The sequence below is a fragment of the Antechinus flavipes genome, chromosome X (genome assembly GCF_016432865.1).
Source record: "Antechinus flavipes isolate AdamAnt ecotype Samford, QLD, Australia chromosome X, AdamAnt_v2, whole genome shotgun sequence".
NCBI lineage: Eukaryota > Metazoa > Chordata > Mammalia > Dasyuromorphia > Dasyuridae > Antechinus > Antechinus flavipes.
Window position 1 is genome coordinate 84,488,516 of NC_067404.1, and position 71,604 is coordinate 84,560,119.

General features: G+C 47.6%; 3 protein-coding genes across 14 annotated transcripts in view; all 3 read right to left on the bottom strand.

Moving 5' to 3' along the window:
* Positions 1-9,593: 9,593 nt before the first annotated feature.
* Positions 9,594-53,524, bottom strand: LOC127542382 (BTB/POZ domain-containing protein KCTD12-like). Of its 5 annotated transcripts, none has more exons than XM_051967926.1 (5): positions 52,696-53,524; positions 50,464-51,318; positions 11,865-11,945; positions 11,611-11,748; positions 9,594-10,423 (listed from the first exon to the last, which is right to left on the bottom strand). In XM_051967926.1, exons 2-5 carry the CDS (start codon positions 51,302-51,304, stop codon positions 9,891-9,893), a joined length of 1,593 nt encoding a protein of 530 aa, XP_051823886.1. In that variant the 5' UTR covers positions 51,305-51,318; positions 52,696-53,524; the 3' UTR covers positions 9,594-9,890. The 5 variants fall into 5 exon arrangements, 4 of the variants coding, with proteins under 4 accessions (XP_051823886.1, XP_051823887.1, XP_051823888.1 ...); XM_051967927.1 differs by lacking the exon at positions 52,696-53,524 and adding an exon at positions 51,880-51,983; XM_051967928.1 differs by lacking the exon at positions 11,611-11,748.
* Positions 53,525-53,630: 106 nt separating this feature from the next.
* Positions 53,631-55,687, bottom strand: LOC127542383 (elastin-like). Of its 2 annotated transcripts, none has more exons than XM_051967931.1 (2): positions 54,456-55,687; positions 53,631-54,139 (listed from the first exon to the last, which is right to left on the bottom strand). In XM_051967931.1, the coding sequence occupies exons 1-2, from the start codon at positions 54,823-54,825 to the stop codon at positions 53,649-53,651; spliced, it is 861 nt and encodes a 286-aa protein (XP_051823891.1). In that variant the 5' UTR covers positions 54,826-55,687; the 3' UTR covers positions 53,631-53,648. The 2 variants fall into 2 exon arrangements, with proteins under 2 accessions (XP_051823891.1, XP_051823890.1); XM_051967930.1 differs by having other exon boundaries at positions 54,444-55,687.
* Positions 55,688-64,053: 8,366 nt separating this feature from the next.
* LOC127543076 (Krueppel-like factor 8) overlaps positions 64,054-71,604 on the bottom strand; it is a 61,357-nt gene continuing 53,806 nt past the window's right edge. For 4 of the 7 annotated variants that reach the window (XM_051969075.1, XM_051969082.1, XM_051969081.1 and 1 more), the window contains exons 6-7: positions 67,109-67,286; positions 64,054-66,235 (exon numbers count right to left, since the gene is read on the bottom strand). In XM_051969075.1, the coding sequence (XP_051825035.1) occupies positions 66,103-66,235; positions 67,109-67,286 (311 nt within the window). In that variant the 3' untranslated portion in view covers positions 64,054-66,102. Of the gene's footprint in view, positions 67,287-71,604 lie in introns of all 7 variants that reach the window. The other 3 variants (XM_051969077.1, XM_051969076.1, XM_051969078.1) reach the window with 3 other exon arrangements.

The following is a 71,604-nucleotide window of genomic DNA, read 5'->3' on the forward strand; positions in this document are numbered from 1 at the left end:
TCTTTCTGCCTGCCTTCCAATTTTTTTAAGATGAGAGCTTGGAACTTCAGCTGCAAAAAAAAATTCTTTCCATTTCTGAAAGTATTTTTGCACCAAGTAAATTCTTGCAGCCTCCAAATGATCTGGGCCAGGTTTTCTGATGACTAGTACATACCCATCATCCTCCATGTCCTGAGAATATGGGGAGCTTTCTTGGGTTATCCAAAATAGGTTTCTCTGCCCTTTCATCCCTGGCTTGTCCCCAGCATGAAAGCCCATATGTATATACATACATACATATGTGTGGTAGCTATCCAATATGAAGACAGCTCGGACCTGTGTGTGACATGGTCAATGTTTGCATGGGGATCTGGTCCAAAGGAGATGGCGGTTTCACCTTTTGTGGGGTACAGGAAGATGGCTGAGTGTTCTCATCTTTCCTAGCCTCTCTCCAAGAGAGGAGTGACCCTGAACTCCTGGATTCTGTGGGAAGCTTCTTTTCCCAGAATAGAACGAAATGTGCCACAGGTCTCCTTCTATTCTTTGTTCCCCTTGGGGTTTATGCTATTAATAAGCCCCAGAATTAGAGATGAGGCTGGTGGTATTTCTGTTCCTGGGAACACAGAATCAGCCCAGACCACCATTCCCAGGAATGCTAAAGATATCATCATCTCTCACCATACCTTGGTGATTTTGTGACTGTCTTGTCCTGTATATTCATGGATTCTGTTGATGATAGCTGGGCTGGGACACTTCTCCCATTCAGCTCTTTTTTTATTTTTTTTATTTCTTTTTTTAAAATTTATTTTATTTGAAAAAACAGAATAAGAAAAAAAGAAAACAGAAAATTAATACAAAACAAAATAAAGCATTGTCATGTGCTCAGCAGAATATCACGGAGGTTGCAAAATATATAACAATTTACCAGATCAAGAAAGTATATCTGTATAGTATGTATATAGAAGAAATTATATTCGTGAATGTCCATCTTTTCTTTACTTCCTTGTGAATTGTTTTTGTTCTCTGCTGAATACCTTATTTACTTTATTCCTTTCCCCCCTTTTGTCCCCGATCCCCACTCCCAGGCAAGCTATAGTTAAGAAAAGATATGTTTATGTATACATATGTAGACACACACACATACCTCCCCCACACACATCTCTTTTCTATTCCTGCTGACTCTTTCATTAATTTCTTATCCATAACTTGTCTTGCTATTACTTAGTCTCTCCAACCCAGGGATCCCTCCCTTGTCTTCTTCCATCTCCTTTTGCTTCCTCATTCCCCACCCTTTCTCCCTTATTTCTTTATAGATTTTGGAAGGTGCTATACCCTTCATGATGTATATGTAGTATTACCTATTAAACCCATTCCCAATGTGAGTAGGTTTTCAGAACTACAAGCCCTCCCCGCCTCTTTAATGTCTTCCTCCATACCTCATTTGTATAACATGATTACCATTTTTATCTTAACTCTGCCAATCTTTCTTTTGAGCTACCCTATGGTTGATGTGAATCTTAAACAGGTAGTATAAATTTCCCATAATTTGTCCATTTGTCCCTGTTTATCTTAAAATTGATCTTTGATATTGGCTCTTTTCTGTTAAATATTCTATTAAATTTGGGTTCGGTTGATAGAAAGTCCTGAAAATCTGCAAGTTTGCTGAATGTCCATTTTTTTTCTCATTTAAAGTTATAGATAATTTTGCTGGATGTGATATATTTGTCCATAGGCCTAGTTCCTTAGATTGTCAGGAGATATGATTCCAAGACTTATGGTCTTTTATTATAGCTGCTGCTAAGTCTTATACAATTCTAATATAGCTCCAATATATTTGAGTTGGGTTTTTTTCTTGTTTCTTGTAAAATATTCTCTTTGACCTGGGGGTTTTGAAATTTGGCAGTAATATTCCTATGTGTTTTCCACAAAGGATTTCTTTGAGGTAGTGATTGGTGAATCTTCTCTATTTCTACTATTCTTTCATGTTCTATCACTCCAGGACAATTTTCTTGGATTATTTCCTACATTGCTGTGTCAAGGTTCTCTTTTTGGTCACAGCTTTAAGGCAGTCCAATCATTCTTATATCTTTTTTTCTTGATCTCTTCTCCAGATCTGTCATTTTTATTATAAGATGTTTCACATTCTGTTCTATTTCCTCATTCTTTATAATCTGTTTTGTTATTTCTTGGTCTCTTATAGGTTCACTGGCTTCCCCTTGCCCAATTTTAATTTTCAAAGAGTTATTTTCTTCTTTAAGACTTTGTATCTCAATGTGGAATGTTGGAGGGGATGCGGGAAAACAGGGACACTGATACATTGTTGGTGGAATTGTGAACACATCTAGCTATTCTGGAGAGTGATTTGGAACTATGCTCAAAAAGTTATCAAAGTGTGCATACCCTTTGATCCAGCAGTGTTACTACTGATTTTAAAGAAGGGAAAGGCACCTGTATGTGCAAAAATGTTTGTGGCAGCCCTTTTTGTAGTGGCCAGAAACTGGAAACTGAGTGGATGCCCATCGATTGGAGAATGGCTGAATAAGTTATGGTGTATGACGGTTATAGAATATTATTGTTCTGTAAGAAATGACCAGCGGGAGGATTTCAGAAAGGCCTGGAGAGACTTACAGGAACTGATGCTGAGTGAAATGAGCAGGACCAGAAGGCAACAACAATACTATATGATGATCAATTCTGATGGACGTGGCCCTCTTCAACAATGAGATGAACCAAATCTGTTCCAATAGAACAGTAATGAATTGAACCAGCTACACCCAGGGAAAGAACTCTGGGAGATGACTATGAACCACTACATAGAATTCCCAATCATCCTATTTTTGTCCACCTGCACTTTTGATTTTCTTCACAAGCTAATTATATACTATTTCAGAGTCCGATTATTTTTGTACAGCAAAATAACTTAAGACTTGTATACATATATTGTTTTTAACTTGTACTTCAACATATTTAACATGTATTGGTCAACCTGCCATCTGGGGGAGGAGGTGGAGGGAAGGAGGGGAAAAGTTGGAACAAAAGGTCTTACAATTGTCAGTGCTGAAAAATTGCCCATGCGTATATCTTGTAAGTAAAAGGGTATAAAAAAAAAAGACTTTGTATCTCCTTTTCTAGTTGAATAACTTTTTTTCATTATCTTATTTTTCTTGGATGGTTTTATTTATTTATTCATTTTAGTTTTGCTTCAATATCTCTCATTCGATTTTTAAATTCTTTTTTGAGTTCTATAAATTCTCTCTGGTCAGGGAGCCATTTCATGTTAATGTTTGGAGTAGAGATTTTTTCTTAAAGTTTTTTATTTTCAAAACATATGCATGGATAATTTTTCACTACTGACCCTTGTAAAACCTTGTGTTCCAATTTTCCCCCATTCCCCCATGCTCTCCCCTAGATGACAAGTAATCCAATATATGTTAAACATGGTCAAAAATATATGCATATATATATTTATACAATTATGTTTCTGCCCAAGAAAAATCAGATCAACAAGGGAAAAAAATGAAAAAGAAAATAAAATGCAAGCAAACAATAAGAAAAAGAGTGAAAATACTATGTTGTGGTCCTAAGATCTCTTTGGAGATCTTAAAAAAAGGAAAGGGACCCACATGTGCGAAAATGTTTGTGGCAGCCCTTTTTGTAGTTGCAAGAAACTGGCAACTGAGGGGACGCCCATCAGTTGGGGAACGGCTGAATAAATTATAGTATATGAATGTTATAGAATATTATTATTCTGTAAGAAATGACCGGCAGGATGATTCCAGAAATGCCTGGAGAGACTTACAGGAACTGATGCTGAGTGAAATGAGAACAAGGAGATCACTGGACATGGCAACAAGACTATACAATGATCGATTGTGATGGACGTGACTCTCTTCAACAGTGAGATGACTGAGGCCAGTTCCAATGATCTTGTGATAAAAAGAGCCGTCAACATCCAGAGAGAGAACTGTGGGAACTGAGTGGGGATCATAACGTAGTTTTTTCACTTTTTGTTGTTGTTGACTTGCATTTTGTTTTCTTTCTCATTTACTTTCTCTTTTTTTGATCTGATTTCTCTTGTACAGCAAGAGAATTGTATAAATATATTTGTACATATTGGATTTAATATATATTTTAACTTGTTTAACATATATTAATTACTTGCTGTCTACAGGAGGGGGTGGGGGAGAAGGAGGGAAAAGTCTGAAACACAAGGCTTTCCAAGGATCAATGTTGAAAAATGATCTATGCATATGTTTTAAAAATAAAAAGCTTTATTTTAAAAAAAAAAAGATCTCTTTGGGATACAGATGCAGTAGAGATACTGCTGGATCAAAAGGTATGCACAGTTTGATAGCCCAATTGCTCTCCAGAATGGTTGGATCAGTTCACAACTCCACCAACACAGCATCAGTGTCCCAGTTTTCCCACATCCCCTCCAACATTCAACATTATTTTTCCCTGTCATTCTGACGGTGTGAGGTGGCACCTCAGAGTTGTTTTAATTTGCAATTCTCTGATGAATAGTGATTTAGAACCCAAGTTGTTTTTTTTTTTTTTTTACTTTAATATTCTCCTCAAGCTTCCCTTCACAGTTCTCTCCACTCTGAGCAGGAACCCCAAACCAAGAGCTGCCCTCCTGCAAGCGCCGGCCCCCTGCCATCTACACTCACCTGATGCTGGGTCCTTCTGGCCTAGGGCAGAGTCTCTGCAGCACACTTGGGCCCGAGTTCCTAATCATGTGAGGTTCCCTCAGGGCTCCGGGACTCTAACCCCGACTCCACAAACTGCACAGGAGGTGAAAGTCTCTTTGTTCCTGCTGAGACTCCAACCAAGCTCGACTAGCCCCAGGGGTCCCCACGTGGTGTTTGTGTGGAGCTAGCCCGGAGGTGTTTGCACTTCACAGGGCTTAATCCCAGCCCCTGCTCCTTCTTCAAATTTGCTGGAGTTGTGCTTGGAGGACCCGGGTTGTGGAGCAGAACAAATCTTTATCTTTCACCCGTCTAGGTTCCCCCTGAGGCACAAGTTTGTTCTACTGGGGGTGGGAGGGGGGAATCAGGAGAGCTTGAAATTTACCAACCTAATCCGCCATCTTCCCATCATTCGTTCATTCATTTATTTATTTATTTATTTTTTCTGAGGCAATTGGGGTTAATTGATTTGCTGGAAAGTGTTAAGTGTCTGAGTCACATTTGAACTCAGGTGCTCCTGATGTCAGGGCTGATGCTCTAGCCAGTGCGCCACCTAGCTGCCCCCCAGCTCTTTTTTTAAAAAGGAATTTAAACCATAACTTCAATATTAAACATTAAGACAACGGGCTAGAAATGGGGATTTTGGAGGCAACTCTTTCCATCAATTGACGTTAGCACATAGAATGGTGAGGCAATTTGGGGGTCACCCCCGGGAGACTTCCATCCAGCTTCATGGCCCATTTCTCGAGTTTCCCTCTTCTCTCACAGGGTCAGACCTAGGTCCAGTGCAGCTTTTTCCACTTTGTGTGACTCCCCAAAACTCTCGCCAGATTGCATTCTTGCCTTCCTTCACATTACTGTACCTCCTAGTTCATTCAAGCCAATCCCGCACTGTTGCTTCCAGAATTGGGGCTGGGTTTATTGTCCTTCATTTCACAGTAGGCTGCGTGTGGCTAGGTCTGCCCATCACGTGAACATGGTCTGTTCCTTGGGCTACATGATGCTGGAGCAAGGAAAGGGTGGGGAACAGGGAGGAAGTACCTCTTATTACAGAAGAAGGAAGAGGAAGAGGGAGGGGAGGACTCTGTGCAGACTCCAGCACTGCACCTCTTCCTCCCCAGTTCCTTCCTCTGATAGAGGGGATTGTTAGCTATGGGGTGCCACAGCACACAGGGCACTGGAGTCAGAAAGACTTGAGCTCGGACACTTACTAGCTATGTGACCCTGAGAAAGTCACCTAACCCCTGTTTCCCTCAGTTTCTTCAGCCGCAACATGGAACTCATAATAGCACTAACTTTCCAGGTTCGGTGTGAGGATCAAATGAGATCGAATTTGTCAAGTACTTAGCACGTTGCCTGGCACAGAATGGGCACTATGTAAGTGATATTATTGTCAATCCCTGTGGGCTCTGCTAATGGTTCTCTGGATTTCTCGTGTGCAACATGTTTGATTGCATTTTAGTACATTCTTACACCTCCATTGAGCTGTTCCCCAGTTGGGGGCGGGGGGAGCCACCACTTCCACGTTAACAATGCGTCTACTCTGCCTTTCAGTTCCTTGACATGAGTGGGCTCATGGGATCAGAGGGTGGACAGTTTAGTCACTTAGGATACCTGCCGAGGAGACCCATCCCCAAGCTCAGTCTTCCCTTAGGCCCTCCAACTTTCCCCAGTCCCGGTCTTCTTCCTCTTAGCCACTTTGGCCTTAGCATGGGCTGGAGCCTGAGTGCTTTTAATTTGCTTTCCCCTCCTAGGAGACATTCAGAGGCTATTCGCAGATGGTCTTTCTTCCAGCCCCAACTCTACATTTACATCTCCTGCCCACTCATCTGTTCAGTGGCACTCTTGGGGTCAGAAATTTGAAATATCACCATTTGGGACCATTTCCCCCCATTCCAGGGTCTCTCTGTTTTTTGTTATTTCCACCATTTTTATTTTTATTTTTTCAGGCGGAAGCTTTTCTTTCAGGGGTCACGAACATCCCTCGTGGTTTCCCATTTTCTCTAGCCTATTATGGTTAAGAATTTTCCCCCTATACAAGAGGGTTGGGAAACCTTATGATCTCATCTCATTCTTCAATATTTTAAAATAGTGTAACCTTTTCATATCTAGGTCATGTTCCCATTTTGAGCTTACTGTGGTATAAACATGGATCTAATCTCAATCTAATTTCATCTCAATAGTTCCGGTCGAGTTCCAGAAAGGCAATGAGACCCCTGGGTTCCAGGACTGTCACTGCCCCTGATTGGCTGAAGGATCTCTGCCACAGTACTCCTCAGGACCTTGGGCAACTTTTGGGGACTGAGCCATAGAGAAGGCTTTGAAGCTGCTTTGAAAGAGGGGGCAGCCTTACCTGGGGGTTCCCTAGACCAGTGACATCATGGGACCAATCCCAAGTGCCTCCAGTCAAGAGCCAGTCTGTGGCAGCTCTGGGAAGAACCAGGGGCAAATTGTCACTGTGAGCTTTTGCACATCAGAAACAGGTGATCCAGGGCTTGATTTACTGTATTACTGACTAGCAAGACTTCAGAAAGGCTTCCTAAGACAGATTCACTTAGGAGGCTGCGATTGTGTATTTTTTTTCCCATTGAGGCCGGTTGTTAAACATTTACTAGAAAACACCTTTATTACTTTTAATAAAGATAGGTCGTTGTCCTTTGTTCTTGTAAAGGACCAAAATGATATCGCCATGTTAGGTTGAGTCAGAGTGTCCAACCGTGGCCGGGCAGACCAACAGGAGCCGGGGATGCTCCACTCCAGGTTGGACACAAAGGGTCCCTCTAAACATTTGGGGGCTTCTCTAACTTTACACATCTCATATTTTTTCAGAGCTAATTCAATTCTGTTTTGCTCACAGAGCCCAGCACCTTCTCTGGTGAGGGGACACCACGCTGGGAGGTCCTGTGCCACTGTCTCCTAAGTTGTAAAATCACTTAAGAGAGACCTTGAGATGGTCCTTGTTCACTTTTTCTGATCACCTTGCGGATGCTTGCCCTGTTGCTGTGGATAATCCACGTGGACCATGAGATTGACACACATGTGGCCAGAGCTGGCTCAGTGTTTGAGGCTCCGAAGGAAAGTGTGGGAGAAGAGAGGGATTAGACAAATAGAAAGATAGATACATAGATGGATAGATAGGCAGATATGGTTGACAGACAGAGAGAGAAATGGATAGACAAATATAGTAGATGGACAGATAGGTAAATGGATAGATAGATAGATATGGTAGACCCATAGACACAGACAGACAGACAGGTAGATAGATAGGCCGACAGACAGACAGACAGATGGAAATAAACATAGATGGATGGATGGATAGATAGACAGATATAGTAGACAGAAATGGATAGACAAATATGGTAGATGAACAGATAGATAAATGGATACATATGGTAGACAGACAGACAGACAGATAGATGAATGGATGAATGGATGGATAGACAGATATTGTAGATGAAGAGATAGATAAATGGATTGATAGATATAGTAGACACATAGATAGACAGACAGGTAGATAGATAGACACACTGATATGGCAGACACACAGAGAGATAAATGGATAGACAGATATGGCAGATAGATTAATAGATGGATCGATAGATATGATAGATATGGTAGGCAGGCAGATAGACCGACAGACATGATAGATAGGCAGACAGACAGATATGGTAGACAGAGAGATAGATAAATGGATTGATAGATATGGTAGATACATAGACAGGTAGATAGATAGACAGACTGATATGGCAGACACACAGAGATAAATGGATAGACAGATATGGCAGATAGATCAATAGATGGATTGATAGATATGATAGATATGGTAGGCAGGCAGATAGACAGACAGATGATAGATAGATAGACAGGCAGATATGGTAGACAGAGAGAGAGAGAGAGAGAGAAATGGATAGACAGATATGGTAGACACATAGATAGATGGATAGATAGATAGATAAATGGATGGATAGATCAATAGATGGATCGATAGATTGATAGATAAATAGACAGACAGACAAATATGGTAGATAGAGAGAGATAAATCAATAGACAGATATGGTAGATGGACAGATAGATAAATGGATTGATAAACACGGTAGACAGATAGATACATAGATATAGACAAAGAAATAGATAAACAGATATGGAAGACAGACAGACAGATGTTAGATAGATAGATGTATGGACGGGTACATTGAGGTTGTTAGGAGTGAGATACAGGCAGTATATAGACAAACACACAGACATATGTAAAATAGAGGACATTGACATACAGAGGTCAAATAAGCAGCAAAATAGAAGAGAGATGCGGAAAGAGAAAGGGAAGAGAGACAGTTTCCATTCTGGGCTAAAAGGGTGACTCACTGGAATAGAAGAGGGATGATGGTTGGACCTCAACCACAGGGTGACATTGTGAGTTCATGGGTTTTGGACGTTGTGGGAAAGAGAGATTCTGCAATACTGGGATGTGGCCCGCTGGTGACTGGGAGTTAATTTTCCTGTTGATGGCAAAGGTTTGGGGAAGAGAATTATATTGATTGCTTACAGCTGTGAGTCCTTTCTGAGTTTCTGCCTGGTCTCTAGGCCCCGATAAGTCTTTTGGGGCAAATTCTGCATTGCAATAAGTGAATTATTACTTTGAAATAAGCCTAGAAGACCCTGTTGCCCATATTTGCAGATACCTAGCCATAAGCTTTCCCAGAATAATCTCTTGGTGGGGCTAGTATGAGCCAAAGACCTTTAAAGTCATCACCAGGACTACCCAGAGCCTTGGGTCACATGTAAAATCAGGGGATTGAAGCAGATGATCTTCAAGCTCCCATAATCCTAAGAGACTTTCCTTCTTTGGACCCTTATTCCCTACAAAGAGGGAGTTGAACTAAATGGGCTCTAAATTCCCACCTTCACACTAAGGAGGTAAACAATGACTCCATATTGGCAGAGGGGAATTTATTTCAACACGACCACAATGTTTCAGAGGTCAGAAACTGTCCATGGGGAATGTAGAAATCAGCTTGAACATTCAGAAAAGATCTTCACATACATAGATGCACACTTGCTCACACACTCACTCAAGACACACAGACAAACACACACACACATACACACACACCACCCATGACGATATCGAAAAGAGAAGTGGATGATTCCAAAGCACTTCCACATGGCAGCAGATTGCAGCATGATGGCGTTGGTGGGAGTGGGTGCTGGCTCTTCCCTCTGGCTTTAAACATGGTACTTTTGGAGAAGCTCGCTCTGCCATGGCCTTTTTTTGTTAGGGAAAGTGCACGGGATCTTGATTTTGCGAAACTCCTCAATACATTTGTCCAGTTCCATCGCCATGCGTCTTCTCTCCTCGCTGACCTGGTCTCTATCCGATTCGTCATCCAATACTGTCTCTGGAACACTGGAATCTTCACTATTCCATCTCTGGGTCGACTGTTTGACCTTCCTCACACGCTTGAAGGGCTGGCAATAATTATTGGATTCTGGCCTCGAGGGGCAGGGACCCTGTTCAGGCCAGACAAAAGGGACCGACAATTGTGGCTCAGGTCTCCTAGGATCTTGAGAGGCCTGGTCCTCGACGGAGTCGATGTTAGCCAGACTGGCCACACAAGCCACGTCCCGATGACTCGGCTCATGGATCGAAACCGTGAATCTGTGGGTCCCAGAAACAACTCCCACACTTAGGTCATCTGCTGGGTGCGGCTTTGGCTCCCAAATGGTTTTGAACTTGGGTACCTCCTCTTTGCTGTCTCCTAGGCAACAGGGTAGGGAAAGAGGGGAAGGAAAATAGAGGGGAAGGAAACAAACTGTTAGAAGCTGGGAGGAGACAACTCTGACCTTTTCACTTCTCCACAGTCATCGAAGGAGTTACTTTGCATAAGCCATTCACTTTTCCTAGCCTCAGTTTCTTAATCTGTACAATGAAGGGGTTGGATCAGTCGGGATCTAAGATTCTTTTTCGCCCCAATGATCTCTAAATGATTGTGGCCTAACATTAGAACCAAGAGAGAACTCACTTGGCTCAATCCTAACACGTGACAACTGGACGGGAATCCTCAGCTCTACGACTTGCCCGATGGGCAGTCATACAACCTCTGCTCGTGGACCTCCAGTGAGTGGGAACCGAGCTCCTCCATGGCCCGCTTCACTCGGGAACAGATCAAATTGTTAAGACTTTTTGCCTTTTTATCGGCCTCTCCCGGATATCCACCCTATTTTCTCCCTTGGTTCTCTGAGGCCAAACTCCCCTGCAGCTCACAACAAATCAAATCATCCTCGAAATACTTACATGCTGAGATCATCTCCACCGATATCTATATTATCAGTTCCCTTGATCGACCCTCATACATCATGATCTCAAAGACCCCCAAAGTGCTCCCCCTCTAGCAATGGCCATCCCAAAATGCCTCTGTCTAAGGCCATGACCTTCATTTCATCCTTCTGAAGCTTCTAAAGAGAAGGCTTCATATGCATCCCAAATGCATATAGGTGAATGAGGGGGACTGGAATTCAAGAGGGAAGAAGGAGGCCCTCCAGGGTAGTTTGGGGTCACTGAGTGCTGAGCTCTCTCTAAGTGAATGCAATGAATCACACCCCATTCGATTTAGCCCAGTCCTTTATAACCAGTCAAGCTCTCCAGGAAGGCTGAGCCTGCGCCACAACCCTCCCAGCATGGAATGAACTGCACTTTCACCAAGCCCACTATCTCTGCCTTTACCCATAGCACTAATGAGAGCTAGAGAGCATGGGGTCAAGCACCTCAGGGATGCCCACTAGCGATCTCATTTCAGAGCAAGGCTGGCCATTTCAAAGAGATGTGATATTTGCCCTCCCCCACCCCCCTTCCCTAGGTTAGCAGCTGAGCCCATTTCTCTATGTATCTGGTTTAGCCCCCAGGCTCCCACAAGGCAGATCGAGATCAGGAGTGAATGGCACAAACCAGAAGCCACATGGTACAACTTCCCCATCAATGGGACATATTTAAGTAGGGCAGTGAGGGGCCTCTTGGTGCTTGAGGATGTCTTCAGCTCGGTCCAGGTGGGGAGAAGCCTCGCCCCACGGCCATGTACATGTGCGACTGATGAAAAAATACACAGGCGGGTCAGAAGCTCAGAGTGATCATCCTAAGGAGCCCTGCCCAAGCATTGGTGGGCACTGCCTCCCTACCCACCAGGCCCTAGGGAATGGGCTTACTTGAAACTTTCTGCAGCTTGCTTTCAGGAGGACAGCTTGAGGCGGGGTCAACACCTTGCTCTTCGACTGCCAAAGGGCTCCCTAAGAAAACAAAACACGCAGCTGCCCAAAGGCTTCCCGGCTCCTCCAGGTTTTACCCCAAAAGGGCAAACTCCCCACAGCGAATGACAGGAGACAGACGGCCAAGTTTTTGGGTGAATGAGGGGGACCTAGGACTCAAGAGGGAAGGGGAGGCCCTCCAGGGTGGTTTGAAGTCTCTCTAAGTGAACGCAATTAGAAGCTATGAGCTGTGGGAGTATGAGCCAGGGAGAGCGCACAGTGGCCCCACAAGGGCCAGGGAGGACTGGAGCTCAGCCACCCAGAGGCAGCCCACTGACCGAGTGATCGACTCTCCAGCCAGCCTGACTTAAGCCTGGGGAAATCCCCTCCCACACCCTACTCGGACATAACCTTTGGGAGTTCCTGACCAGATTTCTGCCATGTCCTGCCTGCTTTGGGAGAGAGGCAGAGACAGAAACAAAGATGAGACAGAGGGACAGAGATAGAGACACAGAGACACAGAGAGGGAAAGAGAGACAGCGAGACAGATGAGACAGAAGAACAGAGATGGAAACAGACAGAGAGAGATGGAGAGGGAAAGACACAGAAAAACAGACAGAAAGACCGTGGGAGACAGACATTCAAAGAGACAGAGAGATTGAGAAACAAAGAGACAAACACAGACGCAGACACGCAGAAATAGACAGACGTGGACAGAAACAGAGGGACAGAGATAGAGATGGAGAGAGACAGACAGAGACAGGGAAAAACAGAGACAGACAAGACAGACAGCAACAAAGACAGAGAAGAGAAAGAGACATCGAAAAACAGAGACAGAAAGAGGGAGACACAAAGAGACAGAGATCGAGAAACAGAGATAGAGAAGAGAGACACACAGAGACAGACACAGAGATAGAAACAGACACAGAGATAGCAGAGAGAGACAGTAATAGACAGAGATGGACATAGACAATAGAGAGAAAGAGAGACAAAGAGACCCAGAGATAGAGAGACAGAGACAGAAATAGACAGAGAATAAATTCATCTAGAAGCCAAGGTAAACCAGCCTGTCTAGCTTCCTTTAATCCAGCACTGCATCCACTGAGGTAGATGACAGCCCCTCCGTACCTCTAGAAATGGTTCTTTGGGAAATGGGCCACCTCCACGCCATCACTGAAGATGTTGCAGCTCCCTTCTAATTACCTCTGGCTAGCAAGGCTGACTTGGGGTACTGCAGTTAGTGAGCCCAGTGCTCATTAGAGTTTGCCTTTCTCTGAAACACTTTCCCATGACCGGCTCCATCACGTAGCAATGGTTTAAAAGCCCCCGATGATTGACCAAGTTAAAATGCAGGATAAAATCAGGAAAATTCACTTAACACAAACTCTTGCAAAGTCCCCTTCCCGTGCCGCACTTTTGGGGGTTCAATCCCTGTCCGCGGCAGGGCCCCTTTGCCCTACATCTGCCAAAGGGATTTTCAAAAGCACAAGATTCCTCAATAAGTTCTAATCACTACTTAGGATCAAGTAGAAAGTTCTCCATTTTGCCTCAAAAGTCCTTTCCAACCTGCCCCCCCCCCATTCCAGCCTGGTCTTACTTCCCTCCAGGCACTACAATCCAGTCAAACTGACCTCCTTGATGATCCTTACATACAATACTCTGTCTTCTACCTCTGGACCTTTGAACTGACTTTTCTCTGGGCTAGGAATCCTAGCCCTCCTTCCTCTCCCTTTATGTAAAGCTGTTTCCCGACTAGCGCTTCAAATGTTTAAAAAAAGAACAGAATGAAGGCAGAGTGTAGAAGGGGCTGAGGAAAGACAGCTCCACAATTATCTCTTTTTTCTGGATCTCTTGTGTTTCTCCATCATTTTATTTCCCAGAGAGCCATCTCCAGGAAGGAAGGAAGGAAGAAAGGAAGGAAGGAGGGAAAAAGGGAAGGAAGGAAGGAAGGAAGGAAGGAAGGAAGGAAGGAAGGAAGGAAGGAAGGAAGGAAGGAAGGAAGGAAGGGAGGGAGGGAGGGAAGGAAGGAAGGAAGGAAGGAAGGAAGGAAGGAAGGAAGGAAGGAAGGAAGGAAGGAAGGAAGGAAGGGAGGGAGGGAGGGAAGGAAGGAAGGAAGGAAGGAAGGAAGGAAGGAAGGAAGGAAGGAAGGAAGGAAGGAAGGAAGGGAGGGAGGGAGGGAAGGAAGGAAGGAAGAAGGAAGGAAGGAAGGAAGGAAGGAAGGAAGGAAGGAAGGAAGGAAGGAAGGAAGGAAGGGAGGAAGGAAGGAAGAGAGGGAGGGAGGGAAGGGGGGAGGGAGGAAGGAAGGAAGGAAGGAAGGAAGGAAGGAAGGAAGGAAGGAAGGAAGGAAGGAAGGAAGGAAGGAAGGAAGGAAGGAAAGGAAGGAAGGAGAAGGAAGGAAAGGAAGGAAGGGAGGAAGGAAGGAAGGAAGGGAGGGAGGGAGGGAAGGAGGGAGGGAGGGAGGGAGGGAGGGAGGAAGGAAGGAAGGAAGGAAGGAAGGAAGGAAGGAAGGAAGGAAGGAAGGAAGGAAAGAAGGAAGGAAGAAAGGAAGGAAAGGGAAGGGAAGGAGGGAGGGAGTAGTTCAGCAAAACTGAGGCATCAACAGTGTATCCAGGTCCCTCGACTTTCAGCCCCTAGAGAACAAAGATGCACTTTCTCCTTTCTGAGTGGAGAGGCAGCCAATTATAATCCCACCAGCATGCGGGTTTTCTTTGTTGCTCTTTCCCCGGACACTGTTCTAGTTATGATATTGCTTGTCTTCCTGGCTGCTTCTGCTCCCTCCCTCTGCAGTAATCCATAGCCTATGCCTCCAAGAGCTTTGCTGCATTCTTTCTGTTCATTCTTTATCGTAGCCCCACAACTGTCCGTGAAGTGGAGCCATTTCTCCCCCAGCAGGCTGCTGTGATGTCTCTGCCATGCTACCACAAAGCAGAACTGAACAATTTCCGGACGTGAGGTCTTATGCGCGGATGGGATATCTAAGTCCAAGGGCATGGACACCAAGATGCCATTGGTGCAATGGGAGCATTCTAATGGGAGAGACCTTGGATAAGTCTTCCTTTCTGGGCTGCCTTAATTTTCTTGGCTCTCTTATTAAGCAGCACTCTGCTCTCTTGCTTTCCCTCTGGAAAGTGGCCTTCAAAACCTCCCGAGGAGACATCTGGATTCTCTCAAAAAGAAGTCTGGGCACTATTTGAGACTCTAGCTCTTGCTGGGGCATGTCTGCGTCGGGATCCTCTTCGGGGAACCGGTTTCTAGGGCCCTTCAAGGATGACTATGAAGAATGATCGGTGGAATTTCTGTTTTCAGAGGGGCAAAGCTGAGGGTTTTGTTTCAATCTAATGGCGCTATTTGAAGGACATTGTGCAGCATCAGCAACACAAACACAGGAAGGGACAGCTTCCCTGAAGCCAGCAGCTGGAGGGGCTGTTTTCTAAGCTGGGAAGTCATTAGCCAGGCCAGGAGCAGGAAAGAAAGCTAGAATCAGCCAGCAATCTACTGGACCGTTCTGTCTCTGTGTCTCTCTATCTCTGTGTGTGTGTCTCCGCCTTTGTCTCTGTCTCTCTGAGCCCCCCATCTGTCTCTCTCTATAGCTCTATCTCTGTCTCTTTCTCTGTCTTTCTGTCTCTTTCCGTGTCTGTCTCTTTCTCCAACTGTCTCTGTCTGTGTCTCTCTGACTCGCACCTTCTCTCTCTGTCTCCATGTCTGTCTGTCTCTCTCTTTCTCCCTCTGCCTCGCTCTTTCTCACTTGTACCTCTGTCTCTGCCTCTTTTTGCATCTGGATCTCTCTGTCTCTCTCTTTCTCCCTCTCACTTGTACCTTCTCTCTGCCTCTGTATCTCTCCATCTTTTTCACCCTCTGTCTCTGTCTTTCTTCCTCTGTCGCTCTCTCTCTCTGTGTCTCTCACTTCTCTTTCTGCCTGTCTCTCTGTCTCTGTCTCGGTCTCGGTCTCTGTGTCTCTCCTTCACCCGCTGTCCTTGGGGACAAGTTTCATGCTGCCCGTGGGTTTCTGTGCCCTAGGGACCCCGGGACCTACAAGTCCAGAACAGCTAGGGATGGCAGTGGGAGGGGAGGCAGGGCCAGAGAGCCGCCACTTTTGGGTGGGAGCTCTGGTTGCCCGGCAGCTGGTCCGTGCGTCACTGCTGACTGACGTGGAGCCCGAGAATGTAAACAGGAAACCCCTGTCTGTGCCTGGGCCATGACCCTCCCCTATGGCCCACATGTGTCCCGGGGCAGCCAGATGTCCCTCGATTTTCTGACCTTCAGCCAGATGTTTTCTTACTCAAAACAAGCGAGCGACAAAGGCAATGGCCCCGGCTGGGCGGGCCCTTGAGCGCCTGGATCGGCCTCCTGCTTAATCCCCGTGAGCTTTCTCGGGCCTAGACAGCCACACACAGAGAGACAGAGAGATAGAGACAGAGTGCTATAGAAACACAGAGACAGAGAAAAAGAGTGAGACAGAGAGAGAGAGAGGGACATAGAAACAAAGAGACAGAGACATACAGAGAGAGAAGAGAGACCGAGAGATAGAATGAGAGAAACACAGAGACAGAGATACAGAGAAAGAAAGAGAGATAGAGACAGATACATACAAAGACAGAAGAGAGACCAAGAGATAGAATGAGAGAAACACAGAGACGGAGAGACAGAGACAGAGTGACATAGAAATATAGAGACAGAGAAAGACACACAGAGAGAGACAGAGAGATAGAGACAGAGTGCTATAGAAACACAGAGACAGAGAAAAAGAGTGAGACACAGAGAGAGAGGGACATAGAAACAAAGAGACAGAGACATACAGAGACAGAAGAGAGACCGAGAGATAGAATGAGAGAAACAGAGACAGAGAGACAGAGAAAGAAAGACAGAGAGAGACAGAGTGACATAGAAACAGAGACAGAGACATACAGAGACAGAAGAGAGACCGAGAGATAGAATGAGAGAAACACAGAGACAGAGAGACAGAGACAGAGTGACATAGAAATATAAAGACAGAGAGAGACACACAGAGAGAGACAGAGAGATAGAGACAGAGTGCTATAGAAACACAGAGACAGAGAAAAAGAGTGAGACAGAGAGAGAGAGGGACATAGAAACAAAGAGACAGGGACATACAGAGACAGAAGAGAGACCGAGCGATAGAATGAGAGAAACAGAGACAGAGAGACAGAGAAAGAAAGAGAAATAGAGACAGAGTGACATAGAAACAGAGACAGACACATACAGAGACAGAAGAGAGACCAAGAGATAGAATGCGAGAAACATAGAGACAGAGAGACAGAGACAGAGTGACATAGAAATACAGAGACAGAGAGAGACACACAGAGAGAGACAGAGAGATAGAGACAGAGTGACATAGAAACACAGAGACAGAGAAAAAGAGTGAGACAGAGAGAGAGAGGGACATAGAAACAAAGAGACAGAGACATACAGAGACAGAAGAGAGACCAAGAGATAGAATGAGAGAAACAGAGACAGAGAGACAGAGAAAGAAAGAGAGACAGAGAGAGACAGAGTGACATAGAAACAAGACAGACACATACAGAGACAGAAGAAAGACCAAGAGATAGAATGCGAGAAACATAGAGACAGAGAGACAGAGACAGAGTGACACAGAAATAAAGAGAAAGAGAAAGACACACAGAGAGAGACAGAGAGATAGAGACAGAGTGCTATAGAAACACAGAGACAGAGAAAAAGAGTGAGACAGAGAGAGAGAGGGACATAGAAACAAAGAGACAGGGACATACAGAGACAGAAGAGAGACCGAGAGATAGAATGAGAGAAATACAGAGACAGAGACAGAGTGACATAGAAATACAGAAACAGAGAGACACACAGAGACAGAGAGATAGAGACAAAGTGACATAGAAACACAGAGACAGAGAAAAAGAGTGAGAAAGAGATAGAGAGTGACATAGAAACAGAGAGACAGAGACATACAGAGACAGAAGAGAGACTGAGAGATAGAATGAGAGAAACAGAGACAGAGAGACAGAGAAAGAGAGATACAGAGTGACATAGAAACAGAGACAGATACATACAGAGACAGAAGAGAGACCGAGAGATAGAATGAGAGAAACAGAGACAGAGAGACAGAGAAAGAAAGACAGAGAGAGACAGAGTGACAGAGAAACAGAGACAGAGAAAAAGAGTGAGACAGAGAGAGAGAGAGGAACATAGAAACAAAGAGACAGAGACATACAGAGAGAGAAGAGAGACCGAGAGATAGAATGAGAGAAACACAGAGACAGAGAGACAGAGAAAGAAAGAGAGATAGAGACAGAGTGACATAGAAACAGAGACAGATACATACAGAGACAGAAGAGAGACCAAGAGATAGAATGAGAGAAACACAGAGACAGAGAGACAGAGACAGAGTGACATAGAAATATAGAGACAGAGAAAGACACACAGAGAGAGACAGAGAGATAGAGACAGAGTGCTATAGAAACACAGAGACAGAGAAAAAGAGTGAGACACAGAGAGAGAGGGACATAGAAACAAAGAGACAGAGACATACAGAGACAGAAGAGAGACCGAGAGATAGAATGAGAGAAACAGAGACAGAGAGACAGAGAAGAAAGACAGAGAGAGACAGAGTGACATAGAAACAGAGACAGACACATACAGAGACAGAAGAGAGACCAAGAGATAGAATGCGAGAAACATAGAGACAGAGAGACAGAGACAGAGTGACATAGAAATACAGAGACAGAGAGAGTCACACAGAGAGAGACAGAGAGATAGAGACAGAGTGACATAGAAACACAGAGACAGAGAAAAAGAGTGAGACAGAGAGAGAGAGGGACATAGAAACAAAGAGACAGAGACATACAGAGAGAGAAGAGAGACCAAGAGATAGAATGAGAGAAACAGAGACAGAGAGACAGAGAAAGAAAGACAGAGAGAGACAGAGTGACATAGAAACAGAGACAGACACATACAGAGACAGAAGAGAGACCAAGAGATAGAATGCAAGAAACATAGAGACAGAGAGACAGAGACAGAGTGACATAGAAATATAGAGACAGAGAGAGACACACAGAGAGAGACAGAGAGATAGAGACAGAGTGCTATAGAAACACAGAGACAGAGAAAAAGAGTGAGACAGAGAGAGAGAGGGACATAGAAACAAAGAGACAGGGACATACAGAGACAGAAGAGAGACCGAGAGATAGAATGAGAGAAATACAGAGACAGAGACAGAGTGACAAAGAAATACAGAAACAGAGAGACACACAGAGACAGAGAGATAGAGACAAAGTGACATAGAAACACAGAGACAGAGAAAAAGAGTGAGAAAGAGATAGAGAGTGACATAGAAACAGAGAGACAGAGACATACAGAGACAGAAGAGAGACTGAGAGATAGAATGAGAGAAACAGAGACAGAGAGACAGAGAAAGAGAGATACAGAGTGACATAGAAACAGAGACAGATACATACAGAGACAGAAGAGAGACCGAGAGATAGAATGAGAGAAACAGAGACAGAGAGACAGAGAAAGAAAGACAGAGAGAGACAGAGTGACAGAGAAACAGAGACAGAGAAAAAGAGTGAGACAGAGAGAGAGAGAGGAACATAGAAACAAAGAGACAGAGACATACAGAGAGAGAAGAGAGACCGAGAGATAGAATGAGAGAAACACAGAGACAGAGAGACAGAGAAAGAAAGAGAGATAGAGACAGAGTGACATAGAAACAGAGACAGATACATACAGAGACAGAAGAGAGACCAAGAGATAGAATGAGAGAAACACAGAGACAGAGAGACAGAGACAGAGTGACATAGAAATATAGAGACAGAGAAAGACACACAGAGAGAGACAGAGAGATAGAGACAGAGTGACATAGAAACACAGAGACAGAGAAAAGGAGTGAGACAGAGAGAGAGAGGGACATAGAAACAAAGAGACAGAGACATACAGAGACAGGAGAGAGACCGAGAGATAGAATGAGAGAAACATAGAGACAGAGAGACAGAGACAGAGTGACATAGAAATACAGAGACAGAGAGAGTCACACAGAGAGAGACAGAGAGATAGAGACAGAGTGACATAGAAACACAGAGACAGAGAAAAAGAGTGAGACAGAGAGAGAGAGGGACATAGAAACAAAGAGACAGAGACATACAGAGAGAGAAGAGAGACCGAGAGATAGAATGAGAGAAAGACAGAGACAGAGAGACAGAGAAAGAAAGAGAGATAGAGACAGATACATACAAAGAAAGAAGAGAGACCAAGAGATAGAATGAGAGAAACACAGAGACAGAGAGACAGAGACAGAGTGACATAGAAATATAGAGACAGAGAAAGACACACAGAGAGAGACAGAGAGATAGAGACAGAGTGCTATAGAAACACAGAGACAGAGAAAAAGAGTGAGACACAGAGAGAGAGGGACATAGAAACAAAGAGACAGAGACATACAGAGACAGAAGAGAGACCGAGAGATAGAATGAGAGAAACAGAGACAGAGAGACAGAGAAAGAAAGACAGAGAGAGACAGAGTGACATAGAAACAGAGACAGAGAAAAAGAGTGAGACAGAGAGAGAGAGAGGAACATAGAAACAAAGAGACAGAGACATACAGAGAGAAGAGAGACCGAGAGATAGAATGAGAGAAACACAGAGACAGAGACAGAGTGACATAGAAATATAGAGACAATGAGAGACACACAGAGAGAGACAGAGTGACATAGAAACACAGAGACAGACACATACAGAGACAGAAGAGAGACCGAGAGATAGAATGCGAGAAACAGAGACAGAGAGACAGAGAAAGAAAGAGAGATAGAGACAGAGTGACATAGAAACAGAGACAGATACATACAGAGACAGAAGAGAGACCAAGAGATAGAATGAGAGAAACACAGAGACAGAGAGACAGAGACAGAGTGACATAGAAACACAGAGACAGAGAAAGAGTGAGACAGAGATAGAGAGTGACATAGAAACAAAGAGACAGAGACATACAGAGACAGAAGAAAGACCGAGAGAAAGAATGAGAGAAACAGAGACAGAGAGACAGAGACAGAGTGCCATAGAAACACAGAGACAGAGAAAAAGAGTGAGACAGAGATAGAGAGGGACATAGAAACAAAGAGACAGAGACATACAAAGATAGAAGAGAGACCGAGAGATAGAATGAGAGAAACAGAGACAGAGAGACAGAGAAAGAAAGAGAGATAGAGACAGAGTGACATAGAAACAGAGACAGATACATACAGAGACAGAAGAGAGACCAAGAGATAGAATGAGAGAAACACAGAGACAGAGAGACAGAGACAGAGTGACATAGAAATATAGAGACAGAGAGACACACAGAGAGAGACAGAGAGATAGAGACAGAGTGACATAGAAACACAGAGACAGAGAAAAGGAGTGAGACAGAGAGAGAGAGGGACATAGAAACAAAGAGACAGAGACATACAGAGACAGAAGAGAGACCGAGAGATAGAATGAGAGAAACAGAGACAGAGAGACAGAGAAAGAAAGAGACATAGAGACAGAGTGACATAGAAACAGAGACAGACACATACAGACAGAAGAGAGACCAAGAGATAGAATGCAAGAAACATAGAGACAGAGAGACAGAGACAGAGTGACATAGAAATAAAGAGACAGAGAAAGACACACAGAGAGAGACAGAGAGATAGACACAGAGTGACATAGAAACACAGAGACAGAGAGAAAAAGAGTGAGACAGAGAGAGAGAGGGACATAGAAACAAAGAGACAGAGACATACAGAGAGAGAAGAGAGACCGAGAGATAGAATGAGAGAAACACAGAGACAGAGAGACAGAGAAAGAAAGAGAGATAGAGACAGATACATACAGAGACAGAAGAGAGACCAAGAGATAGAATGAGAGAAACAGAGACAGAGAGACAGAGAAAGAAAGACAGAGAGAGACAGAGTGACATAGAAATATAGAGACAGAGCAAGACACACAGAGAGAGACAGAGAGATAGAGACAGGGTGACATAGAAACACAGAGACAGAGAAAAAGAGTGAGACAGAGAGAGAGGGGGACATAGAAACAAAGAGACAGAGACATACAGGCATAGAAGAGAGACCGAGAGATAGAATGTGAGAAACACAGAGACAGAGAGATAGAGACAAAGTGACATAGAAACACAGAGACAGAGAAAGAGTGAGACAGAGATAGAGAGTGACATAGAAACAAAGAGACAGAGACATACAGAGACAGAAGAAAGACCGAGAGAAAGAATGAGAGAAACAGAGACAGAGAGACAGAGACAGAGTGCCATAGAAACACAGAGACAGAGAAAAAGAGTGAGACAGAGATAGAGAGGGACATAGAAACAAAGAGACAGAGACATACAAAGATAGAAGAGAGACCGAGAGATAGAATGAGAGAAACAGAGACAGAGAGACAGAGAAACAAAGAGAGATAGAGACAGAGTGAAATAGAAACAGAGACAGATACATACAGAGACAGACGAGAGACCAAGAGATAGAATGAAAGAAACACAGAGACAGAGAGACAGAGACAGAGTGACATAGAAATATAGAGACAGAGAGAGACAGAGAGATAGAGACAGAGTGACATAGAAACACAGAGACAGAGAAAAAGAGTGAGACAGAGATAGAGGGACATAGAAACAAAGAGACAGAGACATACAGAGACAGAAGAGAGACCAAGAGATAGAATGAGAAAAACACAGAGCCAGAGAGACAGAGACAGAGTGACAAGAAATACAGAGACAGAGAGAGACACAGAGAGACAGAGAGATAGAGACAGAGTGACATAGAAACACAGAGACAGAGAAAAAGAGTGAGACAGAGATTGAGAGGGACATAGAAACAAAGAGACAGAGACATACAGAGACAGAAGAGAGACCGAGAGATAGAATGAGAGAAACAGAGACAGAGAGACAGAGAAAGAAAGAGAGATAGAGACAGAGTGACATAGAAACAGAGACAGATACATACAGAGACAGAAGAGAGACCGAGAGATAGAATGAGAGAAACAGAGACAGAGAGACAGAGAAAGAAAGACAGAGAGAGACAGAGTGACATAGAAACAGAGACAGACACATACAGAGACAGAAGAGAGACCAAGAGATAGAATGCAAGAAACATAGAGACAGAGAGACAGAGACAGAGTGACATAGAAACACAGAGACAGAGAAAAAGAGTGAGACAGAGATAGAGAGGGACATAGAAACAAAGAGACAGAGACATACAGAGACAGAAGAGAGACCGAGAGATAGAATGAGAGAAACAGAGACAGAAAGACAGAGAAAGAAAGAGAGATAGACACAGAGTGACATAGAAACAGAGACAGAGAAAAAGAGTGAGACAGAGAGAGAGAGTGACATAGAAACAAAGAGACAGAGACATACAGAGACAGAAGAGAGACCGAGAGATAGAATGAGAGAAACAGAGACAGAGAGACAGAGAAAGAAAGACAGAGAGAGACAGAGTGACATAGAAACAGAGACAGAGAAAAAGAGTGAGACAGAGAGAGAGAGAGGAACATAGAAACAAAGAGACAGAGACATACAGAGAGAGAAGAGAGACCGAGAGATAGAATGAGAGAAACACAGAGAAAGAGAGACAGAGAAAGAAAGAGAGATAGAGACAGAGTGACATAGAAACAGAGACAGATACATACAGAAACAGAAGAGAGACCAAGAGATAGAATGAGAGAAACACAGAGACAGAGAGACAGAGACAGAGTGACATAGAAATATAGAGACAGAGAAAGACACACAGAGAGAGACAGAGAGATAGAGACAGAGTGACATAGAAACACAGAGACAGAGAAAAGGAGTGAGACAGAGAGAGAGAGGGACATAGAAACAAAGAGACAGAGACATACAGAGACAGAAGAGAGACCGAGAGATAGAATGAGAGAAACAGAGACAGAGAGACAGAGAAAGAAAGAGACATAGAGACAGAGTGACATAGAAACAGAGACAGACACATACAGACAGAAGAGAGACCAAGAGATAGAATGCAAGAAACATAGAGACAGAGAGACAGAGACAGAGTGACATAGAAATAAAGAGACAGAGAAAGACACACAGAGAGAGACAGAGAGATAGACACAGAGTGACATAGAAACACAGAGACAGAGAAAAAGAGTGAGACAGAGAGAGAGAGGGACATAGAAACAAAGAGACAGAGACATACAGAGAGAGAAGAGAGACCGAGAGATAGAATGAGAGAAACACAGAGACAGAGAGACAGAGAAAGAAAGAGAGATAGAGACAGATACATACAGAGACAGAAGAGAGACCAAGAGATAGAATGAGAGAAACAGAGACAGAGAGACAGAGAAAGAAAGACAGAGAGAGACAGAGTGACATAGAAATATAGAGACAGAGCAAGACACACAGAGAGAGACAGAGAGATAGAGACAGGGTGACATAGAAACACAGAGACAGAGAAAAAGAGTGAGACAGAGAGAGGGGGGGACATAGAAACAAAGAGACAGAGACATACAGGCATAGAAGAGAGACCGAGAGATAGAATGTGAGAAACACAGAGACAGAGAGATAGAGACAAAGTGACATAGAAACACAGAGACAGAGAAAGAGTGAGACAGAGATAGAGAGTGACATAGAAACAAAGAGACAGAGACATACAGAGACAGAAGAAAGACCGAGAGAAAGAATGAGAGAAACAGAGACAGAGAGACAGAGACAGAGTGCCATAGAAACACAGAGACAGAGAAAAAGAGTGAGACAGAGATAGAGAGGGACATAGAAACAAAGAGACAGAGACATACAAAGATAGAAGAGAGACCGAGAGATAGAATGAGAGAAACAGAGACAGAGAGACAGAGAAACAAAGAGAGATAGAGACAGAGTGAAATAGAAACAGAGACAGATACATACAGAGACAGACGAGAGACCAAGAGATAGAATGAAAGAAACACAGAGACAGAGAGACAGAGACAGAGTGACATAGAAATATAGAGACAGAGAGAGACAGAGAGATAGAGACAGAGTGACATAGAAACACAGAGACAGAGAAAAAGAGTGAGACAGAGATAGAGGGACATAGAAACAAAGAGACAGAGACATACAGAGACAGAAGAGAGACCAAGAGATAGAATGAGAAAAACACAGAGCCAGAGAGACAGAGACAGAGTGACAAGAAATACAGAGACAGAGAGAGACACAGAGAGAGAGACAGAGAGATAGAGACAGAGTGACATAGAAACACAGAGACAGAGAAAAAGAGTGAGACAGAGATTGAGAGGGACATAGAAAGAAAGAGACAGAGACATACAGAGACAGAAGAGAGACCCAGAGATAGAATGAGAGAAACAGAGACAGAGAGACAGAGAAAGAAAGAGAGATAGAGACAGAGTGACATAGAAACAGAGACAGATACATACAGAGACAGAAGAGAGACCGAGAGATAGAATGAGAGAAACAGAGACAGAGAGACAGAGAAAGAAAGACAGAGAGAGACAGAGTGACATAGAAACAGAGACAGACACATACAGAGACAGAAGAGAGACCAAGAGATAGAATGCAAGAAACATAGAGACAGAGAGACAGAGACAGAGTGACATAGAAACACAGAGACAGAGAAAAAGAGTGAGACAGAGATAGAGAGGGACATAGAAACAAAGAGACAGAGACATACAGAGACAGAAGAGAGACCGAGAGATAGAATGAGAGAAACAGAGACAGAGAGACAGAGAAAGAAAGAGAGATAGAGACAGAGTGACATAGAAACAGAGACAGAGAAAAAGAGTGAGACAGAGAGAGAGAGTGACATAGAAACAAAGAGACAGAGACATACACAGACAGAAGAGAGACCAAGAGATAGAATGAGAGAAACAGAGACAGAGAGACAGAGAAAGAAAGAGAGATAGAGACAGAGTGACATAGAAACAGAGAAAAAGACATACAGAGACAGAAGAGAGACCGAGAGATAGAATGAGAGAAACACAGAGACAGAGAGACAGAGACAGAGTGACATAGAAATATAGAGACAGAGAGAGACACACAGAGAGAGACAGAGAGATAGAGACAGAGTGCTATAGAAACACAGAGACAGAGAAAAAGAGTGAGACAGAGAGAGAGAGGGACATAGAAACAAAGAGACAGGGACATACAGAGACAGAAGAGAGACCGAGCGATAGAATGAGAGAAACAGAGACAGAGAGACAGAGAAAGAAAGAGAGATAGAGACAGAGTGACATAGAAACAGAGACAGATACATACAGAGACAGAAGAGAGACCAAGAGATAGAATGAGAGAAACACAGAGACAGAGAGACAGAGACAGAGTGATATAGAAATATAGAGACAGAGAGAGACACACAGAGAGAGACAGAGAGATAGAGACAGAGTGACATAGAAACACAGAGACAGAGAAAAAGAGTGAGACAGAGAGAGAGAGGGACATAGAAACAAAGAGACAGGGACATACAGAGACAGAACAGAGACCAAGAGATAGAATGAGAGAAATACAGAGACAGAGACAGAGTGACATAGAAATACAGAAACAGAGAGAGACACACAGAGACAGAGAGATAGAGACAAAGTGACATAGAAACACAGAGACAGAGAAAAAGAGTGAGAAAGAGATAGAGAGTGACATAGAAACAGAGACAGATGCATACAGAGACAGAAGAGAGACCAAGAGATAGAATGAGAGAAACACAGAGACAGAGACAGAGTGACATAGAAATATAGAGACAATGAGAGACACACAGAGAGAGACAGAGTGACATAGAAACAGAGAGACAGACACATACAGAGACAGAAGAGAGACCGAGAGATAGAATGAGAGAAACAGAGACAGAGAGACAGAGAAAAAAAGAGAGATAGAGACAGAGTGACATAGAAACAGAGACAGAGAAAAAGAGTGAGACACAGAGAGAGAGGGACATAGAAACAAAGAGACAGAGACATACAGAGACAGAAGAGAGACCGAGAGATAGAATGAGAGAAACAGAGACAGAGAGACAGAGAAAGAAAGAGAGATAGAGACAGAGTGACATAGAAACAGAGACAGATATATACAGAGACAGAGAGAGACAAAGAGACAGAATGAGAGAAACACAGAGACAGAGAGAAAGAGACAGAGTGACATAGAAATATAGAGACAGAGAGAGACACACAGAGAGAGACAGAGAGATAGAGACAGAGTGACATAGAAACACAGAGACAGAGAAAAAGAGTGAGACAGAGATAGAGGGACATAGAAACAAAGAGACAGAGACAGAGATACAGAGAGAGAAAGAGAGACAAAGAGATAGAATGAGAAAAACAGAGACAGAGAGACAGAGAAAGAAAGAGAGATAGAGACAGAGTGACATAGAAACAGAGACAGATACATACAGAGACAGAAGAGAGACCGAGAGATAGAATGAGAGAAACAGAGACAGAGAGACAGAGAAAGACAGAGAGAGACAAAGTGACATAGAAACAGAGACAGACACATACAGAGACAGAAGAGAGACCAAGAGATAGAATGCAAGAAACATAGAGACAGAGAGACAGAGACAGAGTGACATAGAAATACAGAGACAGAGAGAGACACACAGAGAGAGACAGAGAGATAGACAGAGTGACATAGAAATATAGAGACAGAGAGAGACACACAGAGAGAGAAAGAGTGACATAGAAACACAGAGACAGAGAAAAAGAGTGAGACAGAGATAGAGAGTGACATAGAAACAAAGAGACAGAGACATACAGAGACAAAAGAGAGACCGAGAGATAGAATGAGAGCCCAGAGAAAGAAAGAGAGACAGAGACAGAGTGACATAGAAATATAGAGACAATGAGAGACACAAAGAGAGAGACAGAGTGACGTAGAAACACAGAGACAGACACATACAGAGACAGAAGAGAGACCGAGAGATAGAATGAAAGAAACAGAGAAAGAGAGACAGAGAAAGAAAGAGAGATAGAGACAGAGTGACATAGAAACAGAGACAGATACAGAGACAGAAGAGAGACCGAGAGATAGAATGCGAGAAACACAGAGCCAGAGAGACAGAGAGAGAGTGACATAGAAATACAGAGAAAGAGAGAGACACACAGAGAGAGACAGAGAGATAGAGACAGAGTGACATAGAAACACAGAGACAGAGAAAAAGAGTGAGATAGGAAAGAGAGTGACATAGAAACAAAGAGACAGAGACATACAGAGACAGAAGAGAGACCAAGAGATAGAATGAGAGAAACACAGAGACAGAGAGACAGAGAAGGAAAGAGAGATAGAGACAGAGTGACATAAAAACAGAGACAGAGACATACAGAGACAGAAGAGAGACCGAGAGATAGAATGAGAGAAACACAGAGACAGAGAGACAGAGACAGAGTGACATAGAAATATAGAGACAGAGAGAGACACACAGAGAGAGACAGAGAGATAGTGACAGAGTGACATAGAAACACAGAGACAGAGACAAAGAGTGAGACAGAGAGAGAGAGGGACATAGAAACAAAGAGACAGGGACATACAGACACAGAACAGAGACCAAGAGATAGAATGAGAGAAATACAGAGACAGAGACAGAGTGACATAGAAATACAGAAACAGAGAGAGACACACAGAGACAGAGAGATAGAGACAAAGTGACATAGAAACACAGAGACAGAGAAAAAGAGTGAGAAAGAGATAGAGAGTGACATAGAAACAGAGACAGATACATACAGAGACAGAAGAGAGACCAAGAGATAGAATGAGAGAAACACAGAGATAGAGACAGAGTGACATAGAAATATAGAGACAATGAGAGACACACAGAGAGAGACAGAGTGACATAAAAACACAGAGACAGACACATACAGAGACAGAGAGAGAGAGACAGAGAGATAGACAGAGTGACATAGAAACAGAGACAGAGAGAGAGAGAAAGAGAGATAGAGACAGAGTGACATAGAAACAGAGACAGAGAAAAAGAGTGAGACACAGAGAGAGAGGGACATAGAAACAAAGAGACAGAGACATACAGAGACAGAAGAGAGACCGAGAGATAGAATGAGAGAAACAGAGACAGAGAGACAGAGAAAGAAAGAGAGATAGAGACAGAGTGACATAGAAACAGAGACAGATATATACAGAGACAGAAGAGAGACCAAGAGATAGAATGAGAGAAACACAGAGACAGAGAGACAGAGACAGAGTGACATAGAAATATAGAGACAGAGAGAGACACACAGAGAGAGACAGAGAGATAGAGACAGAGTGACATAGAAACACAGAGACAGAGAAAAAGAGTGAGACAGAGATAGAGGGACATAGAAACAAAGAGAAAGAGACATACAGAGACAGAAGAGAGACCAAGAGATAGAATGAGAAAAACATAGAGCCAGAGAGACAGAGACAGAGTGACAAGAAATACAGAGACAGAGAGAGACACAGAGAGAGAGACAGAGAGATAGAGACAGAGTGACATAGAAACACAGAGACAGAGAAAAAGAGTGAGACAGAGATTGAGAGGGACATAGAAACAAAGAGACAGAGACATACAGAGACAGAAGAGAGACCGAGAGATAGAATGAGAGAAACAGAGACAGAGAGACAGAGAAAGAAAGAGAGATAGAGACAGAGTGACATAGAAACAGAGACAGATACATACAGAGACAGAAGAGAGACCGAGAGATAGAATGAGAGAAACAGAGACAGAGAGACAGAGAAAGAAAGACAGAGAGAGACAAAGTGACATAGAAACAGAGACAGACACATACAGAGACAGAAGAGAGACCAAGAGATAGAATGCAAGAAACATAGAGACAGAGAGACAGAGACAGAGTGACATAGAAATACAGAGACAGAGAGAGACACACAGAGAGAGACAGAGAGATAGACAGAGTGACATAGAAATATAGAGACAGAGAGAGACACACAGAGAGAGAAAGAGTGACATAGAAACACAGAGACAGAGAAAAAGAGTGAGACAGAGATAGAGAGTGACATAGAAACAAAGAGACAGAGACATACAGAGACAAAAGAGAGACCGAGAGATAGAATGAGAGAAACAGAGACAGAGAAAGAAAGAGAGACAGAGACAGAGTGACATAGAAATATAGAGACAATGAGAGACACAAAGAGAGAGACAGAGTGACGTAGAAACACAGAGACAGACACATACAGAGACAGAAGAGAGACTGAGAGATAGAATGAAAGAAACAGAGAAAGAGAGACAGAGAAAGAAAGAGAGATAGAGACAGAGTGACATAGAAACAGAGACAGATACAGAGACAGAAGAGAGACCGAGAGATAGAATGCGAGAAACACAGAGCCAGAGAGACAGAGACAGAGTGACATAGAAATACAGAGACAGAGAGAGACACACAGAGAGAGACAGAGAGATAGAGACAGAGTGACATAGAAACACAGAGACAGAGAAAAAGAGTGAGAAAGAGATAGAGAGTGACATAGAAACAGAGACAGATACATACAGAGACAGAAGAGAGACCAAGAGATAGAATGAGAGAAACACAGAGACAGAGACAGAGTGACATAGAAATATAGAGACAATGAGAGACACACAGAGAGAGACAGAGTGACATAGAAACACAGAGACAGACACATACAGAGACAGAAGAGAGACCGAGAGATAGAATGCGAGAAACAGAGACAGAGAGACAGAGAAAGAGAGATAGAGACAGAGTGACATAGAAACAGAGACAGATACATACAGAGACAGAAGAGAGACCAAGAGATAGAATGAGAGAAACACAGAGACAGAGAGACAGAGACAGAGTGACATAGAAATATAGAGACAGAGAAAGACACACAGAGAGAGACAGAGAGGTAGAGACAGAGTGACATAGAAACACAGAGACAGAGAACAGGAGTGAGACAGAGATAGAGAGTGACATAGAAACAAAGAGACAGAGAAGAGAGATCAAGAGATAGAATGAGAGAAACACAGAGACAGAGTGACATAGAAACACAGAGACGGAAGAGATACCGCGAAATAGAATGAGATAAACACAGAGACAGAGACAGAGTGACATAGAAATATAGAGACAGAGAAAGACACACAGAGAGAGACAGAGAGATAGAGACAGAGTGACATAGAAACACAGAGACAGAGAACAGGAGTGAGACAGAGATAGAGAGTGACATAGAAACAAAGAGACAGAGAAGAGAGATCAAGAGATAGAATGAGAGAAACACAGAGACAGAGTGACATAGAAACACAGAGATGGAAGAGATACCGCGAAATAGAATGAGATAAACACAGAGACAGAGACAGAGTGACATAGAAATATAGAGACAGAGAGAGACACACAGAGAGAGAAAGAGACAGAGTGACATAGAAACACAGAGAAAGAGAAAAAGAGTGAGACAGAGATACAGAGGGACATAGAAACAAAGAAACAGAGACATACAGAGACAGAAGAGAGACCGAGAGATAGAATGAGAAAAACACAGAGACAGAGAGGCAGAGACAGAGTGCCATAGAAACACAGAGACAGAGAGAGACACACAGAGAGAGATAGGGTCAGAGTGACAAAGAAACACAAAGACAGAGACAGAAACAGAGCGAGACAGAGACCTAGAGACAGAGTGACACAGAATCACAGAGACAGAGAGAGACACAGAGGCGAAGAGACAAGAAAAAGAGACAGAGAAACAGCATGAGACAGAAAGACAGACAAAGAGTGACACAGAAACAAAGAGACAGAGACAGAGAGACAGAGACAGAGACAGAGAGAGAGACAGAGACAGAGAGAGACACAGAGAGAGAGAGACAGAGACAGAATGACATAGAAATACAGAGACAGAGAGAGAGACAAAGAAACATGGAGACAGAGACAGAGAAACAGAACGAGACAGAGACATAGAAACAGAGTGATATAGAAACACAGAGACAGAGAGACAGAGGTAGACAGACAGACGGAGACAGAGTGACATAGAAACAGAGAGACAGAGAGAGACAGAGAGAGACAGAGAGATTGAGACAGAGACAGAGACATACAGAGAGATAGAGGAAGAGAGACCGAGAGATAGAATGAGAGAAACAGAGACAGAGACAGAATGACATAGAAATACAGAGACAGAGAGAGACAGAGAGATAGAGACAGAGTGACAGAAACAGAGAGAGACACATACAGAGAGATAGAGGAAGAGAGACCGAGAGATAGAATGCGAGAAACATAGAGACAGAGAGACAAAGACAGAGTGACATAGAAATATAGAGAAAGAGAGAGACACACAGAGAGAGACAGAGAGATAGAGACAGAGTGCCATAGAAACACAGAGACAGAGAAAAAGAGTGAGACAGAAAGAGAGGGACATAGAAACAAAGAGACGGAGACAGAAGAGAGATCAAGAGATAGAATGAGAGAAACACAGAGATAGAGTGACATAGAAACACAGAAACGGAAGAGATACCGAGAGATACAAGGAGAGAAACACAGAGACAGAGACAGAGTGACATAGAAATATAGAGACAGAGAGAGACACAGAGAGAGACAGAGAGATAGAGACAGAGTGACATAGAAACACAGAGACAGAGAAAAAGAGTGAGACAGAGATAGAGAGGGACATAGAAACAAAGAGACAGAGACATACAGAGACAGAAGAGAGACCGAGAGATAGAATGAGAGAAAAACAGAGACAGAGACAGAGTAACATAGAAATATAGAGACAGAAAGAGACACACAGAGAGAGACAGAGAGATACAGAGTGACATAGAAACACAGAGACAGAGAAAAAGAGTGAAACAGAAATAGAGAGGGACATAGAAACAAAGAGACAGAGACATACAGAGACAGAAGAGAGACCGAGAGATAGAATGAGAGAAACAGAGACAGAGTGACATAGAAATACAGAGACAAAGAGAGACACACAGAGAGAGACAGAGAGATAGAGACAGAGTGACAAGAAACACAGAGACAGAGAAAAAGAGTGAGACAGAGATAGAGAGTGACATAGAAACAAAGAGACAGAGATATACAGAAACAGAAGAGAGACTGAGAGATAGAATGAGAGAAGCACAGAGACAGAGAGACAGAGACAGAGAGACAGACAGAGTGACATAGAAACACAGAGACAGAGAAAAAGAGTGAGACAGAGAAAGAGACAGAGTGACATAGAAACAGAGACAGAGACATACAGAGACAGAAGAGAGACCAAGAGATAGAATGAGAGAAACACAGAGACAGAGAGACAGAGACAGAGTGACATAGAAATACAGAGACATAGAGAGAGACAGAGTGACATAGAAACACAGAGACAGAGACATAGAGACAGAGAGAGACACACAGAGACAGAGAGACAGAGGAGAAGTGACAAGAAACACAGACAGAAAAACAGCATGAGACAGAGAGACAGACACAGAGTGACAGAGAAACACAGAGACAGAGACAGAAACACGGAGACATAGAGACATACAGAGAGACAGAGGGACATAGAAACAAAGAGATAGAGACATAAAGAGACAGAAGAGCGACCGAGAGATAGAATGAGAGTAACACAGAGACAGAGAGACAAAGAAAGAAAGAGAGATAGAGACAGAGTGACATAGAAACAGAGACAGAGACATACAGAGACAGAAGAGAGACCAAGAGATAGAATGAAACACAGAGACAGAGAGACAGAGACAGAGTGACATAGAAACACAGAGAAAGAGACATACAGAGACAGAAGAGAGACCAAGAGATAGAATGAGAGAAACACAGAGACAGAGAGACAAAGAAAGAAAGAGAGATAGAGACAGAGTGACATAGAAACACAGAGACAGAGACATACAGAGACAGAAGAGAGACCGAGAGATAGAATGAAACACAGAGACAGAGAGACAGAGACAGAGTGACATAGAAATACAGAGACAGAGAGAGACAGACACACAGAGAGACAGAGAGATAGAGACAGAGTGACATAGAAACAGAGACAGAGAAAAAGAGTGAGACAGAGATAGAGAGGGACATAGAAACAAAGAGACAGAGACATACAGAGATAGAAGAGAGACCGAGAGATACAATGAGAGAAACACAGAGACAGAGTGACATAGAAACACAGAGACAGAGAGAGACACAGAGAGAGACAGAGAGACAGACAGAATGCCATAGAATCACAGAGACAGAGAAAAAGAGTGAGCAGAGATAGAGACAGAGTGACATAGAAACAAAGAGACAGAGACATACAGAGACAGAAGAGAGATCGAGAGATAGAATGAGAGAAACACAGAGACAGAGACAGAGTGACATAGAAATACAGAGACAGAGAGAGACACACAGAGAGAGAAAGAGACAGTGACATAGAAACACAGAGACAGAGAAAAAATGTGAGACAGAGATAGAGCGTCACATAGAAACAAAGAGACAGAGACATACAGAGACAGAAGAGACAGAGAGATAGAATGAGAGAAACACAGAGACAGAGTGACATAGAAACACAGAGACAGAGAAAAAGAGTGAGACAGAGAAAGAGACAGAGTGACATAGAAACAAAGAGACAGAGACATATAGAGACAGAAGAAACTGAGAGATAGAATGAGAGAAACACAGAGACAGAGACAGAGTGACATAGAAATACAGAGAGAGAGAGAGAGAGAGAGAGAGAGAGAGAGAGAGAGAGAGACAGAGAGAGAGACAGAGAGAGAGAGACAGAGAGAGAGAGACAGAGTGACATAGAAACAGAGAGACAGAAATAGACACAGAGACAGAGAGACAGAGAAAAAGAGTGAGACAGAGATAGAGAGGGACATAGAAACAAAGAGACAGAGACATACAGAGATAGAAGAGAGACCGAGAGATAGAATGAGAGAAACACAGAGACAGAGTGACATAGAAACACAGAGACAGAGAGACACAGAGAGAGACAGAGAGACAGACAGAATGCCATAGAATCACAGAGACAGAGAAAAAGAGTGAGCAGAGATAGAGACAGAGTGACATAGAAACAAAGAGACAGAGACATACAGAGACAGAAGAGAGATCGAGAGATAGAATGAGAGAAACACAGAGACAGAGACAGAGTGACATAGAAATACAGAGACAGAGAGAGACACACAGAGAGAGAAAGAGACAGAGTGACATAGAAACACAGAGACAGAGAAAAAATGTGAGACAGAGATAGAGCGTCACATAGAAACAAAGAGACAGAGACATATAGAGACAGAAGAGAGACTGAGAGATAGAATGAGAGAAACAGAGACAGAGAGACAGAGAAAGAGAGATACAGAGTGACATAGAAACAGAGACAGATACATACAGAGACAGAAGAGAGACCGAGAGATAGAATGAGAGAAACACAGAGACAGAGAGACAGAGAAAGAAAGAGAGATAGAAACAGAGTGACACAGAAACAGAGACAGATACATACAGAGACAGAAGAGAGACCAAGAGATAGAATGAGAGAAACACAGAGACAGAGACAGAGTGACATAGAAATATAGAGACAGAGAAAGACACACAGAGAGAGACAGAGAGATAGAGACAGAGTGACATAGAAACACAGAGACAGAGAAAAAGAGTGAGACAGAGAGAGAGAGGGACATAGAAACAAAGAGACAGAGACATACAGAGACAGAAGAGAGACCGAGAGATAGAATGAGAGAAACAGAGACAGAGAGACAGAGAAAGAAAGAGAGATAGAGACAGAGTGACATAGAAACAGAGACAGACACATACAGAGACAGAAGAGAGACCGAGAGATAGAATGCGAGAAACATAGAGACAGAGAGACAGAGACAGAGTGACATAGAAATAAAGAGACAGAGAAAGACACACAGAGAGAGACAGAGAGATAGAGAAAGAGTGACATAGAAACACAGAGACAGAGAAAAAGAGTGAGACAGAGAGAGAGAGGGACATAGAAACAAAGAGACAGAGACATACAGAGAGAGAAGAGAGACCGAGAGATAGAATGAGAGAAACACAGAGACAGAGAGACAGAGAAAGAAAGAGAGATAGAGACAGAGTGACATAGAAACAGAGACAGATACATACAGAGACAGATGAGAGATCGAGAGATAGAATGAGAGAAACACAGAGACAGAGTGACATAGAAACACAGAGACAGAGAAAAAGAGTGAGACAGAGAAAGAGACAGAGTGACATAGAAACAAAGAGACAGAGACATATAGAGACAGAAGAAACTGAGAGATAGAATGAGAGAAACACAGAGACAGAGACAGAGTGACATAGAAATACAGAGAGAGAGAGAGAGAGAGAGAGAGAGAGACATAGAAACAGAGAGACAGAGACATACAGAGACAGAGAGACAGAGAGATAGAATGAGAGAAACGCAGAGACAGAGACAGAGTGACGTAGAAATACAGAGACAGAGACACAGAGAGAGAGAGGGAGACATAGAAACACAGAGACAGAAATAGACAGAGACAGAGAGACAGAGAAAAAGAGTGAGACAGAGAAAGAGACAGAGTGACATAGAAACAAAGAGACAGAGACATTCAGAGACAGAAGAGACCGAGAGATAGAATGAGAGAAACACAGAGACAGAGACAGAATGACGTAGAAATACAGAGACAGAGACACAGAGAGAGAGAGAGAGAGACATAGAAACACAGAGACAGAAATAGACAGAGACAGAGAGACAGAGAAAAAGAGTGAGACAGATAAAGAGACAGAGTGACATAGAAACAAAGAGACAGAGACATACAGAGACAGAAGAGAGACCGAGAGATAGAATGAGAGAAACACAGAGACAGAGAGACAGAGAAAGAAAGAGAGATAGAAACAGAGTGACACAGAAACAGAGACAGATACATACAGAGACAGAAGAGAGACCAAGAGATAGAATGAGAGAAACACAGAGACAGAGAGACAGAGACAGAGTGACATAGAAATATAGAGACAGAGAAAGACACACAGAGAGAGACAGAGAGATAGAGACAGAGTGACATAGAAACACAGAGACAGAGAAAAAGAGTGAGACAGAGAGAGAGAGGGACATAGAAACAAAGAGACAGAGACATACAGAGACAGAAGAGAGACCGAGAGATAGAATGAGAGAAACAGAGACAGAGAGACAGAGAAAGAAAGAGAGATAGAGACAGAGTGACATAGAAACAGAGACAGACACATACAGAGACAGAAGAGAGACCGAGAGATAGAATGCGAGAAACATAGAGACAGAGAGACAGAGACAGAGTGACATAGAAATAAAGAGACAGAGAAAGACACACAGAGAGAGACAGAGAGATAGAGAAAGAGTGACATAGAAACACAGAGACAGAGAAAAAGAGTGAGACAGAGAGAGAGAGGGACATAGAAACAAAGAGACAGAGACATACAGAGAGAGAAGAGAGACCGAGAGATAGAATGAGAGAAACACAGAGACAGAGAGACAGAGAAAGAAAGAGAGATAGAGACAGAGTGACATAGAAACAGAGACAGATACATACAGAGACAGATGAGAGATCGAGAGATAGAATGAGAGAAACACAGAGACAGAGTGACATAGAAACACAGAGACAGAGAAAAAGAGTGAGACAGAGAAAGAGACAGAGTGACATAGAAACAAAGAGACAGAGACATATAGAGACAGAAGAAACTGAGAGATAGAATGAGAGAAACACAGAGACAGAGACAGAGTGACATAGAAATACAGAGAGAGAGAGAGAGAGAGAGAGAGACATAGAAACAGAGAGACAGAGACATACAGAGACAGAAGAGACCGAGAGATAGAATGAGAGAAACACAGAGACAGAGACAGAGTGACGTAGAAATACAGAGACAGAGACACAGAGAGAGAGAGAGACATAGAAACACAGAGACAGAAATAGACAGAGACAGAGAGACAGAGAAAAAGAGTGAGACAGAGAAAGAGACAGAGTGACATAGAAACAAAGAGACAGAGACATTCAGACAGAAGAGACCGAGAGATAGAATGAGAGAAACACAGAGACAGAGACAGAATGACGTAGAAATACAGAGACAGAGACACAGAGAGAGAGAGAGAGAGACATAGAAACACAGAGACAGAAATAGACAGAGACAGAGAGACAGAGAAAAAGAGTGAGACAGATAAAGAGACAGAGTGACATAGAAACAAAGAGACAGAGACATACAGAGACAGAAGAGAGACCGAGAGATAGAATGAGAGAAACACAGAGACAGAGAGACAGAGAAAGAAAGAGAGATAGAAACAGAGTGACACAGAAACAGAGACAGATACATACAGAGACAGAAGAGAGACCGAGAGATAGAATGAGAGAAACACAGAGACAGAGAGACAGAGAAAGAAAGAGAGATAGAAACAGAGTGACACAGAAACAGAGACAGATACATACAGAGACAGAAGAGAGACCAAGAGATAGAATGAGAGAAACACAGAGACAGAGAGACATAGAAATATAGAGACAGAGAAAGACACACAGAGAGAGACAGAGAGATAGAGACAGAGTGACATAGAAACACAGAGACAGAGAAAAAGAGTGAGACAGAGAGAGAGAGGGACATAGAAACAAAGAGACAGAGACATACAGAGACAGAAGAGAGACCGAGAGATAGAATGAGAGAAACAGAGACAGAGAGACAGAGAAAGAAAGAGAGATAGAGACAGAGTGACATAGAAACAGAGACAGACACATACAGAGACAGAAGAGAGACCGAGAGATAGAATGCGAGAAACATAGAGACAGAGAGACAGAGACAGAGTGACATAGAAATAAAGAGACAGAGAAAGACACACAGAGAGAGACAGAGAGATAGAGAAAGAGTGACATAGAAACACAGAGACAGAGAAAAAGAGTGAGACAGAGAGAGAGAGGGACATAGAAACAAAGAGACAGAGACATACAGAGAGAGAAGAGAGACCGAGAGATAGAATGAGAGAAACACAGAGACAGAGAGACAGAGAAAGAAAGAGAGATAGAGACAGAGTGACATAGAAACAGAGACAGATACATACAGAGACAGATGAGAGATCGAGAGATAGAATGAGAGAAACACAGAGACAGAGTGACATAGAAACACAGAGACAGAGAAAAAGAGTGAGACAGAGAAAGAGACAGAGTGACATAGAAACAAAGAGACAGAGACATATAGAGACAGAAGAAACTGAGAGATAGAATGAGAGAAACACAGAGACAGAGACAGAGTGACATAGAAATACAGAGAGAGAGAGAGAGAGAGAGAGACATAGAAACAGAGAGACAGAGACATACAGAGACAGAAGAGACCGAGAGATAGAATGAGAGAAACGCAGAGACAGAGACAGAGTGACGTAGAAATACAGAGACAGAGACACAGAGAGAGAGAGAGACATAGAAACACAGAGACAGAAATAGACAGAGACAGAGAGACAGAGAAAAAGAGTGAGACAGAGAAAGAGACAGAGTGACATAGAAACAAAGAGACAGAGACATTCAGAGACAGAAGAGACCGAGAGATAGAATGAGAGAAACACAGAGACAGAGACAGAATGACGTAGAAATACAGAGACAGAGACACAGAGAGAGAGAGAGAGAGACATAGAAACACAGAGACAGAAATAGACAGAGACAGAGAGACAGAGAAAAAGAGTGAGACAGATAAAGAGACAGAGTGACATAGAAACAAAGAGACAGAGACATACAGAGACAGAAGAGAGACCGAGAGATAGAATGAGAGAAACACAGAGACAGAGAGACAGAGAAAGAAAGAGAGATAGAAACAGAGTGACACAGAAACAGAGACAGATACATACAGAGACAGAAGAGAGACCAAGAGATAGAATGAGAGAAACACAGAGACAGAGAGACAGAGACAGAGTGACATAGAAATATAGAGACAGAGAAAGACACACAGAGAGAGACAGAGAGATAGAGACAGAGTGACATAGAAACACAGAGACAGAGAAAAAGAGTGAGACAGAGAGAGAGAGGGACATAGAAACAAAGAGACAGAGACATACAGAGACAGAAGAGAGACCGAGAGATAGAATGAGAGAAACAGAGACAGAGAGACAGAGAAAGAAAGAGAGATAGAGACAGAGTGACATAGAAACAGAGACAGACACATACAGAGACAGAAGAGAGACCGAGAGATAGAATGCGAGAAACATAGAGACAGAGAGACAGAGACAGAGTGACATAGAAATAAAGAGACAGAGAAAGACACACAGAGAGAGACAGAGAGATAGAGAAAGAGTGACATAGAAACACAGAGACAGAGAAAAAGAGTGAGACAGAGAGAGAGAGGGACATAGAAACAAAGAGACAGAGACATACAGAGAGAGAAGAGAGACCGAGAGATAGAATGAGAGAAACACAGAGACAGAGAGACAGAGAAAGAAAGAGAGATAGAGACAGAGTGACATAGAAACAGAGACAGATACATACAGAGACAGATGAGAGATCGAGAGATAGAATGAGAGAAACACAGAGACAGAGTGACATAGAAACACAGAGACAGAGAAAAAGAGTGAGACAGAGAAAGAGACAGAGTGACATAGAAACAAAGAGACAGAGACATATAGAGACAGAAGAAACTGAGAGATAGAATGAGAGAAACACAGAGACAGAGACAGAGTGACATAGAAATACAGAGAGAGAGAGAGAGAGAGAGAGAGACATAGAAACAGAGAGACAGAGACATACAGAGACAGAAGAGACCGAGAGATAGAATGAGAGAAACACAGAGACAGAGACAGAGTGACGTAGAAATACAGAGACAGAGACACAGAGAGAGAGAGAGACATAGAAACACAGAGACAGAAATAGACAGAGACAGAGAGACAGAGAAAAAGAGTGAGACAGAGAAAGAGACAGAGTGACATAGAAACAAAGAGACAGAGACATTCAGACAGAAGAGACCGAGAGATAGAATGAGAGAAACACAGAGACAGAGACAGAATGACGTAGAAATACAGAGACAGAGACACAGAGAGAGAGAGAGAGAGACATAGAAACACAGAGACAGAAATAGACAGAGACAGAGAGACAGAGAAAAAGAGTGAGACAGATAAAGAGACAGAGTGACATAGAAACAAAGAGACAGAGACATACAGAGACAGAAGAGACTGAGAGATAGAATGAGAAAAACACAGAGACAGAGACAGAGTGACATAGAAATACAGAGACAGAGACAGAGAGAGAGAGAGACAGAGAGAGAGAGAGAGAGTGACATAGAAACACAGAGACAGAGAGACAGAGACAGAGTGACATAGAAACAGAGAGACAGAAATAGACACAGAGACAGAGAGACAGAGAAAAAGAGTGAGACAGAGAAAGAGACAGAGTGACATAGAAACAAAGAGACAGAGACATACAGAGACAGAAGAGACCGAGAGATAGAATGAGAGAAACACAGAGAAAGAGACAGAGTGACATAGAAATACAGAGACAGAGACACAGAGAGAGAGAGAGAGACATAGAAACACAGAGACAGAAATAGACAGAGACAGAGAGACAGAGAAAAAGAGTGAGACAGAGAAAGAGACAGAGTGCCATAGAAACAAAGAGACAGAGACAGAAGAGACCGAGAGATAGAATGAGAGAAACACAGAGACAGAGACAGAGTGACATAGAAATACAGAGACAGAGACAGAGAGAGAGAGACAGAGAGACACAGAGAGAGTGAGAGAGAGTGACATAGAAACAGAGAGACAGAAATAGACAGAGAGACAGAGAGACAGAGAAAAAGAGTGAGACAGAGAAAGAGACAGAGTGACATAGAAACAAAGAGACTGAGACATACAGAGACAGAAGAGACCGAGAGATAGAATGAGAAAAACACAGAGACAGAGACAGAGTGACATAGAAATACAGAGACAGAGACAGAGAGAGAGAGACAGAGAGACACAGAGAGAGAGAGAGAGTGACATAGAAACAGAGAGACAGAAATAGACACAGAGACAGAGAAAGAGACAGAGTGACATAGAAACAAAGAGACAGAGACATACAGAGACAGAAGAGACCGAGAGATAGAATGAGAGAAACACAGAGACAGAGACAGAGTGACATAGAAATACAGAGACAGAGACACAGAGAGAGAGAGAGAGAGAGACATAGAAACACAGAGACAGAAATAGACAGAGACAGAGAGACAGAGAAAAAGAGTGAGACAGAGAAAGAGACAGAGTGACCTAGAAACAAAGAGACAGAGACATACAGAGACAGAAGAGAGACTGAGAGATAGAATGAGAGAAACACAGAGACAGAGAGACAGAGACAGAGTGACATAGAAACACAGAGACAGAAAGAGATACAGACAGAGAGACAGAGTGACATAGAAACACAGAGATAGAGAAAAAGAGTGAGACAGAGAAAGAGACAGAGTGACATAGAAACAAAGAGACAGAGACATACAGAGACAGAAGAGACTGAGAGACAGAATGAGAGAAACACAGAGACAGAGAGACAAAGAAAGAAAGAGAGATAGAGACAGAGTGACATAGAAACAAAGAGACAGAGACATACAGAGACAGAAGAGACCGAGAGATAGAATGAGAGAAACACAGAGACAGAGACAGAGTGACATAGAAATACAGAGACAGAGACACAGAGAGAGAGAGAGACATAGAAACACAGAGACAGAAATAGACAGAGACAGAGAGACAGAGAAAAAGAGTGAGACAGAAGAGACAGAGTGACATAGAAACAGAGACAGAGACATACAGAGACAGAAGAGACTGAGAGATAGAATGAGAGAAACACAGAGACAGAGACAGAGTGACATAGAAATACAGAGACAGAGACAGAGAGAGAGAGACAGAGAGACACAGAGAGAGTGAGAGAGAGTGACATAGAAACAGAGAGACAGAAATAGACAGAGAGACAGAGAGACAGAGAAAAAGAGTGAGACAGAGAAAGAGACAGAGTGACATAGAAACAAAGAGACAGAGACATACAGAGACAGAAGAGACCGAGAGATAGAATGAGAAAAACACAGAGACAGAGACAGAGTGACATAGAAATACAGAGACAGAGACAGAGACAGAGAGAGAGAGACAGAGAGACACAGTGAGAGAGAGAGAGTGACATAGAAACACAGAGACAGAAATAGAGACAGAGAGACAGAGAAAAAGAATGAGACAGAGAAAGAGACAGAGTGACAGAAACAAAGAGACAGAGACATACAGAGACAGAAGAGACCGAGAGATAGAATGAGAGAAACACAGAGACAGAGACAGAGTGACATAGAAATACAGAGACAGAGACACAGAGAGAGAGAGAGAGACATAGAAACACAGAGACAGAAATAGACAGAGACAGAGAGATAGAGAAAAAGAGTGAGACAGAGAAAGAGACAGAGTGACATAGAAACAAAGAGACAGAGACATACAGAGACAGAAGAGACCGAGAGATAGAATGAGAGAAACACAGAGACAGAGACAGAGTGACATAGAAATACAGAGACAGAGACAGAGAGAGAGAGACAGAGAGACACAGAGAGAGTGAGAGAGAGTGACATAGAAACAGAGAGACAGAAATAGACAGAGAGACAGAGAGACAGAGAAAAAGAGTGAGACAGAGAAAGAGACAGAGTGACATAGAAACAAAGAGACAGAGACATACAGAGATAGAAGAGACCGAGAGATAGAATGAGAGAAACACAGAGACAGAGACAGAGTGACATAGAAATACAGAGACAGAGACACAGAGAGAGAGAGAGACAGAGACACAGAGAGAGTGAGAGAGAGTGACATAGAAACAGAGAGACAGAAATAGACAGAGAGACAGAGAAAAAGAGTGAGACAGAGAAAGAGACAGAGTGACCTAGAAACAAAGAGACAGAGACATACAGAGACAGAAGAGACCGAGAGATAGAATGAGAAAAACACAGAGACAGAGACAGAGTGACATAGAAATACAGAGACAGAGACAGAGACAGAGAGAGAGAGACAGAGAGACACAGAGAGAGAGAGAGAGTGACATAGAAAGAGAGAGACAGAAATAGACACAGAGACAGAGAGACAGAGAAAAAGAGTGAGACAGAGAAAGAGACAGAGTGACATAGAAACACAGAGACAGAGAGACAGAGACATACAGAGACAGAAGAGACGGAGAGATAGAATGAGAGAAACACAGAGACAGAGACAGAGTGACATAGAAATACAGAGACAGAGACACAGAGAGAGAGAGAGACATAGAAACACAGAGACAGAAATAGACAGAGACAGAGAGACAGAGAAAAAGGGTGAGACAGAGAAAGAGACAGAGTGACATAGAAACAAAGAGACAGAGACATACAGAGACAGAAGAGAGACTGAGAGATAGAATGAGAGAAACACAGAGACAGAGAGACAGAGACAGAGTGACATAGAAACACAGAGACAGAAAGAGATACAGACAGAGAGACAGAGTGACATAGAAACACAGAGATAGAGAAAAAGAGTGAGACAGAGAAAGAGACAGAGTGACATAGAAACAAAGAGACAGAGACATACAGAGACAGAAGAGACGGAGAGACAGAGACAGAGAGAATGACAGAAACAGAGACAGAGAGAGAGAGAGACAAAGAGAGACAGAGAAAGAGACACAGAGACAGAGACAGAAACACGGAGACATAGAGACATACAGAGAGACAGAAAGATACAGAGTGACAGAGAAACAAAGAGATAGAGACATACAGAGACAGAAGAGCGACAGAGAGATAGAATGAGAGAAACACAGAGACAGAGAGACAGAGACAGAGTGACATAGAAACACAGAGAGAGAAAGAGACACAGAGACAGAGTGACATAGAAACAAAGAGACAGAGACATACAGAGACAGAAGAGAGACTGAGAGATAAAATGAGAGAAACACAGAGATAGAGAGACAGAGAAAGAGAAATAGAGACAGAGACAGAAGAGAGACCGAGAGATAGAATGAGAGAAACACAGAGACAGAGAGACAGAGACAGTGACAAAGAAATACAGACAGAGAGAGACAGAGAGATATAGAGTGACATAGAAACACAGAGACAGAGACAGAGACACAGAAGGATACAGACAGAGTGACATAGAAACACAGACACAGAGAAACAGAGCGAGATAGAGAGACAGAGACAGAGTGACATAGAAACAAAGAGACAGAGACATACAGAGAGACAGAGCAAGAAAGACAGAGAGATAGAATGAGAAACACAGACACAGAGAAAGAGACAGAGCCACAGAGTGACATAGAAACACAGAGACACAGAGAGACACACAGAGACTGAGAGACAGAGTCAGAGTGACATAGAAACACAGAGACACAGAGAGACACACAGAGACTGAGAGATAGAGTCAGAGTGACATAGAAACACAGAGACAGAGACATACAGAGAGATAGAAGAAGAGAGACAGAGAGATAGAATGAGAGAAACACAGAGACAGAGAGACAGAGACAGTGACAAAGAAATACAGACAGAGAGAGACAGAGAGATATAGAGTGACATAGAAACACAGAGACAGAGACAGAGACACAGAAGGATACAGACAGAGTGACATAGAAACACAGACACAGAGAAACAGAGCGAGATAGAGAGACAGAGACAGAGTGACATAGAAACAAAGAGACAGAGACATACAGAGAGACAGAGCAAGAAAGACAGAGAGATAGAATGAGAAACACAGACACAGAGAAAGAGACAGAGCCACAGAGTGACATAGAAACACAGAGACACAGAGAGACACACAGAGACTGAGAGACAGAGTCAGAGTGACATAGAAACACAGAGACACAGAGAGACACACAGAGACTGAGAGATAGAGTCAGAGTGACATAGAAACACAGAGACAGAGACATACAGAGAGATAGAAGAAGAGAGACAGAGAGATAGAATGAGAGAAACACAGAGACAGAGAGACAGAGACAGAGTGACAGAGACAGAGACAGAGTGACATAGAAACAAAGAGACAAACATACAGAGACAGAAGAGACCGAGAGATAGAATGAGAGAAACACAGAGACGGAGAGACAGAGACAGTGACATAGAATCACAGAGACAGAGACATACAGAGAGACAGAAGAAGAGAGACCAAGAGATAGAATGAGAGAAACACAGAGACGGAGAGACAGAGACAGTGACATAGAATCACAGAGACAGAGACATACAGAGAGACAGAAGAAGAGAGACCAAGAGATAGAATGAGAGAAACATAGACCCAGAGAAACAGAGACATAGAGATAGATAGTGACATAGAAACACAGAGACAGAGAGAATGACAGAAACAGAGACAGAGAGACCGAGACAGAGATGTAGCAGCAGAGCACACACTGTTCTACTCATGGGGAAGTGAAGCCATCCTTCCCCTTCTTTCCCCTCCCCCCCTGTGCCTCCTGCAGTCTCTGTCCCTTCATCAGGGGGTCTCCTCTCCCGTGCACCCCAGTGGTCTTTTCCTCTGTTGGCTGCTTCCCCCCTCTCCCTTTCCCTGTGTCCCGGTCCCTTCCCCTTGTTCCCTCCAGAGGAAATCACCCTTTTCTTATGTGTAGCTCAGTTCCGTCCCCATTTGTTCTGCAGTTGGCAGGATTTTTCCCGTTGCCCCCTTCCCCATCTGTTTGTTTCTTTGGGGACCGGAGGATCCCAGGGTTTGGGGTCCCCTAAGCTGCCCGTGTGCTCCCGTTACACAGAAAAACTGGATAGTTTTAGAGAAATGGGGGGCAGTGGGAAAGAAGGGAGGTAGAATCGCCTGCGCCCCATCTCTCCCCCCCCCAGCAGTCTGCCAGACCCAGCCATTTGTCTAAAACCATCTTGGATTTTGGAGAGGATGAGAGCACGAAGCTCCGCGGAGCCCCGTCTGCCGAAGCCGCTGACCGCTCCCCCTTCCGGGGCTGGTCCCATCGGGTCTCTCTCTGCTGCCTGTTCTTGCTCCCAGGTCCGCGCGTCCCGCGTCCCGATCCCTCTGCAGGTGGCGTGGGGCCCGCGGTGTCCGAGTCCATCTGCAGCGCCTTCAGAGACACGGGGCTCCTCCTGCCTGGGGTTCGCTGGGCCCCGAGGGGTTGGACACAGAGGACGATACAAGGAAGCTCCTGTCTCCCTCTTTTCTCAAGCCCGTCCCGGGGCGGAGGCCTGGAGCCTTGCCAAGGCTCTCCACCCAAACCCGGGGTCCACGGAGTGAACAGCTGTAAATGGCAGCTGACGTTCGATTGGATCCTGGGGGCAGCGGGAGAGCCTGGAGTTTGCTGAGTAGGTGGGAAGGCGGCACGGTCTGACCTGTGCTTTGGGTGGCCGAATGGGGGACGTACTGGAGCGGGAGAGTCCCAAGGCTGGCAGAGCCACGGCGCCCCTCCCCATCTGGCCCTGGCAGCTGCTGCCACAGTCCAGGCGGGAGAAAATGACAGCGCCAGGGAGGCGACTGTGTCAGAAGAGAGAAATGTCGGAAAGGTGAAAGCGGCAGGCCTTGGCCACAGTGGATATCGACTCCTAAATTGAGAGCCGGAAGGCTGGACCTCATAATAGAGGAGGGGAGGAGAGAGGAACCGTTTTAGACCCACTGATTGAGCTGAAGATGGCTCGTGGACATTCGGTCTGAGCTGTCCAAAGGGCAAGTAGATACACAAGATCGGGGTCAGCAGAAAGTCCGGGCCGGGAAGGGGAGACGGGAGAACCATCAGCTCAGCTTGGCGAGAGCGCGAGGGGACGTCGCCGAGGGCCCGAGTCAGGGAAGGGAGGAGAACATGGCGCATGAGGTGATGGGCCAGGAAAGGGCCGAGGGCTTGGAGCCAGGAGGTCCCAGTGAGGATGAAGAGGAGGTTTCTTAAGAGCTACAGGGACATGGAGAGAGGAGGAAACACTGTGATAGGAGACTCTGAACACGGAAAGGGAACGCTTGTGGATGGTGGCAAGGGTTCAAGTTGTGGGGGTGGGGTTGAGGAGGGAGCCATGGGAAACAACTTAGGGAACTGGGAGAGTGGAAATGAGTGTGGAAGTTCTCTAGGGCGGCCCCTGGGGAGGAGAGACCAGGAGCCAGCCCGACCTCTTGGAGGAAGGAAAGGGAGGGGCCTGGGGGGAGGTGGGCAGACAACAGCCACCAGGATCTGCGGCCTCCCTGGGGAGCCCACCGGGGCGGCCCGGCTCTCCTTCCGGAGTCAGGCTCTGGTGGCAGGAAAGACCCTCCCAAAGGTCCCGTGACAATGGGCCGGCTCTGCCCAGAGCCACGGCCTTGCTGGCCTGCGGTCTTCCTTTCCCAAAGGCCAACCCTCGTTTTTTTCCTAAGCAGTCCCAAGGACTTCCCTGTGCTCTGCTCTCATCCCAAAGCCCCTGAATTTCCAGCGGCCCCCACCCTGGACCCGGGCCCAAGGTGGACGTGGGGACAGGAGGTGCTTTCTAAGCTCAGGCCAGGCTTTGATGATGTTCAAATTTGGAATCCAAATAAATTCCCGGGGAAGACGGTCTGGAGATGCCCTTGTCTTAAGGGACTGACGCTCAAGGATGATGAGAGCCAGTTTTCCAGGCCTTCATCTGGCCCAGGCTTAGGGGGTCGGAGGAGGGAGTGGAGCCAAGAACAAATGCAGGCCGTTCCTTCAGAATGGAGGCCCTAGAGGCCTTCATTTCACAGATGAGGTGACTGAGACCCCCAGAGGGGAAAGCAAGCACTTCAGCCATGGCCAAGAGGCTGAGTTAGAGCTGGCACCCAGGCCTTTGGACAGAAACAGAGGGGCAGGAGCGTATGTGGGGGTTGGGGGAAGAGGCGGCGAGGAGAAAAAGGCTCAGGAGGCCAGAGCCCAGGCTGCTTTCCCCCTCTGAGATCCCTAGTCATTAGGTGACACGGGGGCCACCGATAAGAGACGAGCCGGTCACTTCTCCTCGTCCCCGTTGCCATTGGTGCGCCATCTGTGGGGTAGACCGAGCCCCAGGGAGAACTGGCCGGGGACGAATCCCCTCCCTGACTGGCATTTATCGGACACTCCCTAGCCAGCCAGTCCATCCTCTGAGTACCTCTGGCCCCCCGATGGCGGCTGCTGGCAGCCTCTCCCCTTGAGACTGTGAGGATGCCCGGGATGGCCGGAGTGGCCGGCACGGGAGGCCTGGGATGGGGACGGATCTGGCTGCTTTGAATCCCCAGATGAGCCGGCTGCAGGAGGGACCAGGGGAAGCAGCCCACCAGACAGGAGGAGGAAGCACCAGACGGCTCCCAGGCAGAGGGTGGTCTGATGTTATTGTCCACTCGTTTACCCAACATGCAACGGGCCTCCCCCCAAGCCTGAAACACAGATTCCTGGGATGTCTGAGCCGGAAGTTATAAATGAAGACTAGAGACTGGCACACTGGGTCGGAGTCAAGACCCCAGGGTCAGATGCTGGGTGCGCCCCTTACTACTGTGTGACCTCTTACTTTCTCCCTGAGGCCTCAGTTTCCCCATCTGGAAGATGTTCCTTTATATCCGAGAGACCCAAAGAAGGGGAGGGAAGGCTCTGCCCCCGAGAGGGGGGCGAAGCCCGGCACATTCATTACCGGCCCAAGAGCCTTCCAGGGCACTTGCAAAGCAGGCACTTGGAGCCTCCACAACCAAGAAAAACTAAGGCGCCAGCCACCGTCACCTCTGGAGCTCCTTAGGGTCCGACTCGATCCTCTTATTAGCATCGCATCTGACAGATGGTCAAACTGAGGCTCCGGGCCGTGAAGCCGCCCGCCCAGGGAGAGGCCAGCGGAGTAGAAAGCTGCGGCGGGCAAAGCCGAGGAGGCCGGCGGGCCCGTGGGCCCTGCCGAGCAAAGACACTAAGAGAGGAGCTGAAGAAAGAGTCAGAGAGGGAGGGGACAGCTCTTTATTATGTGTGCCCAATAAGTGCTGTGGGGCAGCCGACATAGAAAGCACTGGCTGCCGCCATCGGGGACGCCGGAGACAAGACAGGGAACTCCTCCCCCCTCCCACCCAGGCCGAGGAGCCTTTTGGCCCCTTCACATTCGGGTACATCCGGGACTTCCCAAAGGTCACAGATTTGCCCTTATTCACCCTGAAGCCTTAACTCACCTTGCACTCTGCAGCCTTTGAGGACCACAGAGGCATGGAGCCTCTGGACCGCCCATCCCCCTTGCCCTCCTCTCCCTCGCATCTGCCAGAAGTCCCCCTCCCCACCAGAGGCCCTCGAGGGCCGCCATCTTCCTCTAGCTCTCTTTGTGGGACCATCACACATCAAGCTATTTCCGAGAAGACGGGAGCCGCGGGAGCCTTCCCCCACCCCACCGGGGAGCCGAGGCATCGGCTTATGGAGATCGCGGCGTCCAAGTGAGCCCGGTGAAAGGGGCTGAGGAAGGGGGAGGGCAGCCGGCAGCCTTCGGGTCATCCCCTTGTCCACCGGGGAGCTTTCGTTCATGGCACCCACCTCCCGCCCCGCCCCCGTCCCGCTCCCTGAGACGCCACAGCGGTATGTATATATGTACACGTGGAGATGTCAGAGCCAGTGACGGAGCTTGCCGTCCGCTACCCAAAGTTGCCGCCCGAGACCCCAATCCAAGGTAGATGTGGGAGCCCCCGGGCCTCTCTCAAAGACCTGGTTTTCATGTTTAAATGTTTCCCTCGGTGACTAGGGTTAAAAGCAAGAAAGGTGCTGGAGGGGGGAAGGAAGCGAGGGGCCAGGAATGACTTTAGGGACAGTGAATGGGGGGAAGCGGGGCAGGAGCCAGGGGCACCAGAGTCTCTTCTTAAAGAAAAGAGCTGGCATTGGCCCAGAGTGGGAAGCGGGGAGGAAACTCTGGGGCTTCTATTTTGTCGGGTGATTTTTTGTGTTTAAGTATCACTCACGGTAAAAAATATACTCGGTGTAAGAGGTCCAGATCTTGTCGTCGGCCTGGTCCTGAGCACAAGCGCAGGTGCCCGTGGAGTTGGACGTCACCATGTGGAAGCCGGCAGTGGCCAGTTTGTCGAAGGCTTGCTCTAGGTAGTTGAATTTGAGGTAGTAGCGGGAAGTGTACCGCTCGGGGGGGCGGTCGGGGTCTCGGCTCTCGTTCAGGGTCTCGCCGAATACTTCCTTGGCCAGCGAGATCTTGCCGCACACCATGATTCGGGCCACGCGGCGGAACTTGGCGTCAGTCTGGCTATCCCGGCCCAGGGTGTAGGAACCCCGGTAGCCTAGGGTGATATAACCACTCTTGCGGGCGGCCCCGGCGCCGGGCCTGGTGGTCACCGGGGAGTCGCCCGGGCCGCTGGCCGAGACCGACAAACCGGAGGCGGGGATGGGGTGCGGCTCTTCGGAGTCGCTCGCCCTGAGCTCGTCTGCCACGGAGTTGTTCCCGGCATCGGGGGCCAGGATCTTGACGAGATCCGGCAGTTTGAAGTACTCGGCCTCCCTCTTGAGCCGGCTCCGCTCCGGAAAGTGGTCCGGCAGCACCAGCTGGTGGTCCCTCATATAGTCTAAGACGTAACGGAAGAGGAAGCCGTCTCGATCCACGAAGAAGCGCCCTTTGTTGTCGTGGGACAAGGACAGGGGGTTCTTCTGACTGAACATCTCCCAGAGCAGAGAACCTTGGACACTGACCAGGGTAGGGTAACGGGTAATGTACACCTGGCCCCCCACATTGAGCTCGATGATTTCAGGAAAGGCATCAAACTCTCCTTTTTCTTTGGCGTTATGAACTACAGCCATGATGTCCCCTTCGACTGTAAAAGCAAAAGAGACTCGAGATTACGGGGGAAACGGTGACAGACGCGCTGGCGGAGACCCCCACCCCCACCCCAGCCCTTCTCGGCCGCTCAGCAGAGCAGTGTGGGTAAAGCAGACTCGAGGTCCGCTGGCCCCTGGGTGTGCCCGATGTTCTCAGAACGTTTTCAAAATTCCCTTTAGGCCAAGAAAGCTACCCCAACAGGAAGTCTCCATTCGGCCCGGTCCCTCCCTCTAGCCTCGAAGGCCAAGTCAGACTTCCGTAGTTCTTAAGAACAGATGATCCTTCCCCAAGATATTGCCCAGTCCCACCTCCAACGGGCTCCCAGTCACCCGGTCCCCAGTCCCACCGCTTAGCCGGGCTCGGTCTTCCCACCGCCCGCTCCCTCTGCACCTCCCCATTTCTCTGGATCCCACCCTCTCCTTCCGGGCCCAGATTCTCAGTGTCCATTTGCTGGACCTGGTCCCTCCCCCCTCCATGAAGAGACAGAGCTAAAAGGAACAAATCCCTCCATTTCACAAAGGAAGAAACTGAGGCAGCACAAGGAGGTGTCACGTACAAGAAATGACAAGAGTCTAGATTGACGCCCAGGTCTCCAGGGTGTTTGAGTGGATTCAAATTCAGCCTCTACCCTTGAACTGTGACTTCCGGTGAGTCATTCAGCCTCTGGGAGTTGAGGCTGGGAGGCTGGGTGTGACTGGTGGTGACAATGGTGAAAGCAGCCATTGTTGACATAGCCCCAGTCATTGTGCCACTTCACAATCATGATGGCATTATGTCATCCCAACAACCCTGAGAGCTGAGTGTTAATCATTATCCCCATTGCGCTGTTGAGGAAACTGAGGCAGCGATGAAGTGACTTGTCCAGGGTCACACCGCTAAGTATGTGTTAGGACTTCCAGAAGCCTTTCGGTAGAGATCATCCAGAGAGGATGGAGGGAATTTGTGATCGGGAGAAGGGGGAGGGGGACAGAGATAGAGACAAAGGCAGACAGACAGACCGGGGTGGGGGAAGGGGGAAGGGGGATGCCCAAGTTGGGAGGGGAGGGTGGTGATATCCTTACACAATAACAGAAAAGTTGAGAAGGGGGCAGGGGTTTGGGGGGGAAAAGTCAAAAATCCTTTGATTTCTCAAGTCTTTAACAACCATGGCATTTCCCATGATCCCCCTAGAGCGGGGGGGACTAAAGACCCAGAAGGGAAACTGTGGGAAAGGCAGCAGCTTGCTCCGTGCCCTCATTTCGTCCCTCACTCGCCCACTCTAAACAGCGCCCTAAACCGGCAGAGCTCCCCAGAAGGGCCCGGGGTGCTCGCGCCCCCCGCCGGCCACCCCTTCCGCCGAGAGCGGGAGCTCCCCGAGAAGGTGACCCCTTACCTGGCGAGTCACCTGCGGACGAGGTGAGCTCTCAGGCGCCGGGGAGGTTCGGACGAACGGGCCACGAGGACGGAATCCCCTTAATTCATGGTTTTCCTCCTGGAGTGTGTTCGGTCCCTCCTCAAACAGCTGGCTGGCAGCTGGATCCTGCTGGTCTGAGCAGCTCTGATCAACTGAAGGAGGGAGGGAGGGAGGGAAGAAGGAAAGGAAGGAGGGAGGGGCTGGCTCTTCCTCAGATTCTGATGTCGGCAACCCCATTGTTGGCAAAATTCTAGCCTTGATGGCATCATCGCTAGGCAACAGGTGAGCCACTCACGGCCCAGCCTGGCCCTCTGCAGGCCCCCGGCCTCCCCCCACCCCCGAGCCGGGGCAGCAGCTGGGCCCTGGGAAAGTGATGGGGAAACTTCCCGGGGCCCTCCAGGCCCCGCTGAGCCGCAGAGGAGGCCACTGGGTCCTGGGGAAAGATGGCCCCGGGGAGCACGAGTGTGCCCCTGGGCCAGCAGCCTCAGGGCGGGGTGTGCCATCCAGCCCACTCCCCTCCCTGGGGCAGGGAGCGGCCCCTCCGCCTTCCTGGCTGAGGCTCAGGGTGCACAAAGGCAAATAGCCTTGTTCAAGGTCACCCGGCCCAGGAGGTGGGCCGCGGGGGTTGTCCCCCGGGCCGGCTCCCCTTCTGCTAGCCTGGCCCAAACTGCAGCTGAGAGGCTGCCAGGGGCGGGCCGGCACTCGGGGAATCCTCCCGGGGCTGCGAGTTAGAAGCCCAGCCTTCTGGGCTCCTTTCTGCCCTCCCCAACTAACTGAGGGAACGTGGGGGTATCCCTGGGATTCCAGGAAACCATCCCAAGAGCCCTCAGTCTGGCCCTCTGCACAGCAGGCTGGCTGCCCTGCCCCGTCCTGCCCTCTCTGCCCCTCCCGGCTCTGTAACCCCCCCCCCAGCTGCCAAACCCCCTCCTCCCCTAGCACCCCCAGTCGAGCTGGGACTGACTACTGGAGGGGGGGGCTGCGGGCCTCTGGAAATGGCGACAGCGGCGCCCGGAGTCGGGGAGGGGGGGAGGCAGGCCAGGGCAGCGGCTGCGGCCCGAGCGGACCTCTGCAGACCTGCCCGCAGCCCCCGCCCCCACCCCCAGCACACGCAGGGCGGCACGTGGGCTCCATCCTGCTGCAATCGCTTCTGCAGCCCCGTTGTTAGCCCTCTCTCGGGCTTGGAGATCGCGAAGCCCGGGCCGCCCCCCCAGCCCGGCTCCGTCCTTCAAGCTGGCCGTGGCTGGGTCCTCGCCACCCTCCCCCTTCCAGGCGCCGGCCCCGGCCTCGGACCCGCTCAGAAGCCGGGCGGAGGATCTGCCAGACGGAACGCAGAGCAAACCTGGGGGGCGCCCCCTTCTCGGGCAGTGAGCAGCTCCGGTCCCCGGGGATCCAAGAGAGGAGGGCTGGCGCCCCAAGGGTCCAACTGCAAGGGAAGGCAGGAGCCAGTCGTCAGTGGGGGCAGTGGGGGCGGGGGCTGCCCTAGTGCAGAGCCGCCCCTCCCCGCCGCTGCCCCCCTCCCCCCGCGAGAAAGAAAGGAGCAACACTTGAATAAGTTGGAAGAGGGCAGGAGGTGGGGGCGGGCTGGGAGGCTCGGGGGGAGTCTGCCTCAGACAGCATCCGGCCAGACACACAAACAGCCGCCCGCACTCACGCTCGCGCGCGCCCCGACCCCATCCTCCCCAGCTCGGGCTCCGCGGCAGGGCCGGGGGCAGGGTCGGGCGGAGCACCTGGGGGCCGACCTGAGCCCCTGCGGGCCGCGCCGCGGCCGCTCCCGCCCGCCCGGGTCTCCTCAGCTCTCGGCCTCCGGCCTCGGCCGCTCCATGGCCCCCGGGGCCGCTCAGCTGTCCCTGGGTCTGGCCTGCTCTCGGCTCCCCGCTCCTTCTCCCGCCAGCCTGCTTCCCAAGTGAAAACCGCGGACCGTGTGTGTGCGTGTGTGTGCGTGTGCGTGTGCGTGTGCGAGTGTGTGAGTGTGCGCGCGTGTGAGTGTGTGTCCGGTATTTGAGGAGGGGAGGGGAGCCCGGGAGGAGGGGCGATTGGGAGGGGCACGCCCCCACAAAGCCACACAAAAAACCTTAGCTTTAGAGCTAGAAAGGGGCTGTAGACGTCCATTCTTTTTACAGAAAAGGAAACTGAGGCAACGGAAGGACTCGTTTGGAAGCCAGACCCCCTAATTGTGCCTGCAGGGCGCCCGCACGCAAAGTGGGCCCCAACACAGCTTGGCCCTCCTTCTTCCCAGGTTTCCCCCGGGGTGTATAAACACCAAGAGATTGTTTGTTTAAAAAAAAAAAAAGTTGGTTTCCCTCCTCAGAAGCCTCCTTTGCAATACCTTCCGTTGGTGTGGGAGGCAGGAAGGAGAGGCCGTTTCCAGGAAAATCTCTGATTTTCCAGACTGCACCTCAAGCAGAGCAGAGGGGGCTCTAGACTGGACAGTTCCCAGCAGCCCAGAACTCCTCCCCCCTCACCAGGCTCAAAGCATTTCAGTTAGAAGTGACCTTGAATATCCCCTGATTGCTATGATGGAGCCCGACAGCTTCATTTTAGGAAAGGGTCAACCAAAGCCCAGAGTCCCGGAGCTGGAAGGTGGCAGCTCCCCCCGCCCCCATCAGCGAGACCCCAAAGCCTGGGAAGCCTCCTCCCAGCCACCCCCTCCTCCCCTGTCTCCTCTCCAAACCAAACTTCAGGAGCTGCTGAAGCCCACCGGAAACCCCACTCATTCGAGGCTCCCATGGCCGTCCTTGCCAGCCAGCCCCAACCCGGCCCCCTAAGCTCGGAGGAACCGGCCTCCCGTCCATGTCTGGCCGGCCTTTCCCCAAGCCTTCGGGCATTCCCGCAGTTGCCTACCCCAAAAGGCCGTGTGCCGGGTCATCGCTGGCTGACCCTGTGAAAACATTTCAAACAGGTCCGTGAGTCCACCCCGGAACCCACGAGCCCATCCCGGAACCCACGAGCCTACCCCGGAACCCACCGCCTATGGAGCCTCCCTGGTGAGTGGATTCGTTCATTCCCTCATTCTGTCACTCACCAAGCACTGATTGGGCAGCCACTGATAGCTAGCAGACGCCAAGCACGGGGCCGGAGGCTGCCGTATCCAGGTAGGGCTTCTCTGCCCGCCGGGTAGCCGGGCACCCTGTGGCCACCACAACTACGGTTGCCGCCGCTGCTGTTGCAAGCTCAGCTCTCCTCCATTTTGTCAAGGGCGTGCGGCCCCAAGCCCGTGCCCCGCTCAGGCATCCGCCCGCTCCAAAGACTCCGGGAGGCCGCCGGGTCTTGGATACGTCTTCTGGGGCACCGTGACAGGTTCCTTTGCTTCGTATCATGCCCAGGGATTCCCGGAGCCTGAGGACCTCGTGCCATTCCCTCCAGAAAGCCACCTTGTGGTTCGTACTACCTCCGGGGGTCGGCCGTCGTCACTCCAGCTCCCCATCGGTTGGATGCAGGCGAGGGAGAAGTTGGGGGACAGGGAGGCGCTGGCCACGAGGCCGTGGGGGGTGCGTGCCTTGAGGGGTCAGAGGGAACTCCGCTCCCCGGTGCGGGTTCATTCGAACCTTGCTTCTCTGTCCACACCCTTTCCACTGGGGCCCACATGTGCCAGGGATGAGAAGGAATCCGAAATTATGACCAACCCTCCCCCCAGCTCCCGGAGGACAAGGCGTTCACTGAGGCTCTCCCGCCCCCAGGATCACCCACTTTACCTCCTGCCTTACAATTCCTTCCAGGACCCACTCCCGTGGTTTGACTCCTAGGTGCCGTTGCCCTGGGGACCCCCCGACCCCGAATAGGCTGGGCAACAGCCTCTCCTCATTAGGCTGTTGGCTCCCTCCAGCACCAGGGGCTTGGGCAGCTCCCCCTCCCTCCTTGGCGTCCAAACCGTTCCAAAGGTTGTGACCCTTGAGTTCTTACAAATGGCGGAGGACAGCCCCCCGGTGGTGACTTGATGTCCGGGATCGGAAGGACCCAAGCCGCCTTCCTCCACGAACCTCCTTCCTCCACGAACCTCCCTGCGTTTATAGGCAGCAGACAGGCTCAGGCAGGGAAGCCTCCTGGTGGGCTTCTAGGAACAAGCTGCCTTTGTGCAACTTCCCACTTCCATCCGCAGCCTTGAACACAGAGGCAGGGTGGAGGACTCTAACTCACTGCACAAACACTGGCAACTTGATCCCAGCAAGGTCAGGGAGTGAGTGAGATCCAGAGCTCAACGCACCAAAGCCTTGGCTCTCAAAAAGCTGGCTTCTGAGAGAGAGAGAGAGAGGAGAGAGAGAGAGAGAGAGAGAGAGAGAGAGAGAGACAAGGAGGGAGGGAAGGAGAGAGAGGGGAGAATGGGAGAAGAGAGAAAGGAGAGAAGCAAAGAGACAGAGAATGGACACCAAACGAGAGAAGGGAGGGAAACAGGAGAGAGAAGGATAGAGTATGTGTGGGAAAGAGACAGGAGAGAGACAGAGAAAGAGCTAGAGAGGGGAGACAGAGACAGAGATGCAGCGGGTTTCATGGGCCCGGACTCAGCACATGCCCACGGCTCCTGATGCTCCCAGCACAGTAACCTCAGGACCAGCGCTGGGCCTCGGCGGGTGACTTGGGCCACATGGGCTGGGGGGATTCAGGAAATAATCAGAAGCACCACAGAAGCAGCAGTGATGGCAAAGGGCAAACTTCACAAGCACCAAATGGGCAGGAGGACCTACCTGGCCGGTCTGGCTAGGGGGGCGCTCTGTCTAAAATCTGTCTGGCCATTTGAGCAGCTACAAGCACAAGGAAGGGCAATAGTGGATGTGGTAACCCGAACCCAAGTGGGACCTTATCCATGTGGTAACCCGAACCCAAGTGGGACCGATTGGAGAGGGGCCGGGGACTGTCTCAGTGGAAGGCTCCCTGAATCTTGTCCCTTGGCACCCAGGCCCAGGTAAGGAGAAGATATCCACGGTGTAACTGCCGGTCCTCGGCCATGTTCTGAGCTCTGCCAGAAAGAGCCACGGGAGGTTCCTTTCCCACCAGTCTTTGGGATGCGATGGTGGGATTGTGTCAGAGTTCTGGATCTTGGCCTTCCAACCTCTCCGTAAAACAAGAGGATTGGCTAGCTGATCTCTAACTGAGGTGTCTTCTGGCAGGGGAAGGTGACTACAAGAAAGGGAAGCAGCATTTATATAGCGCCTACTGTGGACCGGGCACTGGGCTTAGTGCTTTTTATAGGTATTATCTCATCTGTTAACATTTCTTTGTTCCCCACCAGCTGCTCCATGAACACCCCCCCCCCCAGGATAAGCTCACCACGACCAGGCAGATCGTCCCACTTCCCTGCTGGAGGTCTCCCTCCTCCTCGCCCTCAGGTGCCTCTCCTCTTCCATTGGAGGGCTGGGGGCGGGAATGGTGAACTCCTCCCAAAGCCGCCCTTCGGAGAGGGCTCGCCGTGGGCCAGCTCGCTTCATCCCCTTGAGTTTCGCTTGGCTTTCCCACCTTCTCTTCTCCCCGTTAGGTTGAGGTACTTCGGGGTGTGGCCCACTGGAGGCACTTAACATTTAGACTGCTCCTCACAACAGCCCTGAGCAGCAGGCGCTATTGGGGGGCCCCCTTTGGCCATGTGGAAACTAAGGTAGCTCGAGATTATGAGGTCCCACAATGAGTGTCCGAAGCAGGATCTGAACTCGAACAGGTCTTCTTGATCGCAGATCTAGCACTCTCCGTGCTCCCATTACCGCCCCCGCCAAGCTCAGGCCCCTATAACCACGACCAAGGAGAGCCAGCCCAGGGGACAGGGCCCAATATTCCCGCCAACCTACCCTGCAAGTGGCGACACTTAGCAGCCCCCACAGCCATGGGCTGCAGAAAAGGTGGGCATCCCTGCCATCTGCTGAGCAACTGTGCCAAGAGAACCTCAGGAGGGGCAGGTCCTACTTCCGGCCCAGCCCCCACAGCCATTATCCAGGGGAGGGGCACAACCGCTGGGCAGGTGAGCCCAAGAAGCCCAGGAGCGGCATCAGCAGGGGCTCTAATGCAGGCCAAGGTTCCCCCCCTCTCTGTGTCCCACAAGTTCAGAGTTTCACACCAGAGAAAACCTCCCAGATGGTCATTTCATCTGTTCATTGTTAAGTGTCTTGCCCAGGGTCACACAGCCAGGAAGTGTTAAGTGAGAGTGGATTTGAACTCAGGTCCTCCCGACTTCAGGGCCCCCGCGCTATCCATTGCACCACCTGGCTGCCCCCAGAGCCTAACTTTAATCTCCCCTCCTCCCCAGGCCTCCGTTTGCTTTGCAGCAACTCCCTTTGCCCTGGGAGCTGTCCCAGGTGCTCAGACTTACTCTGCTTTCCCTGATCCCCTTCCTAACCTGCACCCACCTCACTGGGCACTGGGCCAACTCCTCAGGCAGCCCCGCCCTTGGATTTTTCCCTCTCCTCCCCTCCTCCCCTCCTCCCCTCCTCCCCTTCTCCCCTCCTCTTCTCCCCTCCCTTTCTCCTCTCCCTGCTTGTCCCTTGTCAAACCCTAGGCCTGACTCACTCCCCCGCTGCGGCTTCCACTGCAGGAAATCGCCGGCCCACGCTGCAAACTGCTGCTCTCAGATACTCCCCCGGCTCTCGGCTCTGGCCTTTCCTAGCTAAGCCCTAGCCCGCTCTTCACAGCATCTGCCTGAAGCCTCCACTTCTCTCCCCGTAACTCCAAGCCTGCTCGTCCCTCTCACTCTCCACTCTTTGCTGGAAAAACTGAAGACAACCCTCAGGGCTCCCTCTTCCTTTGGCTTCTACATCTCAAATACCCTCCACACCAGCCCTCATTTTCTCAATCCATCCTATTCCTTTGCCTAACCTCCAAAAAGGAGAAGGCCCTCCTTTTCTTTTTCTTTTTTTTCGCCGAGGCAATGGGGGTCAAGTGACTTGCCCAGGGTCACCCAGCCAGGAAGTGTTAAGTCTCTGAGGTCACATTTGAACTCAGGTCCTCCTGACTTCAGGGCCGCTGCTCTATTCGCTGCGCCACCCAGCTGCCCGTGGCCCTCCTTTTTAAATTCCCCTAAGCACTTTTCTATCTCGTAGTCTTCTCTCTTCTCAAAATCCGATGATCCCTCACCTTCCTGGGAGAAGTCAATCATTAAGGTCCCCCTTTTCCCCCTCTCTACATTCTCTTATTTAATATCATCCCCCACATTTCTTTTCCTGATCCTCTTTCCATCTCTACCTTCTCCAACAGGTTCTCTCTTCTTTGCCTGTTTGTCTCTCTCTCTGTCTCTATCTCTCTGTGTCTCTTTGTCTCTGTTTCTCTTAGTCAAACTCCAAGAAAATGCTGCCTCCTCCCTTCCTTCTATCCTCTCTCCTCTCTTTCTTTTGATTCTCTGTGGGATGGCTTCTAAGCTCACCATTTCTCCCCCGAAAGTGCCCAGGGCTCTGTTGTTTGCCAGAGCCTTTCTTCTGTGCTCATCCTCCTTGCCCTTCAGCCTCTGGCCCTGACCAGCATCCTCTCTGCCTCCACCCCTCCAGACTCGGCTGGATCTCCCGGGAGTCGGCCCGCTCCTCGGTCTGCTTTTGTTCCCGTCGCTTTTCCCGACTGGGGGTGCTCCCCAAGATTCTGTCCCGGGCCCTCTGTCCTCCTGTTCTCCGTCCTTTAGCAATCCGGATGCTGAGAGCTCCCAGATCGACAGATGGCGGCCCGGGCTCTGTCCCGAGCCTCCATTCTGCATTGTCCCCGCTCCGATACATTCCCCTTGGAGATGCGCCCCGGGGCGCATCCCCGTCTCCCGATTATCTCTAGGAGCAAATACGACCCCCTTAGCATTTAAAGTCGTCCAAAAGTCTCCAGCCCTGTCTGTGCCTTTACCACCTGGTCCGGTGGACCAGAATAGCCTGTTGACTGTTATTCTTCTATCTAACATTCCATCTCCCACCTCTGAGCCTTTGTCACCATCCTGCCAGAAATGCCATCTCCCCTGCTTTTCCTTTAAAACTCCAGCCAAGCACCACTTTCCAAATAATGCTAATCTGCACCCCCAACTGCTAGCGCCCTCCCTCCACCAAACTCCCTCGCACTCTCTCTCGCTCTCTCCTGACTCCCACATCTCTCGGACACACCGATGTGCCTCTGTATGGTCACCAGCCAATGGAATCAAAGCTCTTTGGGGACAGGCTTGGCACTCGGGTCTCCGACCCGCTGACCTCCGGCCTCACATCTCGAGCCTCCCTTCAGATGCCCCCAAAAGATGTCCAGTAGCGACTTGAAACTCGGCACCTAAAACAGAATTCATTCTCTTTTACCCCAAAGCCTCCTGCTCCCCCCCCCAACCAAGAACCCTCTCTGCTGCCGTCAAAGGCTGCGCTTCCTCCCCATGCCTCCGGTTCCAGGTCATCCCGGACTCCTCACCCTCACCGCCCCTTTCCGTGCTCGATATGGCGTTGAGACCTGTGGATTTCAGCTCTCCGGAGCTCCTCTCCTCTGACTGTCCCCACCTGGGTGCAGAGCCTCATCCCCTCATGTCTGGCCCAGCTGGGATGCGGAGGACAGTCTACCCCAGGTCTCTGGGTTCCCGGCTTTTCCCCACCCAGCTACGATCCCGCTTGTTTGTACTTATTCGTCTGCATGTTGTTTCTTCCCTTAGATCGGTAGCTTTTTGAGGGCAGGGCCTGCCTCGGGCCTCTTTTGTGCAGCATGGGAGAGACCTGGCCAAAGTTTTCTGGAAAAAGATCTGGGGATCTGCGTGGCCCACGAGGTCAGCAAATCAGGGATGGGAGGCAGCAGCCAAAGGAACCCCTGAGATTTGGGGCTTCCTCAGGGGAGCACAGGGAGATGAGAGGTCGGAGCCTCGTTTGAGGCAGCCCCCCTGGAGTACCCCCTGGCCATCCAGGAGGAAGGGGCTCCGCGTCAGGGATGCTGCAAAGCAGGAGCTCATTGGGGCTGGCACCAAAGGCTACAATCGGGATTCCATCCCCACAGAACTCGGCACAACCGGGGGAGACACGGGCCGACCCGTGGGGACTCCGGCGGATCCGGAGCCACGGAGGAGCCAGCCACGGGGGCTCCTGCCCCTCTCGTCTCCGTGGTATCCACTGGTCCCCTCTTCCTTCCTCCTCTCCGAGCTTGCCGTCCCCGCTCTCCCACCTTCCCTATTAGAGGATTTCATCACCACATAAATATCACAGGATCATTCATGCTCAAGCCTGAGGTACTTCTCGCCAAAAATACCCGCTGAGTAAGTAGCCCGAGGCCCGGTTTTCCACCCGGATTAGCGGAGCCCCAAAGAACCGGAGGTGACCCCCGTGAGACGACCACGCGGGCGACGTGGGGGACTTCAGGGAGCAGAGGCCCACGAAGTCCAAGCTGGAGGGGACCGCCTTACAAAATGGCAACCCCAGATTCTCTGGGCAGAAAAGGAAACAGATCTTGAGAGAGTTTGCGTAGCCTTCTCCAGCTCAACCGAGTCCGTGGCTGGATTTCCCCCAAGAATGAGGCCGAAGGACTCCCTCGGTTCCGGCAGCCTTCCTGGCAGACGCATGGCGCCCCCACGGTGCTCCCTGCTGACTTGGCTGGTACCTCTGGCAGGCGTGCACCCAGGGTTGGCCACTAGGTGGCACTAGAGCAACCTCTCCTTGGCCCTTTCTGGGTACCCACACTGCCCCCTCTGGGCCTTCTCAACAGTGTGGTCTCCCACTGCTTGGCCATGGCGCACATGAGCCTTCTGGGAAATCAGAAGGGATTTCATAGTCAGGAGATGTCGCAAAGCTGGGGGGCATGGAGCTTCCCGCTGGCAACCATCGGACGGGCCGGGATCGGCACCCTTGTCCCAAGGCCCGGCAAAGCTTTTGGAGTGAAGTCGAGAAAGGGCAATGCTGATCCTCGGGGTGCCGTCTTCCTGGGGCTTCTTCCTTGGGGGATCTGCAGCAGCTTTGGGCTCTTCCACCTCCTCCTCCTTAGCAGCAGGAAACCAGAAGCAATTCCACACGCCATGCGGGGAACCCCAGAGGACTTGCTGCCTTTGCCCCAGCCCTGACAGGGGCCTTCACTTCCACCAGTAACGAGAGAGGCCCATAGCAAAGGGCTTTGTTCCCGGGGCCACATGGCTCTGAGGACAGCCTATGAGGTCCAAAGTGTGACGTGGGGATTCGAGAGGGGTCCGAGAAATTAGGGGCGAGAGGGCAGGGATAATACGGATTTACGGTGTGTCCGAAAGCGAGACAGATGACATCTGTCCTCCCCTGCTTACAGACAGAAAGACACAAGGCGGGGCCGGTGGGAAGTCAAGGGAGAGGGCGCCAGATGGTCCTGGCCAAGATGAAGCCAAGTCCTCATGACCTGTCTGCTTCCTCACTGGCTGCAGAGGCGGCCCTCCTCCCCCCCCTCCCCGAGAGCATCGAGGGGCACTGGGGTTGCTGACTACAATTTCCTGGCTCTGTGCTTCTAAAGAGACTGCCAGCTATACAGAGAAAGCCAGAAGAATGAGACAGACAGACAGACACAGAGACAGAGATAGAAAGGCAGAGAGACAGAGACAGAGAGACATAGACAAACAGAAAAACAGACACAGAGACAGAGATGGACAGAAAGACAGACACACAGAGAGAGACAAAGACAGACAGAGAGACAGAGACAGAGACAAAGACAGACGGACACACAGAGAAACAGAGAAATAGAGACAGAGACAGACAGACAGAGACAAAGACAGACGGACACACAGAGAAACACAGAAATAGAGACAGACAGACAGAGACAAAGACAGATGGACACACGGAGAAATAGAGACAGAGACAGACAGACAGAGACAAAGACAGACGGACACACAGAGAAACAGAGAAATAGAGACAGAGACAGACAGACAGAGACAAAGACAGACGGACACACAGAGAAACACAGAAATAGAGACAGACAGACAGAGACAAAGACAGATGGACACACGGAGAAATAGAGACAGAGACAGACAGACAGAGACAAAGACAGACGGACACACAGAGAAACAGAGAAATAGAGACAGACAGAGACAAAGACAGATGGACACACGGAGAAATAGAGACAGAGACAGACAGACAGAGACAAAGACAGACGGACACACAGAGACACAAAGACAAAGCGACAAACACAGAGACAGACAGAGAGAAGGCAGAGAAAGGAGAGAGAGAGAGAATTCAGCACTGTCCACAGCCAGCCATGGGTCCTCACCAAAAATGCCCAGGAAGACACAAAATGTGTGCAAATAAATCCAAACCCCAAGTCGTGACGCAACCCCCCCCATTTATCCAGGTCCCCACGGGGTGCCCCAGATCTCCGGCTGGGCCGTTCACAGAGCCAAAGGCCTCTCAGGGCTCCCGGGGAAGGCCTGCTCCCCTCCCTCCCCCCCCAGTCCTACCCTGCAAAAATGACCACACACACACTCTATTTAATCAACTATTTAATCAACTATAAACAATAGACCTGTACACTATACAGTATAAAGTTTTCTAAAAGTCTATACAAATCAAACAGTAATCACAGGAAAAAAATTGTACTTAATTTTATTTCTTTCATTGAAGAGATCCCTGGGAAAAGGGTTGTGCCTGAGACCAGGAGGTGGAAAGACCTGGGGGGAGGGTTGTGCAGAGTGGGGAAGTTAGCCTTTTAGCCCCAAGAAAACACCTGTAGATAAAAGGAGCTGCCTCTGGAGGTAGTGAGCTCCCTGTCACTTCCAGTGTTTGAGCAGAGGCTGGACTAACCACCTTTCAGGGAAATGAAAGAGGGGCCGCCCACTTGGGATTCCCTCCAAGAGCTTACACCCGCTCCCTAGATGCAGGGAAATCTTTCTGGCTCGGAGCCCAGAAGAACAACGGTACAGAGAAGGCCCAGGGAAGCATCTGGAGGCCAGGAAGAGGAGCCCACCTGGCGCGAGCCCGGGGGCACAGCCCAAACAGGCAGGGGCCAGACAGGCGCCCGTCGGGGAGCCGGTCGGTGCCTCTCAACAGCCCCGAGGCCCGGCTTGGCCACGTCAGCCCTGATCCCGGGAGCCGGGACCCGGAAGCGGCCAAACGGCCCGTTTTCCCGCACCCGTCTGCACCGACAAAGGCTCCGCAGAAACAAATCGAAGCCAAACACTCACGAGAAGGGTCGACCGTCAGAACCCACCACACTGGGAGCAACAGAGCGATGCTCCATCTGGCCCGTGACAACAACATCCCCCAAGTTCTGAGTTCAGATTGTCCCGACACCTGAGGGGGCTGGCTCTGATACCCTGCAAGATCCCCCCCACCCCCCAGCCAACTTAGTATTAGCCCAGGCCCCTCCTCCCAACCACCCACCAAAATGTGCTTAGGAAACGTAAACTCACTTTAACATCCGAACTAGCAAAGGAACGACAGCGTTCCTCCCGAGCCGAGGACAAAGTCTCGGCCCTCGGCCGGTCTCGCGGGCCTCGGCATGAAGCACGAGGCGTGGCGTACTCTTGAGGGAGCGTGGTGCCGAGGAGGATTTGGCAGCACCGTGCCTCCCCTAAAGGAGGGACCTGATGTTATAAACTTGGGGTTCCCAAGTTCCCGGGTCTAGAATTTGCCAGTGTCTCTGGGGAGAAGCGGGGAGGGAGTCACCCTAATGGAGTGAATGGCCCCCCAATGGAGTCACATTAGGGAGCTCTTTGCTCTCTCCGTCCCCTCCTTCAGCTCCTAGCTACGCCTATAAGTCAGGTCAGAGAGCAGGCCCTCGACACCCCTCAACTGGAGACATTTCCTTGGAGGTTGGAAAGCAGCTACAGTCCCTTTGGAACCCAAAGCACTGGCTGTGAATACAGTTCCTATCCGCAGTCATGCGATTAGTGGCCCCTTCAGGGGAAGCAGAAGACAAGGCAGGAAAATGTGTTAGGCCCGGCCTTTCGGGCCAACTGAAATGGGGAGCCCTCAGTGCAAAAGGCACATGAGAGGCCGGGGCCCAGCTGAGTCCCCAAGATCCCCATACCAAGGAAACCCCAACACCAGAAAGCCCCTGGTAGGCAGGGGGCAGAGCACCCAACTGGAAACAAAAACAGGCAAAAGGTGGCGAGAAAAGCTAAGAGGCCAGCGGGACCTTCCGGCGAGGACGGCTCCAGCTCGGAGGCCCTTGAAAAGGGAAAGGGGAAAGGTCAGTGGGAGAAAACACACCCTGCTGCTCTCTTGCTCAGGAGGGCAAGGGAGGCGGGACTTGCCAGTGGCGGCAATGGTGGCAGCGACAGCCAGTAGTCTGTGCATAAGAGGAGGCGGAGAGGCTCCAGAAATTGCTGCCATTTATCTCCTCCACCCTCCTTGGGGGGTTGGGACACGGCTGGGGCATGGGAACTCGTGCCACCCGCTTTGCTCTGTTTTCCTACATTTTAGAGGCCTTCCCTGCGTGACTCAGCTAATGTCCGAAATATTGTCTGCTGGTGTATTAGGAAACACTGTTTCTAAATGAGCCCCGCTGGCCTGACAGTAAGGAGGCAGCAGGGGCTCACTCAGCGTCCGAGTCCATTGGCAGGGAAGTGGGCAGCAGGAGGTACCCTGAAGGAGCTGCCAACTGGTCGTCTGGGTTCCACTGCTGGGGCTCACTCTTGGAGAAAGATCCCAGGGAACTTGCCAGTTTCCTGGGAAGAAAAGTACCTGATCACCCAGCAGCCCCCAGCCCTGCCAGAAGCTGCCAGCTAGCCCTGACCCCCTGCTTCTGGCCTCTCTTGGCCAAGGGCCTTCCAGGACTGGGGCATGGCAGCCTCAACTAAGTCACCATGGATGGCAACTCCCCAGGCTTAGCCTGAACCCAGCAGCCCACTACTTCTGGGCAACGGGCTTGGGGTCCGGGACTGGGTGGAGTGGATGCGGGCACGGGAAGGAAGGAGGAAGCTCGGTAAAGGGAATAAAAACCCCAGCAATGACAAATTACTTTGCACTCATGTCCCTCAAGGGCCTACATAGGAGAGGGGGGTATCGGAAAGTTACCGGCTGACTCACTCCAAACACTGATCCGAAGCAGGGCAAGAGCTGCTTGGTGGAACGACAAGAAGGAAAAAAGAAACAACAGGAAAGAAGAGAGAAAACAGGGTTAGCTCAGCCCAGACGCGAGCTCGCAGCTTCTGTTCACTTGTGGCTGTGTTCAAAGGCGTGGCCACAGCCACGGAAGCCACCCACTGTGGGCCGAATCCCCACCCAGGTGTCAGCGAAGCCGGGTCCCGGGGCCTAAGGAGCTCGACGGGAAGCTCCCCGGCTCACCCTCCTCATTCTCCCTCTAGGTGCCATCCTGGCCCCTTCCTGGCAGCACCGCCAAAGCAGAGAGCCTCATGGCGGAAGCGGTGGCTGATGATGGCGGTGGTGGTGACTGTGGCATGGGACGAGGAAAAGGAGGAGGGGAAGGAAAGGGAAGAGGAAGAGGAGGAGAAAAGGATGAGGAGAGGAGAAAAGGATGAGGAGGAGAGGCGATGAAGAGCAAGAGAGGAGGGAGAAGAGATGGCGGCAACCAGGCTCACATCATGATATGCCGCCGCCGGTGAAGGGCCAGGTGGTCCGAACGGGAGAAGCTTCGGTCACAGTCCGAGCAGTGGAAGGGTTTGATGCCCGTGTGCTTGCGGAAATGCCGGGTCAACTCATCCGAGCGAGCAAATTTCCAGGTGCAGCCTTCCCAGGTGCATTTGTATGGCTTCTCTCCTGGAATGGGGACACAGCAAGGAAGCAGGCGTGAGCAGGGACGAACATACACGACATGGTGGAGGGCTCCTTCCTGAACCTTCCCAAGAAACCTCTGCCTGAGGGAGGGGCCGAGCGGCTAACGAAACAAAGAGGTAGAGCACTATCTGCGTCCTGGTCGTCTCTTTGCTATCATCTTTCCCACAGCTGACAGTCATATTCTTCCCCCAAAAACCCACCATCTCCCAGCTGAACCCATTTCAATATGGTGACATACAGGTTACTCAGGGAGCTGCTGGGTAACAGACGCACTGTCCGCCAATCTGCATTGGGAAAAGGAGTTTGGGAAAGTACAATGGGAGCATCCAACGGGGTTGAACTTGCAACAGTCCAAACTGGAGCCAGGCTGGCAGAGTGGGAAGCGTGCTGACTTTGGATAAGAAGAGGACAAGCGATAAGAGTCATTTGATCAGCCCATCCCTCCTAGCTTGAGGACACAGAAAGGTCTATGGGCACCAGGACAGAGGGCCAACCGGGCAACTGAGCAGGGAGTACGGGGGCAGAAAGAGATCCCAAAGAATTCCTAAACTACTGCCATCTGGCACCTCTGCCCCCTACTGTACAGTTCCGGTTTCAGATCCAGGGTAGAGAGGAGGAGGTTGTGAATATTGGCCCTAGCTATGTACCGAGCAGGAAGTGAGTTCCAGAACCATAGCTGTGGGACTCTGAGTCCAGGAACAGAGCAGGGTCTCAATTCTAATCTTTAACCTAGCACGTGAGCCTAAAGTAGGATAAGCAGGATAGGGGTCCCAAACCAAACCAGAGACAGAAATTCAGCCGATCCAAACCTGCAGAACCTCCCCGTGAGCTAACAGTGACTGAGTCCAGCAGCCATCTATAGAAACTAAACCACACGTGAGCCGCAGAACTCTGGCCGGGAGGACAGGGAGCAGCCCCCTCCCCAGATCCCAGCACTTCAGAAGTACCAAAACATGCAGACCCCCACACTGAGCCAGGAAAGCAGCAGAACGACTTATAAAAGGAGGTAAGCTCAGGCCAGCCCTCCCCCCCCACCAAGAAGTGGGGCAGAACTCAGCCTTAATATCATGTCTAAAGTCAGGAAACAAGCTGGAAGAATGAAGAAATAAAAGAATATAGTCGTGCAGAGCTAGTACAGGGAAAGGAGCACTCAAATGGAAAAGAAGAGAAAAACCATTTAAATAAGTACCTACTATGTACCAAGCTGTACCTGTGCTAAGTGCCATTTTTAAACCCTAGCAAGTAGTGCTATTATTATCTTCATTTTATAGCTGAAGGAACTGGGGTTAAACAGAGGTAAAATGACCTGTCCAGGGTCAGACAGCTAGTGTCTGAAGCTGGATTTGAATGAAGGATTTCCTGACTCCAGAATCAATGATCTCTTTACTGTAGTGCCTCCCTTCCCCCTCAGCTATCTCAAGTTCCACATACAAACCCAGAAGAAGAGAATGACTTGAAAACATCTACACACAAAGCCTGAGAGAGAAATAAACTGGGACACATGACTAACAAGAATTCCTAGAAGAAAATGAAGTTTAAGAAAGAGCAAAAAGAATTTTTTTTCAAACCCAAATAAATAAATAAAAATAACTAAAGGGAAGAATGGGAAAAGAAGAGAGAATTAAGGAAGAAAACTATGAAAAGAGAGGTAACAGCTTTGAAAAAAATTTAAAAACCTCAGTGAATAAAATAAGTCTTTGAAAATTAAAATTGGCCAAATGGAAGCCAATAACTCCATTCATATTCAGATATGAATTCAGAGATATTCAGAGATAAAACAAATTCAAAAGACTGAAAAAAACAGTAGAAAATGTGAAACGTCATCTTAGGAAATACAAACGACCTGGAAAATAGATCAAGAGATAAGTTAAGAATCATTGGTCCACTTGAAAAACAAGAACAAAAAACAGTCCATATTTTTTTTTGGCTGGGGCAATTGGAGTTAAGTGACTTGCTCAGGGTCACACAGCTAGAAAGTGTTAAGTGACTGAGACCAGGTTTGAACTCAGGTCCTCCTGACTTCAGGGCTGGTGCTCTATCTACTGTGCCACCTAGCTGCCCCCAGACCTCATATTTCAAAAAAGTCATAAAAGAAAACTGCCCAGATATTTTAGAATCAGAAGGCAAAATAGAAATTGAAAGAATCTACCAGCTACCTCCTGAAATAAACTCCAAATTCATGGAAATATTATAGACAAAATCTAGAATTCCCAGGTTTTCAAGAAAACCAACCTTCCAAATAAAGTGGGTGAATATTAAAAAAAAAAACCCATAAATTGCCCAAACAAGAGGACCAGCAAATAGAGTATTTAATTAAGTATGTCTTTAAAAAAATAAATCTAACAAGCCATAAGTGAACTCCTCTGTATCCTCCCCCAAACTAAGATTAAATGGATTTACAAATGAATTTTACCAAATACTTAAAAGAATAATTAACTCCAATACCATATAAACTGTTTTTAAAAATAGTCAAGGTCAAGAGTCCTCAAAAATTCCTTTTGTAATTCAAACATGTTCTTGATACCTAAATCAGGAATAGTTAAAACAGAGAAACAAAAGTATCAATCAATTGCCCTAAATGAATATGGATGCAAAATTATAAAATAAAATATTAGCAAGGAGATTACATCAATATCTAACAAAGGTCATACATCGTGATCAGGCTGAATTTATACTAAGCATGCAGGGCTGGCTCAATATTAGAAAAATTATTGGTATAATTAACCATATGAATAACAAATATGATAAAAATCATATGATTACTTTAAGAGATGCAGAAGATTTTGGTAAATCATAATCAATACAATAGAAAACACAAGAATAAACAATTTCCTTAAAATGTTAAGTGGTATCCATCTAAAACCAAAAGTCAGAATTATCTATAATGAGCACAGGCTAGAAGCCTTTCCAATAAGATCAGCAGTAAAGCGAGGATGTTCAGTATCACCATAACCACCATTACTATTCAATTGGGCCTTGAAATATCAGCTACGCTAAGAAAAGAAAATGAAAGAAGAAGCAGAGGCAAAGGAACCAAACCATCACTTTTTGCAGATGATATCCCGCCTTAAAGAATGCTAGAAAGTAAACATTGTAACATTCATATGGCATTAGATGGTTAAGCTGTAGATGAGGGCAGATGCGGAAAAGTGATGGGCAGCTATGGCACAGTAAACAGAGCATTGGGCCTGGAGTGAGGAAGATCTGATTTCAAATCTGGCCCACAGATATGTGACCCTAGGCAAGTCATTTAACCTTTTTTTTTTTTTTTTTTTTTTGCCATGGTTCCTTCATCTGCAAAATGGGGATAATAACAGCCCCTACCTCCCATGGTTGTTGTGAGGATCAAATGAAATATTTGTAAAGCACTTAGCACAGTGCTGGGCACAGTAAATGCTTGTTTCGTTCTGGAGAGCATTTTGGATCTGTGGCAAAAAGGCTATAAAACTGCATACCCTTTGATCCAGCAGCCTCACTACTGGGTCTGTGTCCCAAAGAGATCATAAAAGAGTGAAAAAGGACTCACGTGTGCAAAAATATTGGTAGCAGCTCTTTTTGTAGTGGCAAGGACCTAGAACTGAGTGGATGATGAGCAGGCTGATTTCAGAAAAGCCTGAAAAGACTTGCATGAACTGATGCTGGGTGAAGCGAGCAGAAGCGGGAAAACATTGTACACAGGAATCACAAGATCATGTAATGATCAAATATGATAGACCTATTAGCTCTTCTCAGCAATTCAGTGATCCAAAGAATTTCTGAGAAACTGCCATCCACATCCAAAGAGAGAACATGGAGATTGAATGGAGATTGAAAAAATACTGTTTTCACCTTTTTTTGTGTGTGTTGTTTTCCTGGTTCTCATGGATTTTCCCTTTTGTTCTGATTTTTCTATCCCAATATAACTCATATGAAAATATGGGAAAAGTAAATGTACATATAAAACCTAAACAAATACAATTTTAAAAATAAATGCTTGGTTCTTCCTTCTTCGGTTCCAATCCTACCCCTGCCGTACCATATGACTATGGGCAAGGACTCGGAGTCTGGTTTCCACATGTCAGATAAGTTCTTCAAATACGAATCATAATACCTATAGTTCCTTCCCTTGAAGGGCTACTGCCTGGAGCCCTGGAGATATTCTATGTAAAGCTCCATGGGAATATCCCATTTTCTCCTTCACAGTATTGTCGGGAGAAATCTCATACTTTTCTAAACAAAAGCACTTGACAAACCAGATCTCCAATAGTTACCACCACTCATGCTTCCATGCATGCTGCCTGGACCCTCACTGGGACAGGGA

Excerpts from the sequence above, each read along its gene's own strand:
- LOC127542382 (XM_051967926.1), bottom strand. The coding sequence starts at position 51,304 with ATGGCTGTAGTTCATAACGCCAAAGAAAAAGGAGAGTTTGATGCCTTT. Across the intron at positions 11,946-50,463 it reads CACCGAGTATATTTTTTACC|GGAGCCCTTTGGCAGTCGAA; the intron begins GTGAGTGATACT and ends TTGTTTTCTTAG. Across the intron at positions 10,424-11,610 it reads GTTGTACCATGTGGCTTCTG|GAGACAGCAAAGAGGAGGTA; the intron begins GTTTGTGCCATT and ends CCTGTTGCCTAG.
- LOC127542383 (XM_051967930.1), bottom strand. The coding sequence starts at position 54,825 with ATGGACGTCTACAGCCCCTTTCTAGCTCTAAAGCTAAGGTTTTTTGTG. Across the intron at positions 54,140-54,443 it reads GGGCTCAGGTCGGCCCCCAG|TTGGACCCTTGGGGCGCCAG; the intron begins GTGCTCCGCCCG and ends CTTCCCTTGCAG.